General features: G+C 42.4%; 3 protein-coding genes, 1 non-coding gene and 1 pseudogene across 5 annotated transcripts; 2 read left to right on the forward strand and 3 right to left on the reverse strand.

Annotated features, from left to right (window-relative positions):
• The first annotated feature begins 1,326 nt into the window (after window positions 1–1,326).
• Window positions 1,327–1,441, forward strand: LOC138724426 (U5 spliceosomal RNA). Its single transcript, XR_011338053.1, has one exon. It is a non-coding gene; the product is annotated as a U5 spliceosomal RNA (small nuclear RNA).
• Window positions 1,442–6,668: 5,227 nt separating this feature from the next.
• Window positions 6,669–17,548, forward strand: ANKRD22 (ankyrin repeat domain 22). The gene is made up of 6 exons (XM_069864016.1): window positions 6,669–7,199; window positions 13,543–13,734; window positions 14,255–14,362; window positions 14,640–14,717; window positions 15,573–15,671; window positions 16,449–17,548. Exons 1-6 carry the CDS (start codon window positions 7,179–7,181, stop codon window positions 16,524–16,526), a joined length of 576 nt encoding a protein of 191 aa, XP_069720117.1. The 5' UTR covers window positions 6,669–7,178; the 3' UTR covers window positions 16,527–17,548.
• An 884-nt stretch (window positions 17,549–18,432) lies between these two features.
• Window positions 18,433–44,683, reverse strand: LOC138724119 (lysosomal acid lipase/cholesteryl ester hydrolase-like). 2 transcript variants are annotated; one of them, XM_069863899.1, is made up of 11 exons: window positions 32,756–32,774; window positions 32,504–32,585; window positions 28,815–28,953; window positions 27,379–27,493; window positions 26,283–26,481; window positions 25,554–25,663; window positions 24,106–24,242; window positions 23,395–23,535; window positions 21,871–21,942; window positions 19,975–20,043; window positions 18,433–19,118 (listed from the first exon to the last, which is right to left on the reverse strand). In XM_069863899.1, the coding sequence occupies exons 3-11, from the start codon at window positions 28,944–28,946 to the stop codon at window positions 18,885–18,887; spliced, it is 1,209 nt and encodes a 402-aa protein (XP_069720000.1). In that variant the 5' UTR covers window positions 28,947–28,953; window positions 32,504–32,585; window positions 32,756–32,774; the 3' UTR covers window positions 18,433–18,884. The 2 variants fall into 2 exon arrangements, with proteins under 2 accessions (XP_069720000.1, XP_069720001.1); XM_069863900.1 differs by lacking the exons at window positions 32,504–32,585; window positions 32,756–32,774 and adding an exon at window positions 44,680–44,683 and having other exon boundaries at window positions 28,815–28,839.
• LOC138723992 (lipase member M-like) lies at window positions 35,571–44,865 on the reverse strand (annotated as a pseudogene).
• Window positions 44,866–60,056: 15,191 nt separating this feature from the next.
• On the reverse strand, window positions 60,057–66,494 carry TMEM72 (transmembrane protein 72). Its single transcript, XM_069863229.1, has 5 exons — window positions 66,073–66,494; window positions 62,077–62,143; window positions 61,579–61,650; window positions 60,727–60,866; window positions 60,057–60,536 (listed from the first exon to the last, which is right to left on the reverse strand). Exons 1-5 carry the CDS (start codon window positions 66,140–66,142, stop codon window positions 60,076–60,078), a joined length of 810 nt encoding a protein of 269 aa, XP_069719330.1. The 5' UTR covers window positions 66,143–66,494; the 3' UTR covers window positions 60,057–60,075.
• Window positions 66,495–70,419: the final 3,925 nt, after the last annotated feature.

Raw genomic sequence — 70,419 nt, forward strand, 5'->3', positions numbered from 1 at the left:
GAAACATTACCCAAGACTACTCTCAAAATAATGAGGTTTTCAGCTTGCAGACTCTATGTTTATGTTATGGTAATACAATAATTATCTGAAGATTCAGAGCAGAATTTTTACTTGCAGGTAGGCAGGCAGGCAGGTAGGAAGGAGGGAGGGAGGGAGGAAAAGAAGGAAGGAAGGAGAGAAGGAAGGAAGGAGAGAAGGAAGGAAGGAAGGAGAGAAAGAAGGAAGGAAGGAAGGAGAGAAGGAAGGAAGGAAGGAGAGAAGGAAGGAAGGAGAGAAGGAAGGAAGGAAGGAGAGAAGGAAGGAAGGAAGGAGAGAAGGAAGGAGAGAAGGAAGGAAGGAAGGAGAGAAGGAAGGAAGGAGGGAAGGAAGGAAGGAAGGAGAGAAGGAAGGAAGGAGAGAAGGAAGGAAGGAGAGAAGGAAGGAAGGAGAGAAGGAAGGAAGGAGAGAAGGAAGGAAGGAGAGAAGGAGAGAAGGAGAGAAGGAAGGAAGGAGAGAAGGAGAGAAGGAGAGAAGGAAGGAAGGAGAGAAGGAGAGAAGGAGAGAAGGAGAGAAGGAAGGAAGGAAGAAGAGAAGGAAGGACAATAAAGGGTGTATCCCATCCTGTTTTCTGAATGTGCCTGAATGGATTTGGTGAGAACTTTAACTGGTTGCCTAAACCATAGGTATCTAAAGACAAAGTTAGGTCTTGGTGTGAGTTATTTGTTCTGTGAAAAGATGCTGAAAATATGGGAAGAAAGGAAAACATTTGCCTAAGAATGTGGCCACATGCCATTTTCCCCCTTTCCTCTATTGTTTTCCAATTTATTTTTGTAAAATGGCAGTGGCACTGCATGGCATAACCCCAGCATCTCCCCGCCGACCTCATCTATAAATCATCAACAGCCAGTGTTCTACGCCCAGGCTGGACCTGCTGCCGGGCCTTCAGAGCGCCCCACGCAGCACGAACCCTCCCGTTCGCTTTTATTCATGACGAACTGCACCTCTGCCGCGGTACCGTATTCTCCCATCTCATCGAAGCTAGAGGGGAGCCACCCGCTAACCGAACTCGGATCCGCGCCGCCCAGGACCCGCTTCCACCGGGCCGAGCCCCCGCCCCGTCCCCGCCCCCGCTGCTCTGCATACCCAGGGTGCACCGCGCGCGCTTCCCCTGTATCCCGTGTCCAGCCGTCGTCCTGGCTCGGTGCCGCTCGGCTCCCGCGGGCTCGGGACACAGCGGTTCGGGGCTTCGGATAGGGCTGCAGGGGCAGGAGCGGGCGGGTGCGGGGGTCGCTGTGACCTGTGGGGCGAGGGGCCGTCGGCGGGCTCTGCCGGGGAGGAGCGTTACATAAGCTCTGGTTTCTCTTCAAACCGTATAAATCTTTCGCCTTTTACTAAAGATTTCCGTGGAGAGGAATTGGTATGAGTTGTAACTAATTTTTTTAGGCTCCGTTTCCGTGGAGCTGCTTTGTGGTTGGTTAAAAATAGATTAGTACCTTTCTGCTTTCCTTGAAAAGATCTGGTACCTGCTGAGGTACCCTGGGTTGCAACGTGACCGGGAGGTTATTCTCCCTCTCTACTCGGCGTTGGTGAGACTATACCTCGAATGCTGTGTTCAGTTCTGGGCCCCTCACCACAAGAAGGCTCTGGAGTGAGTCCAGAGAAGAGCAGTGAAGATGGTGAAGGGGCTAGAGGACAAGCCTCAAACCTTACGAGGGGCGGCTGAGAGAGCTGGGGTTGTTTAGCCTTGAGAAGAGGAGGCTGAGGGCAGACCTCATTGCTCTCTACAACTACCTGAAAGGAGGTTGTGGAGAGGAGGGTGCTGGCCTCTTCTCCCAAGTAACAAGGGACAGGACAAGAGGGAATGGCCTCAAGCTCTGCCAGGGGAGGTTCAGGCTTGACATCAGGAGAAAATTTTTCACAGAAAGGGTCATTGGGCACTGGCAGAGGCTGCCCTGGGAGGTGGTTGAGTCGCCTTCCCTGGAGGTGTTTAAAAGACGGGTGAATGAGGTGCTCAGGGACATGGTTTAGCAATTGATGGGAATGGTTGGACTCAATGATCCAGTGGGTCCTTTCCAACCTAGTGATTTTATGATTCTCTGAGGAGGGAATTAAATATTGCTTTCTGCAGCCTTGTGAAACTCCTATGTCAGTTAACATCATTTGTCACAGGTCAGATTTCCATGCCGAGCTGAGCAATCTCCCCTCCTGTCTTTCTCAGGGATGTGGTGTCTAGTGAGTGCCTTTAAGGTTATAGATACCGCCTAGTTTCAGAAGGGTTTTTCCCAAAGAAATGAGCACTGCGTATGGGCAAAACTGACCTGTGTACGTCCACTTTTGTTTCTGTATGTGCTGATTCTAGAAGGGCCTGTCAGGTTCATGTAACCAAGCCCTTGGTGAGACCCCCTCAGAAGTGCATCTGGAGAAAAGAGTTAGTCTAGTCTCTGTAGATATTGCATATCCCACTTGTAGTCAGATTACATGAAAACATCATTCAGAAGGGGATTTTATCATATCAAATCTAGAAGGAGAAGGTTCTGCATCCCAATATTAACTGCCCAATCTTGCTAGTCCCCTTAAAAGTTGCTTTCTTCAGTAATTGTGGAGTTTCTAAACTGCCAGTACACTTTCTGTCTGGTATGAATGGTCATCTGTTTCATCTGTTTTAAACACCACGTGTCTCCGCAGCTGTTTCCCATCCAGGTGTCATAGCTGGCATCTGTGAATCTGAAGCCTAGGCTGTTCTTGGGTTAGAAATCTAGTGAGTAGAATCTCCTGAAGTACCATGGTGTAGCAAGACTGCAGGCTTTTTCCCTGAAAAAAAAAGAAGAGGATTTTCATATGCTGTAGTAGCAAATAATGCGTGGTTAAAACTGGTATGCGGAGTCTGCTTTTACAGGAGTTTTTTAACCTATATACAGAAGTCAGGCCATGTTCCTGACTCGATGGTCTTGCTGAGGTGCAAAGTTGTGAAGTGTGCCATTGCATGTTCAAAGGGGAAAGACGGGAAACTCATGTAAGAGTTGGCTCTCGGACTTTCTTTATGTCCTGTAACTCTGTCACACCTGTATTTCGACTGTTCCTTCTGGTGGGAATTCTGAAAATGCCCAGAATGTATCCATCATTTGTCATAACTTGATATTCTTCACTGGTGTATCCATGATATCACGATGATTTCACCCTGTGGGAAGTGCAAGGAGAGCTTATTAACGTGCATTTACAGTTTAAGGATGAGTGATGAAGGTGTCTAGAGGCTGCTTCTCTCCAGGAATGTGAAGCTAGCAAAGAATATGAGAGGAAGATGAATGTGATAACACATCACTGGCTTTTTCTCTAGTGGTCTGTGTTAACGTAACCCATACTTCTGTCTTTTGAAGATGATCAGATATATGCTATAATATAGTCATAGTGGCTGGAGGATGCAAATGGCAGTGAGAATAGTTGAGCTGTGTTTGTGTGATGTAGTTTGTGTATGCTATTTAATGCTGTATCTCTGAAATTGAAATACCAAGACAGACTGGTGCAGCAAACTCTCTGACATGTAGTTGCTAATCATCTGCTCTCTTGTGTAGGCAAAGGTAGTGAATGAAGTAAGTCTATGGTAGTAAACAGAATTTGAGAGTCACCACAGAAATAATTCTGTTTTATGAAGTAGAGTGCAGTCTGTGGAAAAGCCAAGATAGTGATTTCATTACAGCTTGGCAAGTCTGATATCCCTGTTTTATGAGAGATACAGAAGACTCTTCTCTGCTTCTCTGCTGTATACCCAGCTAATGCCTGACTACATTCTTTGTTTTATAGAATTGTCAGCCATGAATAATATGCAGAATTTTACTTAGTTTCATCTCGTGCTGGCATGTGGGGTATATGATACAGTTTCTCATAATGTTGGTAGGAATCAAGTGAAGAGCAAAAGATTGGTAAACCCACCTAAGTAGTGAAAAGAGATAGTAATGCATATATAAAGAGCATAGGAAACACAAAACCTTGAGGGTTCCCAGGACGTGCTGTCTGTACTTAGAGACCCATGCCAGCTGAGACAGGAAGCATTCTGTTTTGAAAATACTGAAGCAAAACTTTGATGCCCAGGTAGTCTGGCATGCAGCTGGACATAGCATGAGGTGTCCAGATGTGTTTTAACACCCAGTGCCTGCTGACCCTCTGTTAGGTATTGCTGAGGTGTATCCTTTGCCTCTAAACACATCAGGGATGCTTGAAGGAGGAGGAATAGAGGGGAATGTGTGTGTTCCTTTCTTGTTTGCAAACTCTGTAAAGTATGGAAGTAGTGTTCATTCAAGGAAATAGTCTCTGTATGCTCCTACTTTTGGTATGGAATCTTATTTATCTTCCTAAGCACTTCTGTGATTCTCTTCAGTTTTCTCCCTGAATTTGCCAAATATTTACATGTTGTTTGACTAGGCACGTATGGGAAAGAAGCTAGCCATTTATCAAATGCTTCAGTCTGCTGAAGCATCACCTAGTCACTGTGCTACTTGGCCAATTTTAAATTAAGAATTACTATTTATGATAACACTTATTGTGAAAATGCATACACGTCGGCAGATTTGTGCAGATGTACAGCCCCACTGACTTTCATAGGACTGTTGTGTTCCACATCCTGCAGTACTGCCTGTGAATTCATTACAGGGAGCAGGATCTTATGCTGCTGGAGCTTAGCCACAGGGTGGGCTGTAACAGAAGTAATACAGTAATGAACATATGAGTGTCAAGGGGCAAAGGGTAGGGCAGGTAAGTCCCACATCTTTCATGTGACGTTAGTGGTTCACTGAGTGTGGCTTGAATTGTCATAAAATACAGGCTCCAGTCTGTGCCATGGAAGGGCTCCTTTGTGTTCAGTGGGGCTGTTGAGTTAATCCTGTCTGAAGCAGAGATGCAAGGGACCCTTGCAATGCAACAAGGACATTGTCCAGATAGCTAACAGTCTTCCAAGAGGAAATGTAAGGGGTGAGGGTTCCTCTTGCCCAGACACTGGCCATTCCAGGACTTCATTTCTTGGGAATACATGTTTCTAGGGACTGTTCTGTACAAACAATTCCAGTAGGCCACAGATTTCTTTCCTGAAAGTAGTGTAACTTGTGCCATTTGCAGCGATATAATCTACAGTGTTTGGAAATTAAAGACACAAATTATCTTCCATGTCTTTTAGTGAATGTTCTGTTCTGAAGTTTTACTGTTATTTAATTTAAAATATGAGTTGCCTTACTCTTTCTCTGGTCAAGGCCCTTCTGACAAACTCCTAGTTCACTTCTGGCTCACAGAAAACTTTTGTAGTGCTGTTAAATTTTTTCAAGAAGTAAGAATCACATTTCCTACACAGACTGAGTAGGTGGCAGTTTGCCTGGGCATTGAATCTCAGCACCTTTTGGAAAAAGAAAGACTTACTCAACAAAAAAAATTAATATTTTCAGGATTTAGATCCTCGTTTATAAGCATGGTAAAAAAACACTACAGCAATATATGGAGCAAAAGTGAGCCGGTTAACTACATAAATTTGCTTGAGTCTCGGACATTATAGTAGTTGGGCCGCTTCTCTGTTCTCCAGCCGAAGGTCTGAATAAAGTAGTCACTTAAGTGATTTTCAGGAGGGCCCGAGACGCTGAGATGTGATCTCTGTTTAAATGGTAATTTACACTGTCTCGGGAGAGGTGTTGCCTGAAGCTGTTGTTGGGCTTTGTGGAGGGGGGGGTTTGGTTGGTATTTTTTTACAGTATTTTCCACGTTACTAAACATTTATGTATTTGTGTTAGGAGGAGATTAAGTAAGCTGTAATATGTAACAACTGAGCAATTTGAGGTTTCTTTCAACAAGTTTTGGTTTATAAATTCCAACAACCTGGCCAGTTGATGTAGGAGGATGTCCATTCCGTAGGATCTGAGGATGAAGAAATACTGGCAAGGAAAACCTTTTTACTGTTGAGGTGTTACTCACTCCTCCGTGTCTTTAGGCCAGCAGAACATTCACCACATGCTGAAATCTGTTGGGAAGATCCTAGTGAGGTTAGTCACAGGCAGGTGTAGTATGTGTTTCTGTTACAAGCCAACTTAGTTTTTTCAGGTAAACAGCCATTGAAGGGTTAGAACTAGTAACAGCAAACTAACACAACAGTCAGTGGTGCTATACTATAACCAGATGAGGATGGGGACAATATAAGTGATTTTGTATGGTACTCCAGCTCATTGGAGAGTAAATATGGAAACTACATGGAAACAAATGTTCTCAAGCCCTCCAGAGGGCTTGGACTTAAGACAGGCAGTTGCATGCGTATGTTTTAAAACTTGTTTAAAAATATGGTTGAAATATTGGAAACATGGATCTAAACTCTAAAGGCAAAAGAGATTTTGGGGTGTCTATAGACAATTGAAATATTCATGTCTTGCTCGGAAAGACTGAGTGCAGTACAGAAATACTATCAACATCTTGTCTTCAGAGCTATGAACGCTCAAAGGGGGTGGTGACATAAACGATAATTCTCTTTTCAAGGAAGCTCTACTGCAATTAATGTATCAAATTAGCAAGTTAAACATGAACCATATTTGTTGTTTATGCTGCACCAAGAAGAGATGACTGAGCAAGAGGTGATGAAAGTGGCTAGCCTATTTAATGTGACTGAAGCTAATTATACTGGGAACTCTCATTGAAAGCGTGGGATCTAGTTGCTTCCCTTTTCCCAGGAGGCATCTGGGGTGTTCTTGCAGAGGGCTTGGGATATGTTTTAGTCAGAAGTAGCTTGAGTGGCAGACTAGCTACCATTCATAGTTACTAGTTTTAAGTTTTAGGTTTCATGCTTCCCTGCCACTCCCCTCGCCTCCCCGCTTCTTTGCTTGTGAAATTTTCTTCTTCTCTCTCTCTCCACCCCTCTTCAACCTGTTTTACTACTTTCCTTTTTAGGCAACTGGAGACTTTCATTGCAAAAATTACAAAAGAAAATGTTTCTCTGTTGTAACTTGTTCTGTCAGTCTCCTGTGAGCTCATGTCCTTACTTTCACCTCCCTGGGTTGGGTTTCTGAAGACAATAGTTTCCTGCTACTGAGTAGAAATGGCTTAAAGGAAATGTAGCTTAGGAAAGAGTGGTACTTTTAAGATAAATATTAACCAGATTCAAACAAGTTCAAGAGCATTTCAAGTGCAGTTAAGTTGATCGACTGGTGAACAACAACAAACTCAAACAGTGAAGAACAGGCATGGGGATACTCTATTCAGAGGTATGTAACCATTTTCTGCACAGTAACCAAAGCTGTTGAAGATATAGATGTTCACTGGGTTTGGTTCGTTTCCTTTGCAGCTTCCCACAAGCAGGCTTATACAGATCTAGAAGTCCTTTTCCTTTGGGATTGCTTTACTTTGGTTATAATGAATTGACAAATGTACTGTTTCTAGTAATAAAGAAAATGCAGTAACCACTGTAATTATTGTGACTTCACAGAGAAAGTAGTTTGTGCAACATTTTTCTTGCTCTATGTTGAAATCAGAATGATTCTGGGTATGGTGCATGGATAATTAAGAATTGCAAACTCTTAGGCTTAAGTTGAATGTAGATAATAAAGCTAATGCCTAAGGAAACCCACCCCTGGTTGTTTTAGGAATGTGATTTTTTTAAAAATTTTTTGGTTTTTAGCTCTTATCTCTATGGGTTTGTTCCTAGACCACGGTCCATTTAGCATACCATGGGATTTTAACATAAATGCTACCTAAACTTATTAATTATTTTATAAACTTTCCACTTGTACACTTGAGAACAAATGAGGATTTCAGTCCTTTTTTGACTATGAATGCAATGGATTTCACTACTCTTTCTGCAGGTAGCATTACATAGCTGCTTCTGTAAAAGGTTATGTTTCTATGCTGAAAGCTACCCTTTCATTTTCTAAAGGTTGTTCAATGAAATCAAATAACTACAGGGAGCTTGAATTGGTGCATTCGTACAGTGATGGGCTGAATAAATCTCACCTTATTCTGAAAGGATTTGTTGCCTTGCTCCGATCTACTACTCTGAGATAGTATTATACAAGAAACCAATGTGATTTAGTTGTCCATATCTTCCATCCTTATTACTTAATATTTTCATATTCATTAGTTTTCTTCCTTTAAAAATTTTGCGATATAGCTTTCTGGTTAAAGTGTGCTTCATTTATACAGGATAGAAACCTACAGAAGTGCAAATGAGAAAGCACAAGGTTTGTTTTCTGAGGAGTCTGAATTGAGCACTAGTGCATTCCTCAGCATCGGAAACATGATGTAGGCTCTTATTTAGTTTGTATCGTGATTTTGGATGAATTTTAGTGCACAGGAAGATACTGTGGAATGGTTCAGAATATCTAGATGTTCTAAAGTGACTCCTTTTTGTCTAAACAACTGCAAAGCATTGATGTGACTTAGGCAATCCCTTGCAATTGTCAAAGGAGGAAGCAATTATAGTCTGAAATTGCTCTCACAGTTGCAAGACCGGCTTTACATTAGCCTCCTCTCTATTAGCTCAATGCTTTGTTCTTAGTGCCATGCCTTTAACCTTAATTTCATGTGCCGTTTATCACTACCTCAGCAAAGCTAAGCAGAGGGAGACACAAGAAGCTCTGAAAACAGACGAATTCAGATTTGTCAATTCATCTGTATCTGAGTAAACTTCCAGATCATTAATCACATGGCCCACAATTGATTAAAAAAAAAAGAAACAATAAAGAAACCCCCACTGGTTTTGTAGGGATATTGCCTTTCTTCCTGACGGCAAAAGGTTTTCTTACTTTTTTTGCACCCCTTATCTGATAATCTGTACTGAGTAATCTCAGCCATGAAAACCATTGCCTGTTCTATGACTACTTCTCACCTTTCCTGAAGCCTCAGATACTAAATAATGAAATCTTCTTCTGAATGGCTCTAGAAGAATTGTTGTAGAAAGACAGAGTCTAATTTAACTATAGAGGTTTTGACTTAAAACTGCATATTTGGCTTTCCTTTGAACAGCTGACTTGGATGAATGCCACCCCATCATTGGCATAGCTAATCCTCCAGTTCCCATTATCTGCCTTTGCTTTCTTCAGTTGGGCAGAGCCATGCACAGTAGTTCCCGTGATTCTGCAGTGGGAAAAAGGCATCACTGAGTCAGGGTAGAAAGAGTTTGGTGTTGCAGTTCTCTGTTTTTCCTCCCTTTCATTGTATGTTTTGTGTGGCATAATGCTGTCAGGTTCTTTGTGTGCATCTTGTCTGAATGCTGGGTACTGCTGCAGAAGTGTGAGAGTAGAGGTGAAGAGCTTCGCTGCCAGACAGTTCAATGAACCTATTGCTTCCTTTTTATTTGAGCTGGAATTCTTAGTCCTACTTTCTCCCTTCAGACTTAAAGCTTGTGATTTTATTGGGTGTAATGTAGATGTGCCTGTGCCAGGTCTGCTCTGCCACATTGCAGAAGTGGGCTGGGGCTGAGTTCTCTGTGAGGGTCAAGTCACTGGGGTTTATAAATAATGTGGTCTAGACTAGAGTAGCCACTCTGTGTCTTGGACTGCCAACACTTCCCTAGGTTGCGAGCTCAGCTCCCACTGATACTTTCTTTGTTTTTTTTTGTTGTGGGAGTGCTGCCCTTTGTTTCTCACACATGCTTAAAAGAGATGCTATAGACACTATGCTCCAGATGCCAGTGTATCTCTAATGAGGGAAGCTGCAGGGTTTTGCTTGACCATCCTGCACTTTTGTGAGACTTATGCACTCACAGTCCTGCTCCTTTCCACAGCTGAGCATGAGTCTGAGAGGTAAACTTTGGATTCTTCTGATACTGCTTCCATTTTGCATGAGAAGCCCAGTTATGCTGAGTGTATATCTTGTAGGTTTATGTATGATGGCTGGATAACAATAATGTAATAACCATAGCATGAATTGGAAGCTGGTTTTTAAGCTACAACATTACTGAGGTGTTCTTCTGTAGAAAATGCTTTACAGACTTTTAGCCTTCGTGCTTTTCTGTAGACGTAAAGGAATTGTGTTTTCTTGGCTTTGAGGTGGAATCTACAGCTTGTACACAACATTATCCTAATTGTATATCACTCACTGCTGCTATTCCAGACAGGTGCTGACTAGCTATGTGTATGTAAGAAACTCTACTAATTTTCTTCTGAGCAAAGTTTAGAGAATTGTATAAAACAGTCTTAAGCACAGTTAGTCCTAATTTAGGTAGAGCTGCCAGAGTGTTAACCCAAAAAAGTGAAAGGTGGAAGAGTGTTTTGTGGCAGAGGCTTTGCAACCACAGAAATCTTGTGCACTTCTCAAGCTCCAGCCTGGAGCCAGTCAGGCTTTGTGTTCATTCTGCTGCTACTGGAAGCCCGTGTCGGAGCTTTACTCTGCAAGTTGCTAGAAACCTCTTTCTAATTTTCATGCTAAGCTTCTTGGCCAGATATATCACTTTTTTACCTTGTTCCTTGAAATTAACTGGCTCTTCTTCTTACCCTTTAATTGTTTTGGAGCATTTACAGCTTTGTCTCTTTTCTTCCTGGCTAAGCTAAGCAAATCCTTCAGGCTCTTCATGTTCTTCAGCTGTGTAGAGGTTTTATGTTCCTGCCATAATCTGATCTCATTTTTGGACCCAGATGACAAGAATTGTATCCACTACCCCTCTTAAGTGCCTTCTGTAATGGCTCTTTTCTCTTTCTGTCAGAAAGGCTGCCTAATAAATCATTTGCCATTGTCTGCTGTTTCTGATGCCTGTCTTACACAGGTGACTGATTGCCACCTAGTAGAAATTTTTCTGTTCTTTATTGTTTCCTAACACATTTTTTTTCTGAAGTACTATTCTTATTTATAAAATAACAATAAGCTTAAATAAAATAGAATAGGTAAAATAATGAACTTACTTTTTTTTTTTGATTACGTTGTTCCCTTACTTAAATATTCTGAGGTCCTGGAGTACATCCAGAGAAGAGCGATGAAGCTGGTGAAGGGGCTGGAGAACAAGTCTTACAATGAGTGGCTGAGGAAACCAGGATTGTTTAGCGTGGAGAAGAGGAGGCTGAGGGGAGACTTGTTGCTCTCTACATCTACCTAAAAGGAGGTTGCAGAGAGGTGGATGTTGGTCTCTTCTCCCAAGTGACAGGGCAATAGGGAATGGCCTCAAGCTGCATCAGGGAGGTTTATATTGGGCATTAAGAAAAATTTCTTCACTGGAACAGGCTGCCCAGGGAAGTGGTTGAGTCACCATCCCCAGAGGTGTTTAAAAGGTGGGTAGATGAAGTGCTTGGGGATGTGATTTAGTAATAGACAGGTATGGTTGGAGTTGATGATCTTAAAGGTCCTTTCCAACCTAGCGATTCTATAATTCTATGTTACTATATTTGCTCCTCTAGTCACAAACTCATTTTTGTCAATTTGAGAGGCATATTACAATTCCGATCTATGGGACTTTTAACTTTTCTTTGACAGAAGGAGGCATTTTCTAGAATGCAAACCAACAGAGCGGGCCTCAAGAAAAACCCATAAAACCAAGAAAAAAATTGTTTTGTGTTTTTGGGTATTTTTTAATATGAATGGAACTTAGTGTGTGAAAGAATAAATTCTACAAAGAACACCTACTGCAGTGTAACAATAAAAATATAGAAAATACTCTAAGTACATCAATTATCCATGTGTAAGCTGTTGAAATGGATTCTCTGTGCCTTGGATGTTTTCTGAGAACAGCTGTTTCTTGGTAAGTAAAACAGCACATGTGACTCTTGTGTGCCAGTCTCTGTGCATGACTTCAATCCCAATTGATGTAGTCTTTTAGGGAGTGGTAAATGCTCAATCGTTATTCATGCATCTAGGACTGGGTTCAACAGTAGTGTAAGGTTTAGAAAAAGATCCCATTGGTCAATGAGAGTATCAGTCAGAAATGCTTTGCCTTAATGGCTTGGCAAGTAAACTTCTTTGAGGCAGTACAGAAAGAAAAGCACCGCAGCATATTATTTGCAAGATGTCATTTCATGAAGTGAACTGCAGACTAGAAAAGAATAAATGTCGGGTAAATGGCTGGGATTTGAGCAGTTGTTCAACCAGACAGCAAGTCTGCATCTTTAAATAAGCAAAGCACTGCTTACAGGTAAGGATAGGAGGGAAATCGGAGGTATAGACAGAATCCACTTGATCTTCCCTTTCCTGACATAAAGATACAGTACGAGACACTGACAGGGCAAGCGTGAGGTTCTAGAGCAAACTGATCAATTACATGGCAACAGTCTGCAGGTCACTTACACCAAGAGAGATTTAAAAGAGGGACTTCTCCTCAAAAACATTTAAAAAGGCCTGGAGGAGTGTAAATAGCAAATGGTGCATGTAGCCTTTTTAGAAGAATGTACAGGGATGATGCAAATTTTCAATGTTGCATGTATTCTTTATAGATTTTTGTCTGATATAATAAAAACAAAGCAAGAAGTGGTGCAAGGTCTGGTAAGTATGTATATACTTTCTTTAGAAAGGAAAATAATTTCTCCTGCAGTTCAGACTAAATGGCAATGGTGCTTGAGGTAAACTGGTATTGTAGATCAGTTTGTCTGAAGTAAAAATGTAAATAAGATTAATCTTGTTAATGTGAGAAAAAATAAAAGAGAAAAGCTAACTGCAGAGTTCAGAGCCAAATCTTATTCATGTAGTGTATATAGGGTGCGATAAAAGGATAAAAGGAAGGGAAAATTGCAGATAATATTTAAATAAAATGCCTATCTTTGAAAATGGCGAATAAAACTTCAGTATTTAACACAGAAGAAACTTATTCTGTTTTCCCCTGGAGAACTTCAAATGCTACCCACCTGCCAGACTTCTCACTCTTCTTTTCTGCCTGTATTAGGCCTTTAGAAACTCATAGTGCATTCTTAGCCTCTCCTTAGTCTGAGTTCTCGCTGCTGGACAGGGGAGGAATTGTAGGTTGGGTCAAGGATGCATAGAAATACTGAGCAAAAACTTTTAAAAAAAACCTGTTCTCAAAAGCCAAACAGGATCTGAGCTGCAGGCATACATGTTTTAGGTTAGAAGTTTAACTTGAAGTCCTAGAAAAGAGACATTGTGAAAGTTTTAGGTTTTAGTGGAGTCTGGTGTGGGGTTTTTTTTTTGTGTTTTGTTTTGTTCAGGGTTTTTTGGGTTGTTGTGGTTTTTTTTTTCCCCAGCTCAGCTTTCACACGTAAAGTGAGTCAGAAGTGGTACCTCTTGTTCAGCAGTGCTCATACAAATGGAAAGCCTGCTGTAAACCTAGAGAGGTGTGGGCTTGCTGCTCAGTACAGGGACCAATTCCTGTGAGATCAGATGCTGTTTCTTTAATGGATGTGAATGGATGGGATTTATTTCTTGGATTAGAAACATATCGTCCAAATGAAACAGAGTTCATTCTACTGTGCAAGGGCTGTGACTTCTCGGGCTCAGAGATGCTGTGTGGCAGCTGCAGGAGTATTTCTTACCACCATCTTCTGCAAGCCACCTAGAACTACAACCTCTGTTACAAGTGCTTGGCTGTGTCTTAGATTGCACAAATATTAAGTCAGAATAGGAAGAATGGATGTCTTAGTGAAACACGTGCTGATGAATTTTATCTTCTTTCTTCAGCCCATTTGTCAGGCAGCTTATAACAACGATTTCAATCAAGTTCAGCGTCTTTTAGAACGCAACAGTAACTACCTGAACGTCCAGGACTGCATTGGTGGAAACACCCCCTTAATTTGTGCATGTAAACAGGGAAACAACAGGATAGTTAGCTATCTTCTAAAAAGAAATGCTGATGTCAACCTCAGGAATAAGGTAAGTGGACACCAAATCCTCCTTTGCCGTGTCTGTTCTTTCAGATTCTTGGAGAGTGTATGTATGTGTGTGTGTGGACACCGGTTGTACTACCAAACCCAAGGTTTGTTCCCAACCGAGGCATAAGTATAACCCTCAAATTATAATTTCATAAACCTTCATGTTTCTATTTGTCTCCTCATTTATCTTCCTAACTTGCCATTGCACACAAGGTAGTATCACCAACCTGAGTTTCTCTCTGTTCTCATGTTCCTAGTTTATGTTATTACTGCATGCTACCTCCAGTTCCTAGTGAGTTTTGCCCTCTTTCCCTCTACAGCCATGTCCATTGCAGACATCCATATGGATGTGGATCCAAAGGATTCCATATGTCTGTTTCTGCTTGAAGATCAGAGAAGTATTTCTAATTGATAAGCTGAAAGGAAGTTTGTGAATTATAAAATGTTCTACTATTTTCAATATTAAACAAATACTATCAGATCACTGAATCTAGTACTAATCAGAGTTATTTTGTGTTTAGAAAGACCGCACGTGTCTGCATTATGCTGTGAGAAAACGGTTTACCTTCCTTGACTATGTGCTCATCATAATCCTCATGCCAGTTATGCTCATTGGATACCTTCTCATGGTGAGTCTGGATGAAAGTAAGAAAACCCCTGTACCTGTCTCTTTCCTCTTATCATCCTTCTCATGGCAGATTTTCAGGCCAGGAACCTGTATTGGATATGGACTGCTGTGAATATAACTAGTAAAGGAACAGAATGGTGTCACTGTATTAGTCTAGTACCTGCTGAAGCCAGGCACTTGTTATTTTTTAAAAAATACCCCAAGTATTTAGACAAAATCTACTTAGTACTAAGATGTGAACTGTCTTACTGTGTTACTCTTTCCCTTGCACCAAACAGGTCTCAAAGACTAAACAGAATGAAAACCTGATCAAGATGTTGCTTAGGGCTGGAGTGGATGTGAATGCCACAGACTTTGTAAGTGGGTTTATATAAATGCAAATTTGGTTTGTATGCATGGGGTATTACTAAAAACAGACTTCTGAATTGTCTAGCAGTATAGTCCTGCTTTCGGAGCAGGATCAGGGTCTGAACTGACTGTGACATAGCAGGAGTATTCAGTGTTTCCCCTTGACACTTAGGCAGTAGTTTTGTAACGTACAGAGAAATAGTTTTCTGCTGATCAACTAATTCTGCCTTTCTGACCAACACCCTTTTAATACAACATAGGCAAGCTGGGTTGAGATACATATTAAATACCTGCTCCTATAAGGGTTCTGATGATATAAGGGTCTGAGCTTACCACTGATTTATGAATTCTTGGACTGGAACAGATTTTTTGGCAAATGTCATGCCACAGTGATAGACCCTGTGTCTTCTCTTGATCTTCAGAGTGGGCTCATCTGCCATTTGTAGAGTTCTGTATCCACTGTCCTCCTTGGGTGTGGTAAAGAGCTCCTCTCCTCTAAGGCAGAAAAGGACAATCCTCACTTTTAGCAGCAGCAAACTGAAAAACACTGAAGTGTGAGCAAAGAGTATTGCTTAAGACATAGTTATTGAGATCAAGATCACAGCATCTTCTGAAAATGCTAAAGGATTACTGGCTTCCTGATAAAGGCAACAGACCTTTCTGAAGCACCTGCATCCTGGGAAAGGAATGACTTTTTTGTTCCTATTACTTTTACAAGAATGTGTTTGTTTTACTGTGTAGTGTATAGTGACAGGAAATGATATGTCTTTTGCATCCATCTGTTAGGGGAAACTGATAAGGCTACAGGTAGTCTGCTGAAGAGGTCATAGAACTAAAATTCATCCACTTCTTTTTCCCTTCAGTCTGGTAGCACAGCACTTCACTATGCTTGTGAAATGAGAAACCAGGCAGTCATTCCTCTACTGCTTGAAGCTCATGCAGATGCTTCTGTAAAGAATCAGGTAAGAAAGTGGAGCGGATGACTGTATTTCTTTATCACGATGGCAAAGTGGTATTTTGTAGGCCTTAGCTAGTGTACAGCAGTTTAAGAAAATGAGTGTACAGCTTCCTGGCAGCAGGCTTGATTGCTGAGTAGTACAAAGCAACGTTGGCTCTGTTGCCTTTGCTGACAAGAGCAACTTTAAAATCCAAATCACCGCTAGATTTCTACTAGTAAACACTGCCTGCGTGCATGTCCAAATGATTGGCACATGTCTTAGCTATTTTTATGGTACCTTTTTCCTAACTCAGAGCTGCTCTACAGTTTTTTCTAAGATACAGGCTGCAGGGGAGTGGTAAGAGACTTCCTGGTTGATTTTTGTGCCGCTGGACTCCAGTCTTCTGAGAGGGGTTAAGTCAGGCTGCTTCTGCCATCAGAAAAGCTCAAAAGTTGTCCAAATATATATTGACCTGTGAGTATCTGCATTGCTGAGTTGAGGTGAGCAATGGATTGCGCATGTTACTCTTGAAATCAGCTCTTAGCATAGCGCTGCACTGACTTTGGACATAAGATCCAGGAAACAGTGGAATGGTTGTCACTACTGGAAGGGAGGACTCTGCCCCAGCTTCAGTGAAAGTAGTAGTATACCCAGCGCATTTTGAAAACCTTGCTTTAGAGCAAGGATATGACAGTGACACTTATGCTGGAAAGCACTGCATCTGGGTGGCAAATTCAGGAAAGCTCTTTGTACCTGACTCAGATCTACTATATTGCAATATATTTCATCTGTTTCTTTCAGGCTGGGGAGACTCCCCTAGATATAGCAAGAAGATTGCAGTTCCACAACATTGAAAACATGTTGATGAAAAATTCCTAGTTGTGGAGGACTCTTGAGCATGCAGAAAATGACCTCATCTGGCAATCCATCTTGCACAGCAGCAGGAATCCTACAGAGTAGAGGGCTATTACTTGATAGAGACTTGGTCCAAATCCACCCGTTCCCTGCTGCAGACATCAACTATTTTGTAAGATATAAAAAGCCTCCAAAGCCACTTGGGCTGAAAGGGATTGATTTTATTTTACAAAGCCATGAATGATTACAATAGTGTTCAAAATATTGCCCTTTCCACCTCTCCAATTTTATTACTTGAATTGTGCAGACTGTGGATTTTGAAAGCTAGCTATAATATTTCTGCATGCCTAAACATTGCACGTGGTAGTTGGCAGCCAATACAAAAATAAAATATCCTTTAGAGTGTGTGTTACTTGTTCTGTAGGGGATACACTTGACAGCTAAACAATATGCCTTAGCAACTAATACAAAGCCTGCACCTTCCTCTTTGAATTTCTCTTCCTACGATGCAAGTGACAGGGAAAATAGGAAGTGCTAAGCCAAGAGATCTCCTTCCATCCCTGCCACAAGTTCCACACACATTTATTCTCCCTATAGGGCCACAAGGGAAGGATTTTTTTTTTTCTTTTCTTCTTTTCTCAATATCAGAAACAGCAAAAAGAGATTGAATGAGTTGTGGAGACCATGAAAAAAGCCAATTCCTAGGTCACTTCAATGCACTAAGACATAATAATGAAAATATGTTTGCAGAAGAGAAAAAAGTCTTTTGACTGCCTTTCCAATATTAACAGTATGGTAAAGAAAAATAATAATCAATAAAGGAAGTGTTGTTGATGGAAAAAAGATGTATCATTCCAAGGGAACTGGACAGGGTAGCACACTTTGCAGAGTGGTGCATGCAGTCCAGAATGTAGATACCATCATCATCATAAATAATAATTTATGAACTTTCTTTTGCATAGATAAAGGCAGAAGAAAACCTACAGTGGTAACCAATGTATTAATGTGGCCTGGTGCTTTGTGATTTAATAACGCAGCAGTAACAGGGGATCTCCTTTCAAACACTGCTTTATCTTGCTTTCTTGGTCTAATGGATTTTTTTTTTGTTAATTTTTGCCATTTCCTCTAAGCTGTCATAAGTTCAGAAGATAGATGCCATGATCAGCACTGCAATTGGCTGCTAGAATGGTTGCATGAACGAGTTAGTGTATTTTTCCTGTGTTGCAAAACACAGATGTATTTTTCAGTGTAATTATTCTATTAGATGCTGACCACAGCTGCAAAGGGTCTTGGTTGGGCAATAAAAGCTTGAGGCCCCACCCAGAAACACCCAGGGAAGCAAAGATAACCTGTCTGATCTTGTGATAATAAACACTTTGGGTGTAACCTGGGGACAGATGCTCTTACCTATCAGATCATCTTACAAGTGAGTAGACCTGAGTCTTTTGCATGGATAATGAAGATCCTATCTCTTTGGGCTAATGGCTGGAAAGGGAAAACAGCTGACGGCTTCCTCATGCTGCAGAAACTGCTTGAACAAAGAATAGCCAAGGTACAGAGTTACAGGAGAGTCAAAGTTGGTAGCTCAGAGTGCTTGCAACAACTTCATTGCCAGTGTCAAGAGTAATTCATGGGGAAAAAGCTGTATTACTTGGTGTGCAGCTTGCCTGACTGTTCTACATCTCCTCATTCCTCAGCTACTAGGCATGATCTTTGAAATTGGAGAGGGTTAGAGTGTGTGAACAAAGCTTTGAGTGATGTGTAGCCATGGAGGGAAGGAAATACTTCTGTGAGTTTTTCTGAGGTTGGATTCCTTGCTGTTTGGGAGTCATCTACTGCCTGCTTTGTTTATTGTCTCTGTAGGTCTTTCGCACTGTAGGTAAATATGAAGGGGGAAAAGAAAAAAAATTAAAAGCCAAGTTCTCTGTTAAGTGGATAAATGATTTAATTTAAACAAAAGTCAGTTGTACTTCAGTAGAGAAATGAGCAAATCCCACTTTTGTGTCTTCCTCAGAAGACATTGGGCCTGGGAATGCATCTGTGGGGTACATAAGATGTGTATGAGAACAGCAGAGTTGAGGCTTAGGAAAATCAGTCTTGTAGAAATGAAAGCTGTCCAAATTAAGTGATCCCTGCAGTGTGTGCTCAAATATATGAATGTTTTCAGCTTTCATTTCTATAAACCTCAAACTTGTCAGTCACAGTAACACCATGGAAAACCTCATGCTATGAGGAAAGCAAGAAACAAACAAGTGCAGATAAATACCCATACTGGTCCTTTATGTGTGTCTGTGCGTTTACCTCTTCGCTAGGTATTACCCCTATTGCCAACTAGAAATTTCAGAGGCTTTTACTGCATGAACCAACACTCTACATCTGGTTTTAAAGGTATTTTGTTATTAGTTCAATGATTTTCAGATACATTTTCTCAGTTGCATCAAGGCCCCAGATGAAATCAAGATGTCCCCATGAAGGAAAATGTTCATGGTAAATGAGATTAGTAATCCGAGGAAGTAGCTTTGCCATGTCTTTTGGATCTGCAAATTTGTCCTCCCCACCACTCCAAACAGCAGTCGGTATGCTTATCTTCTCTATCTTGTACGCAGGAGGTGTAGTCTGTAGGAAAGGGACAGAGTAAACTTACCTGAGTGAATGCTCTTGTATCAGCAAGCACCTCTCTTTCCCTTCTGTGTTGACTATAGTAAAGCAGTAAGAACGAAGGCCACCCATCCTTTTACTACGTGTGAGGTAGAAAAAGCAGTGTCCGTTTATCAGGCAAGGACTGTGGGGTTTACTCACGTGTATATTAAGAGTGGGAAGATCTTTAAGTTTTGTTGGGGTATGGAGTGGAACTTTTGGTCTTAGTTGTTATGCTTGGGACTTGTGGCAAGAAATACTTTGGCCATTTATAATTTCATCCTAGAAAATTTTTGAGACAGCATATATGTGTCTAAGTGAGTGATTATGTCTCCGGAGCCTTTTCTGTCTGTGAAAAACATCCTGGCCTTGTACAGCACAGGACGCTGCAAGTAAAATGTGCTCGTTAAAAGTGAAATGATTGTCAGTGAATTGGAGAAGTCATCGTAGCTGTGAGATCCATTTCCTCTCCTTACTGAAAGGCAGACCTTGAATATTTTTGGGGAAGTGAAGAGCTCTCTACTCATCCAGTCCTAGCACTTGGGTGTGGCTCTTAGCCTTTTGGGAATGGCAGGCAAATTAGCGTGTCATTGAACACAGCTCTGTGTCAGTAGGGGAGGCAAAAGGAGCTTCTTTTAGCTGTCTGCAAGGAACTGCCTATACCTTGTCTGTGAATAGGCTTCTACGCTTATGAGTATTAGATATAGGTGAAACATTAGGCAAGACCACTCCCCTCCTCTTTAGCACTCACAGGTGCCAATATCTGAATTTTTCTATTCTCAGTTTTGTAAGGACCCAAGATGAGTTCCCAATGCTGGGATGTGCGTTGCCTTACCTGGTTGTATTTCTTCATGTTTTCCTTAGAGCCGTAGTCATAAGCTTGAAATTGGTTTGCTTGTATTACCTGTTAAAAGAACAGATAAAATGTTAAGTGTTGTGAGATCAAGACATAGAGTGCAGGAAATGTTTTGTTGCCTGTGATTGAAGCTAAGGCTCAGGCTGTGGACTGTGAGTTACTCCCACCCTATCCTCTTGTTGTAGGCTTCCAGGAATACTGACTACAGATCACAAAGTGAATGGCTTCATCACCTTTTGTCTTGCTATCTTTTCCTCCTGATCTTCAGCTGCCAGTCTTGGCATGCTTTGTTATTAAAAATTTGCTTGACTACCTTAGTTAACTAAAGTTGGAGTCCTTGTTTGTGATGCAGAGTTGGGCTCAGAGCTGCCACATGGAAGGAGGATCTGAATGTCTAGAACATGTCAGGGCTTTAACAGTCTAGTGTAACATAAAGTCTCTCCTTGCATGTCTTGTTTTTGTGTGTCACACTTGTCTGGTCTGCTCACAATACTGGCAACATTACTAAAGGCTTTGTACCTCTCACAAGAGTATGGCTATACGTGAGCTGTGCTCTGGCAGAAGTTTTGAGCTGGAACATCAGGCACAAGACATTAGCTCTCTTGAGTCTGTATTGTCTAAGACACGATATATGCCCTGCAGGACTGATTAGTGAAGAGTTAAGTACGCCTTTGTTTGGGGTTTTGTTGGGTTGCTAGGTTTTTTTTGGTAATTTTATTTTTATTTTATTTTTTTTGCACAAACTTGACAAGCCATTTAGCTTATGAGTGGTTTTATGTAATAAAGGGTGAGAGAAAGTCAGTGTCTGTAAGTTTAGAAAAGCTTCAAGGCTATAAGTAGCTGAGAATGGGCTAGAAATCTGCTTCCTGTATTGCCTTTGCTATTTCCTTCTGTCCTGGTATATCTGTGTTTGCTTTGTAGCCACTCAGCTTTATTAGAGGCTGGCAAAATAGGCTGCATAGCCACTGCCAGTCAGTGGTTGGTCTGTATTTCCTGGCTTTGGGTAGGTGTATCCTGTGGGATTGTCCGCTGGGAATTTTTGTTAGGAGTGCTCTCAAGAGCACACCTATATTTTAGACCATATTAAGTGCCTGCAGAAATGGGGGGTGGGGGGTGTCTGCCTATAGGATGTATGCAGACGCATCCTGGCTCAGTAGGTGCACTTGGACAAATGCAGCGATGTTTCTTAGCTGGAGATATCTTGCCCTGTTCTGATTCAGACCGTGAGCAGACAAGCTCAGATCTGCCAGTACACGGGTCAAAACCAGCCTTTAGAGAACTGGAATCCATTATCTGGACAGCAGCAAGAGTGACTAAAAGGGTTTTGGATAAACCTGGCTGTTTGGAACATCCCCATAAAGCAGTGTTTCTTGCCATGTACTGTAGCAGTATAAGGCAGTTCACCACTTCGCTGTTGTGCCAGCAGAAGCCTTTGTATGGTTAACTGGCTTTGGGAAGTGATCCAGGTTGCAATTAACCCTTTAGGAGAAAGCTTTAACCTTCATTACTTCTTTGTCTGGCTCATCCCCCTGGCTGCTCAAGTTTCCACTATTCTCCTATAGACTACCCAATGCCTAAACTGTGCTCGCCTTCACTTCTGCAGGTCTCAAGGCAAATTCTTCATAAATAAAGATGAAGACTGGAAGTCATTAGAACCCAGTGTGCAGAGAGGCCTGATTCCAAAGGAGCAATTCAAGGGATGGTCTACTGAGCCATGGAAAACTGTGCTCCCTCTGTGACAGGTGCTCTCAGCAGCATGTGAGAAGATGTAGTGGGCTGTTTCCCAGATCCACCGGCTGTGGACTTCCCTGTATGTTGTCAGTTCCATAAAAGGCAGTAGTAAGATTTTGTTTATGCATCAGTGTGCATTTATACCTGGTGCCAATGAATAATGTTCTGTACTGATGTTCCAGCAGGGGAATGCGCTGCATATATATCTGTTCGACTCTGGAGAGAAAGCAAAAGTATTATAAAGACATATATATATAAAATATATAGATATTCTGCTGTGACAGAATAAAGCTGTGAAGGACCTGAGCAACACTACTGTTATGTTAAAATCCCATTTTAATAGGACATTCTTCAAATATCAAACAGAAAACTAAGAAGCAGGCTTAGGAGTAGCTGGCTAACACTATGCATCTGCATGCTTTCTCTATGAAAGTAAGTCTGTTCCATGAAGATAGTACTAGTGTGGGGTCCTGTGGTTCAACAACAGCAGAGAAAAACTTTCCAGTCCTTTCAAAGTATCTTCCTCACCTCACACCAAATCCCCATGCGTGTGTAAGTCTTTTGAAGATTTGTTTTTCTTTTTGCTTTACTCCTAGTGCTGAAGAAGCTGGCTTACTTAAAAGCTGGATTGCTTTTTCTTCTGTTTGCGTCTTTATAGTTCTGTTAAAGAGATGTTCCAATTCCATCACCCCAGATTACTCCTCAAACTTGTTATCTTGCCCCAAGAACCACGTTAGTGACTTAACCCAGGTCAGGACAGTTCCTTAATGGTTTAGCTCTGCAATTCAAAAGGACTGCCATGCCAATAATTGCTTTTTGAATTGAACCTTTGATTCTTACTATTTTCCTCTATGTGTTTTTACAAGTGGTTATAGATGGTGAGAAATGGCCCCCAGTCTTTACAGATATTGTGGTGATAAACATTATACAGGCCAGTTTCTGCAAACTTTGGTCACTGTAAGGGGGATTTAAAACAGTACAGTGTCCATAAATTAGCAGACATAGGGACATCTCTCCTGTCTCTGCTACTGCCTCTGACTGATGCACCAGTCTTTGTGGATCCCACTGTAGGTCTGTTGTGCTCCTCAAGCACAGTACAAGGACTTTCGGTAGATCTACATGTTGTGGATTGAGCTGTTGGGCCCAGTTCTAAGGACAAGAAAAATGGGAAAATGCCCTTTATAGTAGTGCTTTGGGGCTGAGTTCTAGGGCAAGTAGTCTGAAAAGTGGGAAGAGAAAAGGAGCTTTTTTCTGTCTTTTAATTATTCGAGTGTTTAGAGGACCCTGGTGTCTGCATGTTAAAGGAGGAAATGGGGAACTGTAGAAGTCATCTGACTCCATCATCCATTGGTTCTTTTTAAAAGGTATCTGTGTATGACCAAAATGTGGTCGGCTTAGCCCCAAAAGCACTATAGCTCCAGATTGAATTTGGTCCTTTCTTCCTGGGACTGGAATGTGCTTAGCTGTTGGTCCCATCCATCATTAGCCCTAGTCCTGTTTGGCACAGTTCACACCACACAATGTCTTGACATTCTTTCAGCCTGCTGAGAACTATGTTGTGGTTTACATACATTTACAGGTGTGACAGCTACTAGATAGGGATCAAGTGCACAAATATAACTTTCAACATAATCTTACTTTTGAGTAGATGTTCTTGCATATACTTACTGTGTTCAGATTATTTGTGCTGCCTCCAGCTATGTAACAGAGTACATGGCCACAAAACTTATCCAGGCTGGTACAGAATTCTGTCACAGGTCCTCTCAGAAGTGGGATTTGGTGCAGGGCTCCTTTGCAGCCAAATAGTAACTGAAGGAAGGCAAAACCACAATACTCTTTTTCTTGTTATGGGAGCATTTTATGTAGGAAACTGTTGCTAATAGCTTAGCCTCCTAACTCAGTATTCAAAGACTGCAGAAACAGCTTGCCCTCCCTTAAAATACCTTCCCCACAGTGCACTATATATCCTTCCTTCTTCATGTTACTGGCATCAATCCTAGAGGAAGCTATCCTCCCACTTTTAATGCAGTGATATCAGTGCTCACTCATTTCTGAAGTTTCAGAGATTGTTGTGGCTGTTATTGCAGCTCTGTCTGAGTTCCTTCTGCATGAGGATAATATTAGCAAAATATTATTTAACAGCAAGAGTCCTGTGATGAGACAGTTTCTCAAGTTTCCTACTTCACTGGGACCTGCTGCTACAGCTCTGTATCACCAGAATTTTTCCCACAGAGTCTGGGAACAGATTTTTCAAGATCTTTCAACTCAGCTGAATATCAGTATCAGAATGCCACCTGTTTAGGAACACTTCATCTCAGGCTGAGTGAGCCCTGTAAAGGTAAGTCAGGCATTGACCCTCTTAAAAAGAAAACGACATACCTTGAGCAGTGGTTCAGGAGCACGTGCTAAGGTAACCAGAGGGCTTGTAGCATATGAGCCTGTGGCTACAGGGCTCAGAGCAGAGAACATTTTTACCCGTTTAGCCAGCTCAGGGTAAGTAGAAAATGCTATGAAGCCTGCAAACACAGAAGAGCCAAACAGAGTTACTGAAGACATCTTCCACAGAAAAAGACAAATAAAGAAGCACTAGATAGCAAACAAGAGGTGAGACTAGATTTGCAGCTTATTATCTGCTGTTCATGTTTGTGCTACATGATTTACTTAAGGCAAACGTTAAAGCTAAGCCACGACATGAATTTCATTTGGGAAGCAAAGTTCATTCTGAGGTTTAGACCACATCTGGACATTGACTGTATCAGAATGGTTTCTGAAGGCAGCATGTCAGTGAGTTTTTTGTGATATAATCAATTCCCTGTAAAATTCAAAAACTCTCATAAAAATTAATTTTTAAGATTATAGTCTCTAAAGTTCTAGGTATGCTTATGCTTCCATGAAACTGTAGAATAATTAACCGAGTACTGTTAGTTTTGAGCGTTTTCAACAGATTATTTGCATCAAGAGTAGCTGAAGAAAGGCTACATGGTTAGTTGTTTCACCACGAGGGTCTTTAATTACTCATATGGGAAGAAAAGAAGGAAAACTTCTGGAACTGTGAAGATATATGATTTTCCCTCATTTCATTCTCTTTTTTTCTTCTGGATTGTTTACGTCAATGAACTGGCAGTTGCTTATTTCTAAAGAATGTGCATTCATGGATCTCACACATAAACCATAAACATCAGGAACCTTCAGGTTATGCTGAAAGAAAGGCCATGAAGTGAGTTCATGCTAAAGGCAGGCACTCAGAAAAAAGAAGTTATTAATGTTTTTCCTTCCTAATTTCCAGTCTCTGGGAATATATATTTAAACAGACAGGTGGCCAGTTGTAGCCACTCATGAACTATACTTTAAATTGTAAGATTGCCATTAAGTCACATGACTTGGTAGTTCTGAGTTTCTTTATTTTCTGAAATTGAAAATTGAAATTATATATTATATGTGCTGTTTAATCTTTTTAGTTTTTCCTTGCTGTTCACAAGGAAAATAATTGTATGTCTTAAAACAAAAGATGAACTTCATGAAAATTCCTGTTGCTGAAAATTTAAGAACCTAGCATATGAAGAACCCAGTAAATAACCACTTTTATATCTCTAATTATTTGAAAGTTCAACTGTGTTTGAATCTACCATCAGTTTTCTTTGGTTATAAGGGGTAATCAAAACTGGTTTTAGAAAAGTTTTGCATATTTTCCAAATCTCAGATCAGAAGGTGCCGCTAAGTTTGCTAGCTCTCCACAAAGAAGAAAAACAACTGAATTAGTGAGGAGACCTACCTACTGATCAGATAGGAACATGAACAGTTGTGAGCTGTGATTGTCCTGTCATTACCTGCTGTTGTGCCTTCAGAGTGACCAACATAGTATACATTGTCCTGTCCAGTTTTATTCATGATGAAGTACAGCTCTGCTGGAATATCGTATTTACCCATCTCATCGAAGCTAGAGGGGAGAAACACAAAAAACTAGCAGACAACTTGGATATCACAGTGGGGGTTTCTGAATCTCACTTTTGTTCATTGTACCAAGCATGTCCTCTTGAAAGCTGAGGCTGCGTGCTCTGTCTGCATTGTTTCTTGAGCTGGGGAAGGGGGTAGAGGGACACAGCTGCACCACCAACCTGCCTGGTGCCTTGGACTCTCTGCAAAGATGATGTCAGTTTTTTCTGTCAGCTGCAGCCCTTGGTGAACTGAATTTAATCAGTGCTTTCACTAACATGAGTTACAAAATACATTTTGCTCTTGGCTGAATTCAGCTGTGAGAAATCAGAGCTTTTTAGATAAAGCTGCTCAGCCTGTTTCAGCTGAGGTTCTTGTTCTCCCACTCACAGTTCTGTCTCCCTTTTTCTCAGCACCCCATTTCATTTCCTAGTCTCTGAAATCTCTTCCCCAACCAATGCTCCCAACTATGAGTAGCAGTAAGCACCCTTTTTCATATCGTTCTTTACTCTTCTAGGTTGGTGTAGACCATGTTCTGATGCTGGTTTAGGTAAAAACCAGCAGGCTGAACATATCTAGTTCCCTTGGAGTTTCTGTCTTGAGTAATTCTCCCTCTACAATACCTGAACTGCCAGAATGCTTTCTGGCTGGGGTTAAGGGTCTTGTGTTTTAAAGACCAAGTGTTCCCTCGGCTGTTTCCCATCCAGACATCATATCCAGCATCTGCGAGGAGGAAGCCCAGGCTGTTGTTGGGCAGGTTAGAAATCCAGTGGGTAGCATCTCCTAGAAAAGCATGCTGTAGGAAGACTGCAGGCTTTTTCCCTGGAAAAGATGAAAGTATTCTAATATTGGAGTAGTTCATGTTTATTTAAGATAGGGGTGTAGATTTTAGTTTGTGAGAGGTTTTAAGTCTTTCCTTCTTCAAGAAGTTCCCAGGAGAGCTATGCATAGTGATTAGTCTGAGGAACCTGAAGGATTTGTTCCATGCAAGCAGGAACCTACAAACAAAGAATTTAATGAGGAAGCCTGTCCCCACCTTCTCTCACACTGGAAAGCCAACTTATGGATCCCTACATTGCACCCATGTACCCACAGCTGAAAACTGCTGAAGGCATAACAGTGTATGGAAGACAAAGAATAATGTATCCAAAGAAGCGCATCTACCTTTAGTCTACCCTTAGGCTAAGAGGCCACTGATCTAACTTTGATTAACCTTACTTTGAGAATGAGGCTGGTCCAGATGATCTCTAAAGGAGAAGATCCAAATAGGAGGAGACATCCAAAATAAATTATTTTATAGTTCTAAAAAGGAGTAATAACAAAAATAGTGGTATCTAGGGATCCTCAAATTCGAGGTAGACATTATTGTTCATTTCAGAAAATGCAAAGAAAAAGATGAAATGCATTTGCTTTTCATTGATGACCTGATTTCTTGTCAGCTTCCTTAAGAGTATCTCAATCCTTCAGAAGTCTGGGGATTAATGTTCAGATATCTAACATGGCAGACTGTTGGCAGGCTTCGATTTTAAATGTATTTTACTTAAAGTGTTAATGCAAGACCTCCCCCAGCTCACATTAGGGAAAACAACCTAGGATATGACAAAATTGCTGAGGTGGAAAGTTGAGGAAAACGCCATTGTACGTGCAAAAGGGAAAGATGGGGGATTTATGTAAGAGTTGGCTCTCAGATCTTCCTTATGTCCCATAACTCTGTCACACCTGTATTTTGATTGTTCCTCCCCGCAGGAATTCTGAAAACACCAAGAATGTATCCATCCTCTGTGGTAACTTGATATTCTTCACTGGGGTATCCATGATATCTGATAATTTCACTCTGTGGGAAGCCAAAAGAGAGTTTGCTACTACGTATGTCCTGTTTCAGAGGGTAACCACACTGAGCGGAGTGGATGCAGGCTGTTCTGTGATGGTAGCTCAAGGCCTCTGGCCACAGGGACCATGGTTCAGAATAAGTATTACAAGTCTGGTAAAAAGATGCATCAAGGTCTTCTTCAGACCTGCTTAGGTGGTAGTTATCAGGTATTTGACCCCATATTAAGGGACAAAGCAGAACTGTACTAAGTGACTCACCTCTTGGGAGATAGTTTGTCACATTTTGTAAGGCTGATACAGATCACACCTTTCTGAAGTGTAATGCACAGCAGTATCTGTATAAGACAGTGCCAGAAGGTGTGGGTTTTGGTCCATAATTAATCCTTTCTTGCCAAAGTGTGGTTACACAAGCCATGCTCCGGAGGCAAACAAGGGTGGAGCTTACCAAAAGGGAACTCCTGAGACAATCAACTCTTAATTTTGCAGGTACTGTGAAGAAATCTTCACTCATTCAGAGTAAGGGGTCTTGGATTACTTTGTGTTGTGAGAATCTGCTCTTTGAAGAATGAGTAACCCCTTGCCACTACATTGAGCGCACAGGCTGGTACAGAAGGGGAGGTCTTTGCTTCTCTTGGCATTATAATGGAAACCAGACTGCCTCCACTGCCTCTCTGGCAGCTTGGACTGTTTGTATAGGAGCATCAAGATTTCTTCTAGGCTGTTGCTCCGTATCATAGTGCTAGCAGGATTTTTGCCCTCTTGGCAGGATTACACTCTCCCTTCTTTGTGTGGTAGCCCAAAATACTAGGTTGTGTTGAGAAAAGTGACTGCAAACAAGTGTCATGAGGCATGGCCCAGCCTCATGCTCATCATATATCTGTAGGGATTCATCCTATATGCAGGCAAGAGAAGTCTATTGATCAGTTTTGTATGACATATAGTCTGTGTTCTGGCCACAGTCCAGGTTTGAGTCCTGTTTCTGGGGTCAAAATTCAGTAGCCTGGATCTCCTGTGCCCCTCAGGAAGCTCAGAGAGGTTGCCTGACCTTTCAGACAAAAGTAGCAGCCAGCACTCTCTGTTTCAGTGTTATGCATCTGTCCTCGTGCAAGGTGCAAGAGTCACATCTTCCGCTGGCACGTTTGGAGCCAATCCTCATTACAGCAGTGACACTAATACAGTGCATTTGGAACAGGCAGTTTGGGAAAATGGAAAATATAGAAAGGGCCCTTCTTTTAGCGTCCTGACAGGGACTGTTAATGATGAAGCAGTGATGGTGCTGGTAGAGATAATTTAGAAAGAAAGGGAGAGAAAATGACCTAACTTACAACGTTCATAAAACATTCGGGGTTGCGAGTCTTCTTGTTCTGGCCTTTGTCTGAATTCAGAGTGGAAGGTGTTGTGAATCCTGCTGAAAAGGCAATTCCTTGGGAGCAGAGCAGCATGAAGAGGCACCACATCTTGGGACTGTGGGAAAGAGCACATGCAGGGTGTTCATGTTAGGAAGAGAGCGGTGTAGAAATCTACAGGAACACCCAACTGGACAGGGTACTGAAGGTTGGCCAAGGGCTGCCAGAATAAGTACCTGCATGAGGAGAGTCTGTTTACAGCTCATGCTGTGTAACACAGGGGGTTGTGGAACAGGAGAGGAACAAATTTGGGTATACCATGCGAGAACATGCCTGAGCACTCTGCATTTGACAAACTGTGGTTGGTAGACAGGGCCATCTCTTGGCACGGGTCTAGCAAAAGCTTGACAAAGAAGAACTACCTGAAATGACCATCACCCAGCTTGTCTGCCTTTATTTGCTTCCATTTCTCTGCCAGCAGGAGAGGTGAAAGGATAAGAAAACACTGTTTCCTGCCTCCTCAGAAATGAGGTGAGAGAGGCTTGAGGTGGGCTCTCTTTCCACTTGCCCCCTCCTCCTTTATGATTAAACACCATTCTTAGTGTTGGTCAGTGGTGTGCTGGGTTGAGAGATCTGCAATGAGGCTGGTGAAAGGTTGGACAGGGGCCAGGAGTGATTCAGAGACTCTGTAAGGAGATATAACGGGCTTAATGTTGCTTGCACCAGAACTGTGCCAGCTTGTCCTTTCACCATGGGGCGATGTTTCCCAGACCAGGTTCAAGTTCTGTTTGAAATTAGTTCCTCTGAGAATGTGAAGGGAACAAGGTGACCATATGTGGCTCTCCAGAAGCTCTGTGAGTCAGTTCCCAGTCAATCTTGACTTTCAGGCTGAAACTGAGTCATCTAGTCTATTTACCATCCAATCAAGCTTTTTCACCATCCTCCTTGCTTCCCACTTCTTCCAAAACTTGCTCTATTATCACCTGGTAATTGCATATTTCTTACTACTACTTCTGAGCCCAAAGTTTCTGTCTCTCAAAATTGAGAAACCATGGAATTATTTGGTTTTAAAGCAGTGAAGAATGGATCCTGATACTGCTTTCACGTTGTCAAGGGCCTGCCTCCTTTATCTCTTAGAAATGGCTGTCCATATTGCAAATCTTGTCAAGATTAGTTTTCCTGAATAGAAATTGCAGAGCGCAATCTATCTAGCACCGGTTTACGCTGATTCAGCCTATAGCAGATATGCTTCCATGTTTTACTCTCTATTTTACAGAACCCGTTCAACAAGTGCAGGAATACTATTCTCTCTTCCTAGACTTCTTTTTTTCAACATGCAAATTTTGACTCAAAGGCTTCCTATGAAAGAGAAGAGCAGGTTCTGTGTCCCAGAAAGTTACTGAGTGTGAGACGATGAGTTAAAACTGTTCAGAGGGCAAGAGAAGTGTTGACGTGTTCGATACTCCTTGCCTACAAGAGAGCTGCAAGTAGGTAGGATAGGATTTTTCTTTCCAGTATGAAGCACTATGTGAAAAGGATTCATCCATGAAGCTCAGGACTGTGCTTGCACATCCTGGAAAAGCCCTTGTACTTGTACAAACTGCCCTTGCACAAATTGTTGTCATATGCTGTGCCTGCATGTGTGAGGAGAGAACAAGAGTTGTAAAGAGAAAAGTCGCAGTGATTCTGCATTGGATAAAGACCACAAAGACCTGGCAGGCTACTTAAATGTTCAACAATAGAATCAGTGGGACAAAAGGGTACACATGAGACTTCAGCCCATCAAGGCATCTTGTAAGAGTGCCTCACCAATAATGATTGGGGACATTACTGGTCACATAGGATTGGTTTCCTCAGAAGAAGAGGGCATGCTTCTATAACTGCAGTGTGTTTATGTTAGTTCACCTTTCTGTCCATCCTGTAATTAAGTTTTGATGTCATTGGTAAATACCTGCCAAGTTTAGCACCAACATACAAGCCTATAAGGTAATGGATCTCCTGAGGGCTGTTTGCTGGGGGTGGACTACTCAGCAAGGTTAGTGCCTTGCTGGGGAGAAGGCAGGCTGAAGGCAACTGTTTTATGTTCTGCAACTGGCTGAGCAGTCAGCAAGACTGACCTAGCCAACTAGTTAGTGTCTGTGTAGCTTCACAGCAGCAACAGCATGCATAACTGAAACCAGGCATTGCTAGTCCACTAGACATGGAGAATCCATCTTTTAATGAAGAGCAGCAGTTCTCATGCAGCCGCATGCTTCTCAAGTCTACTTCTAGCATGAGACATCTGTTATGACAAGACATGCTGCTCTGTGAAGTTTATTTGGACTTGGAAATGGAGCTACAAAGCTACATATCAAGAAAAAATAAACATATTCCCTGGCAAGTAATGGGGAAGATGAGCAGGATTTGTGGGAGTGAGGGAGGTGTAACCAAGAGAATGTTGTACTCTCTAAATCTCCTTGCAGGAGAAGGAGTTTCAACTTTTTCTGACCTTCAATTTAATCTTTAAATTTGACTGAACAAATAAAGAAGTCAAACTTCCGGAGTCATTAAATGGTTGGAATGAAGTAGGGTTTGAAGAAACCTGAAACTTCGTACTTGGCATCAAGGCACACTCTGTTCAATTTCCTTTGTATATCAAATACTTCTTAATTTTAGTTGTCAAAACAGGAAGCCTCACAACTGGATATTCAGTCAGCACAACACTGTTTTTACTTTCTGATGTTTCACTCTGTTCCAATCTGAGCACAGTATGCCTCCGTCTCCTTGCCCAGGGAGTCTCATTTGGAAAGAAAAGTTCTGCTAATATCTCGGCTTGTTTTCACATCACTACTAAGACTAGTTGAGACAATGCAGAGGTTAAATTATTCCTCTCGTTAAGGCAAACTTTTCTCAATGCACTCTGATCACCTGGCTTAGATGGCATGGCTCATAGACTTCCAGGTATTCACCTTTTAAATCAGATACAGTGGGCTAAGTAATATCAATCTTAGCAGACCACTGCTCCCTTAAGCTTCATGAATAAACATTTCACAGTTAGGAGCCATTTTTATCTAGTGAGATAAAGTCAAAAGGAAATACTTGGCATGACAAACTGCCATTAAAGAGTATACTTAGAAGGAAAAAAATACAGAGAGAGGAATGCCCTTGAAAGTTTTTTAGGCATTTTTAAGATATGGTGAGACTAAGATACAAGCCCTTCAGAAGCTCATCCATCTATCCTTATGCTTTAAGTAGTCTAAAATATATTTCATATAAGCTGTAAGGCATATACACACTAACCAGAGAAGCAACTGTGACTCACTGTGTGCAGGAATCTATTGCCCCACTCATTAACAAAATATACACATGTATGAAATTGCATGAGCAGGTGGCCCAATTTAGTCACACTTTTGCAATACAGGGACTTTCATTCCCTTATTCTAAGACTGAAGAAAACAAGTAAAGGAAAATCAAAGAGCTGCTCTTTTTCTTCATTTTGTGCAGATCAGGCTCCTGTGTCTTCTAACTTGAGCAAACATGCACTTTTGTGCATAACAGTAGGCTTACAGATCCGAGTAGCATAAAGCTTTCTGTTCTTACAAGCAACTGCACAAACCTAAGACTGAGCATCTTTATGGAGACAGGCAACAAAGAAAAAGACCATAAACACATACGTACAAACAACTTACCTCTGCTTTGACTGCCTTGCCTGTGTCTTCTGCTACTGCTCCCAGTCTGTCTTCACTGGCGAACTGATTCACTGGGAGAAACCTGTGTCGATAAAAGGAAGTTGAAACACAACAAACGCTTCAGGGCAGCAGCCGTGAGTGTCATGAGTTGGCAGCATGTATTGTAGAGCGTGTTTAAGTGCTGATTTGGCAGTGTTTCAGAAGTGGGGAAATCTTTGTGGTGAAAAAGATCTTCTCGTTAAATTCACAAACCTCAAATGCACCATGGAGCAGGAGAGTTTAAGAAGTACCTTCAAATCAGTGGTTAGCATGTTCAGCTGTGATCTGGGTGTTCCAGTTCCCTGAAGCTTTGGCAGACCTTAACCTATACTGTTGCCCAGCTGAGGGGCTGCTCTTATTGTCATGTTTTAGGATGAAGAGGAGGAAGTGTCCAGCTTCTCTCAGCATATTCTCTCAAGAACACTGCCTCTGCTATTGTTTTTCATTTGGTTTATGCTATGTTTAAGATTACACACAGACTCCTAAGTCTGTTTTTCAGTGAGCAGCACAACTCATCAAACCCATCTTACTCTATAATACATTAATCTCTCATGGCTCCTGTATGAGCCCTCTGGTGCAAAGAAGGTTTGAACACATTATATAACCTTTCTCCCCATGAGGGAACAGGCAAGGATTCTTGTTTCTCCCAAACCATTTTCATCAACTTTAAAAATATAGTATCTTTGGAGATCTTTGCTTAACTACTGAATTAATTGTAATCAGCCTTGGGGCTCAGTCCTCACTGAAATTGGCTCAATGACTATGGACAAGAGGATGTGTTCCGTGTCCGTAGGCAGCTGGGCTACAAACAATGTAGAATCCTCCTACATGAGTACCAGCTTTTCCACCCACTTAACTTGTAAGTGTCTTCAGGAGAACCTGTGTTTCATCAAGGATTGATGGACATTTAGAAGAACACCAGATGAAAGGTATGTGTTCTTGGGAATAGTTGCAAGTAATATTCTGCATTTGAATGGTCAGGGAAGGAAAGGAGTGAAATAAGAACAGGATGTCAGCAAAGCCACAGTAACCATTTTGCTTTACGTGCAACAGTAGAGAACATTGTTTGGGATTATGAAAAAGGTAATACAGTAATTTCTCAGTTAAAAGCATTATAACTCACCTGCTCTGTTGTTTCTAAGTGACAATAACTCATCAAATTGTAAATTAATCACTCAGCAGGGCTTCTTCAACATGACATCTAGTACCTCTTCATGTGCCAAGTTGGAATCGATAGTCCCCATAATGTTTCCAGTGCTGCTTGCCCAGCCCTTTTGTACTGATTTTCCAGAAAATTCAACACCCTGCCTTCTCTATGGTCTCCCAGGTTGCGAGATAGCTGCACAACTGCAGCCTCTTTCCTAGGTGAATTTAGGGGGTATTCTTTCAGATATACTGCTATTGCATTTCCCATCACAAGTATTGAAAACTCATAAGTAGGTCTCAAGTCCTCATGTGTTTCCCTTACAAGTAGTGAGATAGTTGAAAGGTTGACTGTCTGGAAGGTGTATGTCCCCAGGAATTTGTATTTGGTGTAAGGAATGTCCTTGTCTGGAGGGCAAGATTTATTTACATTTGTGAAGAATAAGGGAACAGGATAGACATGGCACCAGCCATGGTTAATTTGTTCGACTAGTGAACCTTTTCGCAGAGTGAGATCCTTTGGTCATGTAGTGTAACCAGTGGACTGTCTTGGTCTGAGAGCTGTACCTGTCCTGCTTAGCATCCCAGACTTGGCTTATGTTAACATTTGTTTCAAATGGAGAATGGGGGTGTCACACTGAAAGGAATCCCCTAAATGCACTGTGGTCTTTCTGCAAGGAAGCTAATGACATATCATTGTGAAGTTACATAATGTTCTAACTTAATGACCATGGAGGCTACTCTTCAAGTGAATGTCTTTGTGCAATAACTACCTATTTGAGACAAGATTGATAGAGCCAGAATTCCCCCCCTAAATTAAATAGGATGACAGTTTCTTCAGCATTGTTTTCAAAGCAGTCCTTCCCACTAATGTGCAAAGTGCTTTAAATATGCATGGAATGGAGATAATGGATTCTTTCTAGATGTGTTTGGGTACTTTTCATTTTAGCGTTTAAACCTCAAAGAGGTTTAAACCTTGAGCCATGATAAATTTAGAACCACTCAGCTCTGTGGTAGCCTGTAGCTTCCTTGTGAATTAGCAGGAGATGTGAGGTTCCTGCTGGATTCAGACTGTAACTTTGAACCCAGGTGTTCCACTGAACTACTGTCATTGCCAAGATTAAATCAGCTCCTTTGTCTCACCCTGGGAAGTTCACATACACAGATCCTTGTCAGCAGAGACTGAGTCTGCTAAGATTTCTGTGTCTCACAGAGAGGGCCTTGAACCCAAGTTTCCAATCTTCCATGTACATGCTTGAACACAAGACTGGCTACTGTTTTCTGCTGGGTCTACCCTCTCTTCGTTCCCTTGTTCTTCCTCATGAAAAAAGGTGAGCATCTCTGTTTCAAATGAAGACAAATCATCTTTTTTTTCTGGAGTGAGTTTTTTTGTGTGAACTCAGTTTTTACTTTCTGATCATTGTCTCATCTAATAATAAAAATAATCAATACCATAATTTTTAGCATTAGTCTTAGCTTACACTATGCCTTTCAAGAAATGCCAGCTCAGCAAACTGAGAAATAATATGAAGAATGGAAAACTTATTGAGATCACTGACCATATCCAGAGAAAGTTAGTGCTTTCATTACTGCTAGGGTCTAAAACAGAGAGCAGGTTACAAGAAACTCCAGTCTTTTGTTAGCAAAGTACAGTTATTGCAGAATCTAGGCTGTATCAATTGAAAAGTAATTACTGACCCACAAGTTTGCAGAAAATTGAAGTGTATCAAGACACAAAATGCATTGCAGTGACACATGGTGTAAAAATAGGGTCAGGAGGAACCCTTTTTCTGACTCCAGCAGAAACCAGCTGATGCAAAAGAAGGTTTTGTTTTTACCCAGAGAGTGTGTTTATGAATAAGTCAGTATGGTGACTGATTGTGAATTAAGGATACTTCTGCATCAGATCAATAATTTCATTGTATATGTGCAAAGATGCATCCGATCCCTAGATGAAATCCGGGTGTGCCCATTCAGGAGTCCTCTTGTGACAGATGAGTCTTGTTGTTTCAGACAGTAACATTGCTACATCCTTGGGATCTGCAAGCAAGTCTTGTCCCCCAGTTCATACTGCACTTGGTACAGTCATGCCTTCTACAATGTAGAGAGGAGGAGTAGCCTGGAAAACATGATGCAGTGTAAGAATAAATGACTAGGAAAGCACAGCAAACTTTATATATGCATTTGGAACTTTCTTTTGTCACTGTTCAAAGCAGAGGTACCTAAACCAAACAGGAAGGAAGTGCACTTGCTTGCATTTTTTGTGCTGTCAAGGGATGACCCAGCTGATCGTACAGCCAAAGTAAAAATGCCTCCTGAATTGACAAAAGAGTTACTGTTGGGTCTTTGCCCTCTCAGCTAGGAATTCATATGACAGAAGCCTGGAACAAGACAGAAGATGTCAGAAAGCCTCTGGATGCACCCACCCACCATCTTAGTCCTTTTGGAGTACTGGTCAGGCCCAGAGGACATAAATGATCTACTTAGAAAACACAGTATGTGACAAGGGTGAATAGGAGCATGAAGTGATTTCTGTAGGAGGAAAGAGGAATTAGCTTAAGACTCCTGAATTTGGGAAAAAAATAGGTCAGAGCATGTACAGGAGACAGGCTTATACAGTCTTGAATAGTATGAAGAAAGAGCACAGGAAGTAGTTATTCAATTACTCTCATAACACAAAACCTAGAAGGCATGAAATGACTTTCCAAGGGCAAGCGAATTCAAAGCAAACTGAAGGAAGTTGCGCCTCATACAACCCATCCTTAAAACATGTAAGACTTAATTATAGGTTGTTGTAGAGACCTAAAGGATAGGAGGATCAAGGATGGGATTGGAGTCTTGGATGGTAGAGAGGTTCCTCGGGAACTGCTTAAGGACAAAGTCCTTTTGTCTCTACTTGCCAGAATCTCGGAGTAGCTATTACTGGTCTCCAGTTGCCCTCTTCCTAATATTGTTCCCCTGATCTCCCATGCACTGGCAACTATGTCAGTCATATTAGGAGCCAAGATTCCTCTTTGGTCTGATTCACTACATATACTCTTCTTTTTCAAAATTAATTTTGTATCCTTCCTGCCCTTTCCTTTGTTCCTCTTATTCCTATTGATCACTTAATTGAAAAGGTTTGTGCGTGTTCTCTCTCTCTCTCCCCCTCTCTTCCATTATTGCCATTAGTGCTTGCATGTTTTCACTGCTGACTTCCAAACTGGAAAGTAGTAATAAAGAGGGTGGTGGCTAAATCGATCTTCTTGTATTCTGAAACTCTGCCTCTCACTATAGACTTGTCTCTTCCCCCGTGTGTCTCTCTTGTCCGTGGGTGGTAATACTGTTTCATCAAAATATACCTGTTCATATTTTTCCATATTCTTTTTTGAAGTGACCCAGTCATAAGCTTGGAACTTCCCTGAATGAGCCTCCTAAGAGGATGAACAAGAGAATGGTAGTTACATAGGCATTATTAAGGAAGTTTATGCATTCTTTCCCTGCTGAGCCTCTGACTCCAGTGTAGAGACTCTGACTCCAGTCTAAAACCTCAACCAAAGTTCTTCTAAGAACTATGAAAGAGCCAGGAGAGTCTCAATTAAGATTCTCAATCAATGAAAAGGAGTCAAATGTTTTTGTCAGAACCAATAAATTCACTGCTCCTGCAGAAAGACTCAGGGATGCTTTCTCAGGCAGTTTGTTCTAGTTTGTAAAATTGCTACTAACTGCATCCAGCAAGTTGCCCTCACTGTTGTTGCTGTGTCCTCTTCTGACAGTCATGTTGCAATCCCTTAGCTCTGTGACTGGCTCTTTTGTATGTTTTCTATTCCCTCTCTGCTTTGAATACAGAAGTCAACATTTCTAGTTCTTGCTTTGTGTTCCTTGGCTTTACCTGCAGCATGTGTTGTTATTGTTGGGAGAGACACCATCAATATTGAAAGTATGGTGTCTGTTAACTTCTTTAATAGCAGTAACAGCAATGACAATGAAGGCTTAAGAGTGTTAATCTTGCATGTTTGTACTTGCCAGTCCGTGGCTAGATGCTGAATTGAACCTGAGTCAATTTGCAGAGCTCCCCTCCAAACTGTGCTTTTGTAACCCTTTCTCTTTACAAGACTAGGCCATGGTTACAGAAGCTACTAAATCTGATTGAATATTTTATGTAAATTCACAGCCAAAACATTGTTTGATTTTTAGTAAATGTCTGTGCAGATGTCACTCAAATATATCCACGTTTGCTGTGTTGAAATGTACATTAATGATCTTACAACCTCACTGGGCTCACAACTGCTTCTGGCTTTGCTCCAGTCTGTAGTGCTGCCAGAAAACCTGTTGTGCATGCAGCAGCTTCTGTGACTGAGACCAGGCTACAGATCCTGAAACTCTGAGCCCCAAAATAGAAACACAGTTTTTATCAGCCCTACGGCTGAGGAGGTATTGTAAGTAGTGAGTCTACTAGGTGAAGGGGGTTTGTACTTATAGTTGTATTGCTATCCAAACAAGGAGAGCTTTGAAAGCAAGGGCTTTTACTACTAAAATTTGATATTTTACAGAGCAGCCTGTGTCTTGCTCATTTCTTGACTCCATATTGGAAACAACCAGTTTCTTAAAGCAAGGTCTGTAGAGAATTGTAGGCATCATTTATAAAGGGCACTAGATACAATAAAAATAGTGAGATATATATACAGCACGTGTTTTTACATGAGTACAGCACCTCGTTGTTGGCTTCAGATGTACCAGTATCACACAGGGCAAAAGAAGGGTCAATGAAAAATAATGTTTTGAATTGAGATTTCAATTGTAAACCACAAGTTACATGTGTTTCCAATAAGTTAACAATGACTTCACAGCAGGATATCAGCTATACAAGCTCTATATCATTCAGTCAGAGGGATGTACCTATTTGGTCTTCCAGGAGTTTCCTAATACCCAACTCCAGCGAACTATGTTCTGCACAGAAGTGCCAGCGGGAGTTTGTGTGTGATATACACATCAATTCAATTCTGAAAGGAAATATTCAGTAAGTATACTCTTCCTCCCTTCTATTCAGATTTACATCAAAAACATCTGCTACAACAGTGTCAGGTATCAATAAACCAAATAGAAATTAGAGTGGCATGATCGGAGACTCCCTGAGAATTATTCAAAATGTGGTGATATGTCAGGTTAGCAGCAGCATTGAAAGAACAACTCTCAACCAGAATATTTTCCAGGATGGTTGAAAATCTAAAAGAATTTAACAGGTTGAAAGAATATAATAGAAAGTCAGCAGTTTAGACCCCCCAAACTAGGTGTTTGTTTCAGGAGTCAGTAACAGATGTTATGTGAGAGAGGATTGCTGTTAGACAGAACAGCAAAAGGAACAGCAACTGCCTGAGGAGCGCGTAAGTATTTGAAATAAAACCACACCCTAGTCCTGCAGGGGTTTCTTAACTGTGTTGCTGAGTGATCCTTTCTCAGAGAATAAGCTCTGAGGTGAAAATGCTGGAGTAGAACTTTGGTGCCCAGGTGGTTTGGCCTGCAGCTGGACATGGTGGTTGATAGGAATGGTTGGACTCGATAATCCTGTAGGTCTTTTCCAACCTGTTGATTCTGTGATTCTGTGATAGCATGAGTTGCCCAAGTATTTTTTGACTCCCAGTGCCTGCCAACTCTCTCTTAGGTCCCTCCTAGGTATCCTGTGCCTCTGATCACAACCCTGATGGACCAAATCTTGGAGGAGGAGGACAAGGTGGAATAGGTGTGTTCCTTTCTCTGTTGCGAAGAGCTCCTGAAAACATGAAGGAAGCAGGTTTATTTCCTCTTCCATGGTGTGCCAGCATACTGATGATCTCCAGTGAAACCAACAGTCGTTGTATGAACGAGGAAATGGTGCCTAGGTGAGGGCTTCTAGCATACTTAATAGTAGTGACAGGGGCCAATGAAGAAAATAGTTTGATTTTTTGAGCCAGCTCTGGCTTTGTTGAAAATGCAATGAAAGCTGAATAAAAAAAACCCAAAAGAGGAGACAAGAAAGTCATTATTTGTACATTAGAGTGTTTTCAGTATTTATAAATGCTGTTCTGCGATTTCAAACCTACAAGCAAGCAACCTTGTTAGTTGTTCAGAGGGTACAGTTCAGTCTACATTTCTGTGAAATCCCTCTCCTCCAGGTGTTACCAGCTTTTAGTTTTAGTTGTCTCTTCAGAGAGAAATTTCTTTCTATATTTTGCCTTTGCAGGTTTCTTTCAAACTCATTTAAACATAAATGCATGCTTCTGATGTACATTCATGCATTTCATACATTGTTGAGAGGAGCTGTTGTTTTTCTTTCAGTCAATCCAGTTTTATATTTTCCTTCTTTATGTGTCTGTGCTGTCCAAACTGGCCAGCTCCTCTTTCTGTACTGTCATCTTCCTATTTTGTTTATTTTGCTCAACTGACCAGCTGCTATTGGGCATGCCCTTGAATCTTGGAAAGAAATTATTTGCATAGACCACAAGAATTTCCAGTATTATTCTAAGTGGTGAGACAGTAGCAATTTGGCTCATTATGAATTATTTTCTGTATTATAAATTAAAAATACCTACTTGCTGAAAACAGCTTATCCTGTGTTTTTCACACCTGCAAAGAGTTAATTAAAACCCCAGGTACAGTCATTATCTCAGCATCTCAAATCACAGCTCACTCTTGTTTTTGTGAAACACTGGTCTTCTGTGTGTAACTTACCAGTGGTAGTACTTTTTGAATAGCCAGTATGCTACAACTTTTCATCTCCTGTTTTCTCCACAACGAAATTAATTGCTGCTGGAAGACTGAATTTTGCTGTCTCATCAAAACTTCAGGCAGGAGATTGAAAGAGAGGCACACATAAATTAAAAATCAGACTTTGAATTAAATTCACATTATTATTATAGATTTGTCAGCAAAGAAACAGCATGAACCATTTAGTGAATCATTCAGATACTTTACATTCTGAAATTTTCTGGCACTGAATATGCAAGATGTTACTTGAGATTTTCTGGGGTATTTTCTCCCTTGACATCAACAGATGGACTATAACTTCAGGAAGTCCCAGGTAGAATTCTAACTGCCTACACAGAAGGAATAGGTGATACAGTAACAGACTTCCTTCCATGGAATCATTTTATATGAATTTGCACTAAAGAAAGGGTCCGTTTTTAAAAGTTCATTAAAATAAGTGCAAAAATTATTTTAATTTTCTCCTTCTGTGATTTTTGTGTTACTTCATTACACAGACTCATGTAGACTGCCTCCAGAAATGAAGAATGGCTTGGAGATAATCTGTGCAGGTTCCTCTGAGTTGCTCTGCTATTATACCACTAATCTGAAGAATCTTTTCTGGCAGTAATTAAAATAGTGTCCATCAATATAAAAGCTCACATGTGTATATAGGAGCACCTCAGCAAAAGTTAATGTAAAGAATGCTTTTTAATAGGTAGCATATGTAAATCCCTGATTTAGCCAGGTTAGATAAATATGTAAGGATATGCAATGGAGATTATGCAATGGAGATGCCCTTCAATGGCTTCATCCACCTGAAAACTCAGAATTCATCTTGATTGATGGAATAATTTTGATGTTTTCTGGACCAGCAATTCTTTCTGTTATTTCCCATCCAAACATCAAAGCCAGCATCAGCTAGCATGAAGCCCAACCTGTTGTCAAGCAGGTTTGTGTTCCAGTTACTAGCATCTCGCAATAATCCCTGTTAGAGAAACACATCAGGTCTCAAAGCTGCAAAGCAAGTCAGAAGCAAAGCCACAATTTATAAAATGTCTTCATTTTCTGGTAGTTAATGGACAGTACTGTCCTGTATTCAACACTGAGATTTGTTCCAGCACCAACTTAAAGGGAAACAACTAATCATAAGAACAAAACATCCCTTTCTGTAAAGAGAGAACTTCTAAGCTCCAGTAAAAATTTATGGAAAGATCTGCCCAACAACAGCAAAAACTAGCTTGGCACCCTCTGGTCATTGTTTGTATAGCTCAACTACATTATCTTGAGATTCTCAACATCGATACAAAGAATGAAAGTGTGGGATTGTTTGCAGAGGTTTCCTTTACCCAAAATACGAATCAGTCACTGATATTAACCAGATGTAAGCAAAACCAAGCCAAATTAGAAGCTGGAATAGCTTTCTCAAAACAGGCTGATTGGGCAGATTATAGCCTTTATCCTATTTTTATTTTTTTTTTTACTTTTACTCATCAACTCTTGCTATGAATGTATATGTTTCATATTATATAGTTTTTTACTATAAATAGGTGTGCTCAACATAAATTCCAGGCTATTTAGGGCAGCCAGAATGCTCAGCTAAAATTTCACTCAATTCTGCAAGCTTTGGTGGTTGTTTTCCAAATAGGGGGTATCTCTTTCCAGAATGTGCCCTATCTAGGCTAATTTTGTCTCATATGGAAGAGCTGTACCTGGGTTTCTCTCATTCTATATACTGTAAGGGATTCAATTAACAGTAATGATATAACCATCATCTGTCGTCAGTTCATACTCTTTGCTGGGGTACCCTTTGTTAGTAATCACCTCATTATAGAAGAGAAGGTACAAATGCATTTGCTTGCAGAAGTCCATTTCATATTTTATGTGCGTAAGATATTTGCAATGAAGAAATATTAGAGTAGGTACAACTGGGGATTTAGTCCACATATGTTAAGCATCTGAATAAAGTAGTATCAGATTGGATATGGTAACTCTAAAACTAGAACAGATTTCCTTCATTCTTTGTGTGATAGCCAGGATTTGACTATTCAGTTCAAATCGATTATAAAAAATCTGCATTATACTACTGACATGCAATCACAAGACCTTGCATTCTACTGTATTTAAGAATCACTGTAAGCTCATAGCAGAATCTTAGGATTCCTAAAGCTGAGATGAAGAGCTGACTGGGTATATGCTCCTGATCTACTGCAATGCAAAGTGGAACCAGTATGTTCAGACCACCTTCAGAGAAATCCAGAGAGCTTCACAACTTCCCTTTTGTGAATGTCATATATGCAATGAGTACTACTGAAAGCTTGACTATATTATAGAAAAAACATGATCAGCCACTTGCATAGTCACAAGGAAAATCACTAGCTTGGCCAGTCTTAAGCTCGGAAATAAATATTATTTTGACCTTTAACAGTCAATTTCTTTTGTTACAAAAGAAGATTGTTTTTTATAATTTGTACTCAGAGATTTACTCAATGTAATTTGTCACAGAAAACACAAGATTTTAACAAGTGTCTAAAGATCTAAACAAGCTTACTGCCTTCTGAAAAAGCTGGTCATTTCTGACCTATGCCATTGAAAAAAAAGGAGAGAACATAAGCCACTAGTTAGTCTTCTTTGCTGACACAATGCTGTTGTTCCAGATGGCCATTATGTCTGATAGCAATCTGGTAACTAGTATTTAAAAGAAAATTAAATCTGGAGATTTGCTAAGGAAAGGTGTTTGCCTTGATTTCTATCAAACATAAGATATGCTGTTACAGATGTAGACAGAAGAGAAGATAAGAGAACGCAGTAGAATATTGAATGATTAGAGAGGATGGGTAAAATCAAGATAGCTTATCTAACTTGTTATTTGTAACACCTAGAAACCCCTCTGCTGTGAGAAATCTATCCCTTCCAACCCCAGATCACTCTACCAAGCAACTTACAAAATTCACAAGTGCTTCAAGATCCACAGCTCTCTTCATTCTTCTGAGTTCTTTTGAGTAAGTAATTCCCTGAAACAAATAGGTCACAGCTACAAACTGCAGTATCTTCTCTCTAGATAAAACAATATATTCATCTGCTCTGCGCTTATAATTCAGACGTGTTCTATACTTTTCTGATGAGGAAAGTGCTGCCCAGTACTGAATGGAGCTAGTTTCATACTCCCTTCTTGTTAATTAAAAGGAACAAAGCTGACTTTAAACACCTACCTCGGGGTGTTTGGCAGCAGTCGGGATTCTCTGCGGAGGTTTGGGTGAGAATGTTGCCCTTAATCAGAGCAAAAGTATCAGTGAACCCAAGGAAAGCAGCAAAGCTTTGGGAGAAATGGATTTCACTTGTTCTTCTGAGAAGCAAGTCACTTTCATTACCATGTCATGCATGTGTTCTGTAGTTTAATTAGGAAACATTTTTGGCAAACTCTGTCAAGCACTAGAGTTACTGGGAACTCCTAACTAAATCAGTCATTGTCACAGTGAAGTTTTCAAAGCGCGGATGACTAAGGTGTTGGATAGTTAACTGAAAAAACAAAGATAACTGAAAATAAACAAAATATTTATCATTTAATTAAGAACTCAGGAGCCTAAATAAAGTACTTATTTATAGTTGCCTAGCGTAACTTATACAAGCTGCTTAATGGCAAAATTTATCCACTCTGTAGGATGAGAGTGGAGAAATGAAAACTTTGTTAAATATAATGCTAGGTAGAGACAGAGTGCAGGCATGTTCAGTTTTGTTCAGGAAATGAGGAACAAAAAAAAACAAAGAGAAAACCAGACTGATTAGCTACACACTTAGCAATTCCACAGTCTGTGAAGATCTGCATATTCCTAGCTCAAAGAAAATGCAGAATGCTTGAATTAGCAGTCTCTCTACGTCATACAAACTCCTGAAGACCATGTCTAAACTTGTTGTCCAGTGACAGAGTTCCAAACTGGATTGAACTAGCCAACAAATTTACTGCATTTATGGTTTTCCCAGTCGACAAGACCTTGTAACTTTCCCCTCATATAATATGAACAGCTTATTTTTTCTTATCACAGAACAATTTAAATTCTAACTTTCTTACGCTACCTTCTGATATAATGTGTATCTTGAAAATACTTGGCTCCTTTTATAGTTAGAGGAATGGACATTTTAAAAACTTCATTTTACTTAGTTTTGACCTCCTTTCTTTTGGTTTAAAGCCACTGCTATCTTATACCCAAACTTAGCTTTTTTTTATGACTCTCCAGTTATTCCAGAGTTATGTAAATTCAGGCTAGGTGAGTCATGCTACTCCTCTTCAGCCAAAAGGAGTCTTTCAAGTAGGAGCCATCCTTCTACCTATTTGAGATACAAACAAAACAATACGACAAGAGATATACACAGTAACTGCTCAAGCTGAGGTTTGATACCATGTTTTGTAGCTCCCAGAAAGCCCTCACAAGTCTTTGGTTGGAGACAGGTTAAAGCATTACCAACTGTGTGCCAGAAATCATACGTTTGGCTGAGTGACTAAGGCGGCAGAAGAAGAGAAACTCAGTTCCTGGCTATTTGGAAGCAGTGCTGGGTCAGTGAAATAATCGTCATGCATCGTTTTTTTCCCCAATTATGCAGCACATTGACAGTAAGGACCTGTTTCTTTCCCACTCCTCATTCCTTCTGCTATCACTTCAGCCTTTCCCTAGTGTAGTACCAGGGAGAATTGACTCCTTTTATTCTCAGACCTTGTGCTTTTAATCTCCTTCACCACCAGAGCCATAATAAGGGTCTTTTTACTATAACAGCTTGCTGGATTTTTAAAGAGAATACTAGTCTCTGTAGAGTAGCTAAGCAGGATCAGAAATTTCAAAAACAAATATTTGTACATAGACCTTATCATACCTAGTGAAATTGTCAATAAATCTGCTTCAATTTTCTGTTTCAGAAGCAACCTGCCAATTCCAGCATCTTATACTACATGGAAGGAACTCTGACTCTCTGCTGCTTCTATAGATGATATTGCACATATTTTTATTTTATCCTTTTAATGCTCAGGTTGCCATTCCATAATTGTACATTGCTGCTGGAATGGTTTCAGGAGAAACCTTTCCTTTATTCATATTTCACCTCTAAAATGGGCATAGAATAAAATGAATATTCCCTAAATATAAAGTTATGAAGCTAGTTTGCTTTTCCACTATCTCTATGGATTTAGGAAATATTACCATAACAGCCACTTGTCTTAGTGGTCTCAGGCACACTGGGAGTGGGCCAGTATGGACCAGCAGCAAAAATCAGGTAGATTTGAATAGACTATTAAGTTTTCAGGATAGAAACAAATATGTTCTTTCTGCAAACTCTTTGCTCTCCCCATCCTTTCTTGCTTCAGAAATTATGCCTGGCTCTGGAAGTGACTTAAGAATGGAAGGTATTTGCCAGCAGCTGAATATAGCAGTTCTGCATGGATCAAATATGTCCTTTTGGCTTCTTCATCCAGCTAGCGTATGTAGTTATCAGGAACATTTGGCTATTTTGAGTATGCTAAGGAGGACCTTTACAGGAAGGCTTTACTGAGAGACAGACTTGGTTTTGTGCACATTGCCAGCCAGAAGTCTCCAAGGGAACACAAAGCAGCAAAAACAGAAGGAAGCCCTCCATGCACTAAAATGGCTTTAAAAGCATTTTGTGCTATAGTAGTGTAAGCAGTTTTTTCCTTTATAGTGAGCAGAACACCGAGAACTAGGAACAGGATATATAAGTGTGTTCTCCATGACATCCCTGGGACAATACCTGGTTTCTGGCAGTGTGGGTGCAACACCTGCCCTCTACCACCCCACCCCATGCTATTGCCCTGGCTGGAGCACTGTTGGCTCCCAGCACAGGCATGTCTGGAAGGTGAAGGCAGAATCCCAGTGTCCAGCAATGATGCCTACAACTCCAAACAGTGAAAGCAGTCCTTCCACTGGAGCCCACACGGAAAGAGACGTGTGCAAAAGCACAAAGCATTGGTGAGAACAGGTACTGCTTGGGTAAGAGATTCTCCTCATCTGTCAGGCCTGCAAAAATATTCCTGGCACTCATTATTAAGGTAAGTGACACGGGATTTCCTGGAGGATTTCCAGGAAGTAGGCTGAGTGGCACAGTATTGTTAAGCAATGAATGAGTTAGCTCTGAGTTGGCACTTAAGTAATTATGAATCTTTCGCATGACAAAGCTAAAGTAAGAAGTGTCAAAGGAAGGGTTCGGGAGGTACAGAGAAGGCTTGCATGCCTGTCTCTCTTGTTCACATTCCTGACACCTTGTCTTTGAATGTGCCAGGAACTGCTGCCCTCCTGCCCAACCCTCAGTCACCCGTAGAAGGGGCAGCTTGCAAACAAAAAGCTCAGCACCAGCCCTTCTGTTGAGTTATCTAAAAGAAACACAACTTCTGAAAACAGTAATAATTTCCACATTTGTTCTTGTTTGATACCGAAGTTTGTGAAATGTATGCAAGCCAGGATTTCTTCACCTCTGAGGGTGGATGAAGATGAAATCTCTGTTGCAATTCATGAGCTTTGCATAATGGTTCAAATTGTTTTGTCCCATAAGACACAGGTAATTCTTTTTATCCTACTGCTATTTTTGTAGTGATGTATACAGCAATACTGCCTCACCCCCATATGAATCAATATTAATTAGAAAAAAAAGGAATACACATATCTGCATACAAATGTGGAAAGCTGAATTAAGTACAGTTTATTTATCTTGCACTTGCTGCTAAATGAAAATCTTGGGAAATCAAGTCTTCTGGCAGAGGAACTGGAACCAAGATGAGCACTGAGCAGGAGTTACAGTCAGTGGGCACCAATCTGTCCTGGAGAGAGTGTGCCACTAAGCACTATTAATCATGGAACGAGGCTGGGGTTGTGTCAGATGATTTGCTGAGGTCAGTTTTGTGTTAGCATCAGCAGGAGCTACTCAGCTGGTTTTAAAAATGGGTCAGAGGGTCTGTGGGCAGAGTGGCTTGTGCTTTTCCTACAGTGAAGAAAGAAGTAATGGATTTGCTCTGAGACAGACGGAGGCTTTTGGGGGGTTAGAGGTGGCATCATGAAACCTCTGTCAAACTGGGATTTTTGCATCCCATAACTGGGTTGGGGCTAAGTTGGCTGCAGCCTGGTATGAGCAGCGAGCTGAGGTCATGGCTGGGCCCCAAGGTGGCTGGTAGCTGAGAATGCCAGCTCTCCCTGTGGACACCTTTCTCCTTGCCTGCTTTCTACTGAAAAATTAATTAGTAATTCCATTACTAATTATCTCAGTGCTGGCTTGTTGATATATCCTTTTCGTGCATAAAAACCAACTTCCCATGAGCTTTTGTTAGATCAAGAGCTTGGATAATTGTAGCTCCATTTTTCCAATTTTAAAGCACTTTTTTTCTCCTTTTACCTCTTTACAACTAGGAATATGTTTTGAAACAGTGAAGGTAGAGCTAACTCATAGATCCCGCCCTTTTGCTTTAAAAAGCAAAGATACGGTTACAAATACAAATTACTGGTCTGCTCTAGGCTTCAAAATTAATTTTCCTGCATTAAATACCCCACCATCAAATAACAAAAACTTAAATAAAAGTAATTAAAAAACTATTGAATTGCATTTAGGGCTTAGATTACTGTTTCACCTTTTGCAAGGAAAATGGAACACAATAAAAGTGTTTTAACCTTAGCTATAGAATGCAATTTTAATTGCAAGGCCGCATATCAAATATAGTCTGTGTTTTTAATAAAAGCTTTCCCTTATAAAGACAAAATTTGTCTGCTGACTGCAAAGCTATATTTTTCAAAACCAAATGAAGAGCCTACACATTCTATTTTACTTAGGTCAACAGTATTTCCTTCTCTTGCTATGTGAAGGACATTTACTTCTGAAATGTTAATGCCAACACATAGTTTCACAGCACTGCACCAAAATAGGACAGATTAAACCTTTCAAGATCTGATCCACTTGATGGTTGCACTGAACATTTAAATTTTCTCTGAAACAAGGGAATATTCTTTCTCTAAGCCAAGTAATGTCAGACAAGGGCATAATTCTTACCATCACAAAGGAAATCCATGTCTTTTTATGGTCCGGACGTTCTCTTTGCTTTGGAAGTACTTTATGAAGTGCCTTGAGGCAGAAATATCCCTTTGCAGAGTGGTCTCCTGGCAGTTTCATTCCTCTGGAGCAGGTAGCAATGAACTTCTGAAAGGTGGTGAATTCCCAAGGTCTTTGTGGGAGCACAACATGTCTCTCAGCAGGACTGCCTTATGGCACCATGCACTTTTCTAGCAGGACTGTCAATCTGCAGCAGAGAGCTCCACTGAAAGAGCAGAAACAGATCTGAAAAGACAGTAATTTGCATTTTCCTTTGAAAGCTGACAGGAAAACTGGTCACGTCTTCAACTGCTCAACAAGTTCTGTACAGTTATCCTCAGGCAGATTCTGCCCTGAGCCAGCAGCATCCCTACAGAGCAGCATACAGACATACCAGCTCGACCTGGCTCTGGGAGCACCCCTTCTGGAGTCCATAACCTCTTGCAACATGGCCTGATCCCCAGCTGGCAAAGCCAGGTTAGCATCTCTCTGCTGCATTCCCCAGCAGCAATGCAGCACTGCTCAGTCAAATCACTCTGCACTTGTTGTATCCACAGTCTTGCTCAGGTCATCCTGGCATCTTGGAATAACTGGTGTCTGGGTCTAGTGCATAGAACAGTGAACCATTCATCAGTGTGGTGTAATTCTCCTCAAGTTATTTTGACCTCTAGAGTTTTTGTTTCTTTCCCATTGTCGAGTTGGCACATCCAGATATGGTCATTTTGTGCGTGGACTATTTTGTTTGAACAGTATCTAAGGAATATTTCAGTTCAGGCTGCATTCCTGTTAATCTCAGTGAATATTCAGATAGGTGAATGTAAATCATAGGTGATTCCTGATCCCTAGATGTAGCAATACTGTGTTCCTATCAGTTTGTACCTTATAGCTGATTTCAAGCTCCTGTTCAATATTTCCAATGACTGGGGTAGCGATCTTCCTCTTCTAATCTCCTAATCATGCTGCAATCTTTACTTATCAGGACACATCTAGTCTTTCTCTTCTGTTTGGTCATGTTTTGTTTTTTGTTTTGTTTTTTTTCCTGAAACACACGAAGCTTTAATTATTTTGCAGAGAACTATGCTCTTGTCAGTGAAAACTGTCCACAGGGCTCAAAATTTACTGGGGAAAACGTACACAGGCACACAGACAGAATAATCTCCTGAGCATTGTTCCCTTAGAAAGGCAGATAAACCACCCTCCTTTAGCCATTTGAATAAAACCACAGTATGGCTCTATACTGTTACTGGATTGCTCTTGTCTTCATGTCTTGAAAGCGATTGTTCCACCGTAAAATTAATTTATTTTTTAGACTATAGTGAATTTCAAATTATAAAGACAAGTACAAATACTTTGCATAAATGAGTTATTCTGATATTATAGACCCTCTGATGTTACAGACTCACTCTGGGCAATATGCACTGTAAAACCTTTATGTGGTACAGATACTGGATACCTGCCTTTTTAATTTCATAAGAAAACATTTGTTTTCCAGAGAAGGCACCAGCTTAGGAAGCACTCTGAAGTTATTGCGGTTGCTTTCTGCACAGCTGCGCGTGGCTCAATTTCAATAAGCAAGGAACTGAAATTAGACGTGTTCAGAGAAAACCTCATAAGACTCACCTAAAAATGGATGGGAGGTCCCTGTCTCCAGGGGGCCAAGTATACCAAAGATGCATTACCATTTTGCATAGTGTGAATTCTCACCTGGCATGTTTAGCACCCTGGAGGTTTTCCATATTGTACAAAAGTATAATATGTCCTTGTCATATCTTATGAACTAGCACAGAACATTGAGGAGGGCTGTTGGGATGATCTGTGGAACCAGGTTCCCTTCTCCACCACTGCTCAGCAGATCCCTCATATGATGCCTTCTCCATACACAATGACTTACGATGCCTTCCCCACACTGTTTGCTGCCACTGGCGCCAGGGATGGGAAGCAGCATCAGCATCAGGTCAGTTCTGAGTGACCAGTAGCCTGTAATTTTCATTTGGCACTGCAGAGAATTACAGCCTTGGAGTTTATTTATTAGAAATTAAAATCAAGGCCAGAGCTACATAATTGCTTATGGCAAACTAGCTTCTTTATGTGGTACGTTAGCTGTCAACTGCTAGTAGGTGAAATCATAAGTACAGGGTGTATATGCCTGCAGGTTGTGCACGCGCAACCCTCTACTCACAATGGCTATTTTTTTCCCCTAGATGACAACTCAGCTCAGAGTGAAATGCAAACCAACTTTTCAATAAAATCTCAGTAAATTTATGATTTTTTTACACCATTATAATTTAAATGATGGCTTTTCAGAGTTACTTCAAGCATGGTAATTATTACTGTGAGCATATAGGTTTTGATATTATCCTTGGGCTTCAGAATACTTGATAGGTAATTTCATAGTTTTTTATCCAGTTCTTTTATGTTGTGAAGGTTAGAGAGGATTTTGTGTTTTGGTTTTGGGTTTGTTTTTTTTTTTCCCCATTACTGATATATTTGATTTTGGTATTAGCTCTGGTGGTGAGACTGCTTTATGCTCAGACTTTTCTACTTATGGTGTATTTCCTTACGAGCAACAGGCCATTGTGCTTGCACAGATCTGTACAACACATACTGAATGAGTGTATGTAACCATGTAAGCATGTACTGCAGAGGTTTGCTTTGTTAGCATGGTAATCCCAGAGAGTTTGCTGCCTTTGAAACATCAAATGCATTATGAACCCACTCCCCAGCATGCACTCATGCATTTCTGTCTGGGAAAGTGCAGTCAGAAATAGTATAACTGTGCCTAATTAGAGACAATCATCCTGATATTTCCCAGCAAAGTCATGTGGATTTACCAGAGTAATGCAGAATGAAGTAACAGCCTGTTACTATGCAATGCACGTTTGTCTTGTTTATTAGTAATAGATAGGGGAGGTCATTTAGGATAAACTTGGTTTGCTAAACACAATTGTAGGATGTAGAGGTGCGGTATCTCCTTTATGAGCTGAAGAAAAGCTGGTTAGCTGCAATTGTGGTGCTATAAGAACGTACCATTCCCATACACACCCTGGTGCTCCGTGTCTCCAAGTCCTGTCTTCTCTATCTGTTCTGTGAGGTGGTACACATCGTCCCATTATTCCTCCCATGAAACCACACAGCTATACTGCATGAAGCATTGTATTGCACAATGTTTTCAAATAATCCCTGAATTAAAAAGCTGAAGGAAAATGTATTCAGGGTAATTAATTATCAAGTATCCACATATTTGCTTATGTTTGCTATATGTTTACTTCTTTTCAGTCTGCCTTCTGTTTTTTTTTAAGAGGAAGGAACCACTCCTAATATATGTGAAAAGTCTAGTTCCAAAATCAGCCATATTTTGCCATACTTCTCCTCAGGATGCAAGAAAGAAATCTTCATTTGCTCTCTTTTGTTCATGAGGTAGGGCCAACTCCTAACTTAGCCAGCCTCCTGTCCCTTGTCTACTTTTCTGTACTTCAGCCCTCTTCAAAGTCCTGTCAATGTGTTCTACTCACACTGTTTTCTTGCATGATCTCCTGCCCCATGTGCTTGCTTTTCATTTCAGTATCTTGTCATGCTTTCTTTCTTAGATGCCCTTTTGCAACTTTTCAGCCTTTCATAAATTCCTCCCACTTCTCAGCTTTCCCACACATCTTTTTCTATTCTGCCTTCATAATCATCATATGTATTTTCTTGCCTCATCATTTCTCTTATGTCCACCATGCACATTTACACCCCAAGTGCTCAGGCATACCAAGACCCTAGGTGAAGTCCCAGGGGTTCTTGTCATGGAATTTCTTTTAGTAAATCAGATTTCTGATCTGAAGAAGTAACATTTCAGTGTCATACCATTGGTCTCTTTCTCCAGAATGTACAGCAGTTGGTATGACCTTTTAATTTTACAAATGGAACAAATAGATTCGAGGAAAATGTACATAAGAAATTATCATAATTTTGAAATAGAATGACTGCCTTCCTTTGGACTTCAGCCTAGGTCTATCAATGAATAGCCTTCAGAAATTCCTCTTTTCTAGTAGTGGCAACTTGAAGTTATACCTACATTGGAATGACATTTGTATTATCTGTAGCTATTCCATTTCTTTCCATTTCAGTCTAGTCTAGTCCATTCCATCTACTCTATTCCTCTTCTGAAACTCAGTATATTCATTCTTATAGAATAGACTATAATACAACTTTTTGTGTCAGGTCTTCTTCTGAATATCAGCCAGGTATGGAAGATATGATTTCTGAGATGTTTGCTATGAGACAATTTCTTTCCTGCTTTTCATACATATCCATTTGTGAGTGATTCATCTGAGGCAGAGTAAATTTATAGGCACGTGAACTTGGAGGTCTGTTAAAGTTTCTCATGACTATTTTGAATAAATCAGATTTTAAACTTGATTAACTAGATCAAATGAAATATAAACCACAGTGTAGTAAAACAAATTTTACTTGGCTTCAGTGCAACGATTTCTAAGCAGGTATCCTCTGCAGATATTTAGCCATACACACACCTACTCAGCTTCATTAGAAAACTATTCAAAGATGTCAGATATTTTCCTAAAAGGATAGAACAGGGGCAAAATCCTAATAATAAAAATATCTTTCATCTTAGAAACTACAGCATCAAATACATTGAGACTGCCAAAACAATTGACAGTTTTCAGAAATATGAGTTATCTTATAATTTCTCATTAGTTACATGAAAGCTCTAGTGGATATCACAGAAAATTCTAGGGTGAGTGGGCATCTGGAGTTGAACTCTGGGTATTTCTCTGTTGTCATCTACAGCTCTAAGGAAATAACAAGGAAGGAGGCAGTCTTTCCAGAGTGGCATGCAGGATGCTGTTTCAGGGCAAAACCAGAACGGTAGCTGCAATAACATTTCCATGGCAATATTTATCTTGTCTGGCAGTTTGTATCACGTGATCTGTCACAACACCTTTTCTGAAAACACAGTGTTCACTATTGATGGAGAAACTCATACATATGGTGCTACTTCAGGAAAGAGCAGTGCTGTAATTAATGGGTTCGGTGCATTCTTAATTGCAGCTGCAGGACATAAAACAAAAAAATAATCTGCCATTTTATGCCAGCTTTTCCATGGTTGAAAGTGCTATGTAAGTGGAAAATAATGATATACAGTAACAGAAATCTTATGAATAATATCAGGTTTTGAAAAGTAAAGGTTATTTGTATTTATAGCTATCTGTATAGCTATATATCTGTATAGCTATATATCTGTATAGGGACTGTTCTGTGCTTTCATTTGAGGTTTTGACTTAGAAGGAATCAGCTTGAAGGACGGAATGTTTGTGGCTATGACTAACAGTTGGAAGTGAAGAAATCATAAAGCAGGTTAGCATGGGGTTGATAAAATAATTATAAAATAAATGCAATAGTTTACAGCTGGGTAAGATCCAGAAGAAGAATGGCAACAGCAGAGCCTTCTCCATTTCCAAACCAGTTAGCAGGAATTTGTTTACCATTTCCTTCTTAATCCTTCTCATGGTACTTCCACATGAGAGATGTTGACAGTAAGATTGTCATATTTTTACACTATGACCACATGCAGTCCCAATGTGAAGCACAAAACATGTCTATTGCTGGAGAAGATGCTTTGACTTCCATTTATACAAATAACGATTTCTTCTGAGCCTGCAGATGCTTACATGAGAAGCAGATGCTGGGAGGGAATAATAATAATAAGTACTTGGAGAGGAATTCACTTTCATGCCTGGAACTGAGTTTCTGATGGGAAGGTAGCTCCCTTCCCGAACCCTTCCCCTCAAGGACCTCCCAGATCAAGCTTCCCTGCCATGCTCTTACAAATGTATATGCCCAAGGAAGAGCTTCAGGTTTCCTGGCCCATCTGACTTTGCTCACCAGATCTTGGACTATGCACAAGGTCTGAGTGTTGTAATACACCTGCACCTTCATTGGCTGCATCAGTTTTCCCGAGCTTATGAAATGGGGACACAAAATGGGATGTAGCCCCTTCATCTGATTTGGCTTGGTCCAATGCTGGGGACTGTCTCTTCAATAGCCACAAAAGTGAAAGAGATAACTGGACAAAGATTTCTGACCTTAAGATGGAGAAATGTGGTGCTGCTATATCAAATTCAGAAGTAATGTCACGATACCAAATTCCTGCAGAAAATTTTCCTTGAGCGTGGCTGAGAGAGTAGCCCCACTCAAGAAAAGTAGTAGTAGGCATCAAGAGTTGGAAGGTGAGGTTTGCTCCAAAACAACAGAAAAATTTAACAAGTTAATTAGGGCTTCTGTATAAATTCCTTTTGCTGGGCTCGTCTCGTGTGGCTGCTGACTTCTTTCCTTCTAGGCACAATTTTGTAGGTGTTACCTCCCTCTGCAGTGTTGAAAGCCACACCCAAAATAGCAGCTGCAAGTGTGGCATGCCAGGGAGAGCAAGCACAGGCACAGTGACCTGCACCAGCCAGGGAGCCGGGGGTGATAAACAAGGTTGGGCACCTGGATGAGTAGCAAACCCAGCCCCTTTTATGGGAGAGGTTTACAGAGGGAAGCAGCAGGAGATTTAGGGCAAAGAAGAACTGTGCAATCACATCACAGTATGTGTGTAATTTTTTTTTAGTATGGATTGATATGATATTTCTTTTTAAATATCTTTTCTGGATGAAGCCAGCTATGGGGTGGAAAAGGTTGGAGAGGCTGGGCAGAAGGAAGAGAATGGGGTGGGGTCTAGTGTTAAGATGCTGTTCACAAGTCCCTCCTGTGATGTATGAAGTTCCCTTTAGGGACAGGCTGGGGTGAGGTGGAGCTACCGGGAAGCATTACTCTCATTCTTTTTTAATTTTTTTTTCCTGTCTGAGGTATGGATTTCCTATTCGGTGTGTGATTCAAAGACTTGGTATTTTGCATAGAGTCTCAAAACAAGGTTCAATAAAGTCACATGCTGAGTAAAACAGCTGCCTAGAATTAGTTTCCTAAAGGTACCTTAATCATTCACTAGAATGTAACCTAAGTGCAGTCATTTCACCAGTGGTATGCAAGATAATATGTAGAGGCTGGAAGACAGATTGCTGCTTTTGCCTGCACCACGCCATTCACAGAAGGGAGCTGACAGCTCTGAGGAATCCCAGACAGGTTTGGGACTGGTTTCTAGTTCCTGTAACTTCCTGCACAATACAAAATGCAGGAGTCCAGCCAAAACAGAACCAGCATTTCTGGCCCAGAGCATGAGAGAATCTCTGGAATGGGACAGGAGAAGGTGACAGGGCTGAGGAGTGGTAGAGTCGCTCATGTGTAAGCATGCAGCATTTGTAACTGAGTGGAGACAGGTCCTCGCCTGCATGTGGATATGATTCAAAATTGAATTTGGAGCCGCCCATGTCACTGATGTCAATATTGGTATTTGCTGCTGCAAGGGTTGCACACGCATGTACAAGCTGGGCTGTACATTTCTGACACTGCAGAAATGGAATACTTTTCTCTCCAAATACACCTTATTTTCCAAATGCTGCTGTTGAATGGCTAAAACATTCATATCCATTTCTCAAATAAGTAGCAGCACTCAAAGAAACTGAGGCCCAGAGTCCTTAGGGAGAGCTGAAGAGTTTAGAGGGTGACTGTCATCTACGTGCCTGGTGTGAGGCAGGAGCCCTGTGGTGGGGCAGGTAGCCTACTTGCCTTCGGGGCTGTACAACAGCTACGTGTGCTAGTGTGCACTGGAGTCAGAGAGGAATTGTAACTAAAGCTAAATCTAATTTTGCCTTTATGTAGAAGTTAAAGCTAGAGTAATTGTTTGCAGCATACTAGTTCACTGAGTTGTGATGGTGGTTGTCAAGTGATGTTGTAGAGCATTTCCAACACACGTACATGCAAAACATGCAAATTTTTCCTTGTGTACCTTTGGAGGAAACTTTGAAGGAAACAATTTCTGCCACGATTAGCACACAGAATTTTACCTTACACATGATTTCTTTAGGATAATTCATCTCACTTCTTTTCTGCATGTGAATCCATAGTAGTTTATAGCTTTATGCATTCAGCTTTAGCTCAGCTGATTAGCTGTATGATGAATTAACTGTAACGCAGGCAAAAAATATATAACAGTGTTCATGCAGTGCGGTGTGGACTTCCCAAAGTTCAGACAGCTCAAATTCAGATATCACTGTACTACGCAGTTAATAGTGTCAAGTTCTTGAACTTTTTTTTTTTCCCTGTGATTACTCTGCATGTATGAGCAGTTTTCAGATACAGTTCCCCCCCACCAGCTCTGTACAGTATCTGGTGCTTTCAATGGCCCCTAGAATGCCCCTCACAGCTAGATGTAGGGAGAGGGGCCAACAAAGAAGTGCACACTTGAGTGAGTAAACTCTGAGCCCTCTGCAGTCATCTGACACCCCCCAAATCTGAACATTTCCTCTGTTTTCCAGTTTCCTCTGTTTAAAGTCCCCCCCTGGGATTCTAAAGAAAGCCTGAGCCTGCATTTCTTTAAATAGTTGAGCTGTTCTGACATCCTGCTGATTGTGAAAGGGATGCTTTTATCCCCTGTCCTCCTCATTTTGTGCCTAGCCCTTACTCCATGAATTTATTTGGCTCATTAACCCAGAAGATAGTCACCTGCTTTCTTTTTCCCAATTATTTTTCTTCTGGGCTAATGAACTCTGTCAGCTCATAGAGCTGGCAGATAGCACCAGGGTTAGGTGTGTGAGGAGCAGACTGAGGGATATACAGGCACCTTAGCAAGGGCATGCTGAGCAGATCAACCTCAGTGGTGGAAGTGCACCCGTCTTGTGCTGTCTGGGGCATAGCTGGACTGCCACTGAAGGAATGTCCTGTCCTCTTCTCTGTGGACTCAGCACACCCCTAGCACTGGTGCAGGCTCTTGGTAGATTCCAAGGTGAGCCAGCCATGGACCTTGACTGAATAGGTACTTTAATTCCACAGGAAAGATGAGCAGCATTTTTTTTCAGTCCTGAGCCAGGCCAACACAAAGGAGCAGGCAAGAAAAGCAGCCAGTGTTGTGGGTTGGGGAAATAAGATCCTGAACCATCTCACCTGCAGCTTCCACAGTCTTGCTTCCTAAGGGAAATGTAAAATAGACTTTCAAAAGATGAACCTAAACCCTGAAATATCTAATTCTGCAGACTCTAATGATTATAAACTCATTTTATGCATTTAACAGAACAATGGAATTTGCCCCCTCCCCCCCTGCAGAGTGCCACAGATGCTCTCACTGTATTGATTCTCCCCTTGACAGCTGGGCTTGCTGCCCCACTGGTATGAACTATGGGGCTGAAGGAATAAATTTGTTGTAGAGCAGCTATTCCCCCCACAGGCTGCCCAAACTTTGTTCAGTGCTACATAGGAAGCTACTGAAATTTGGTCTTTCTCTCATCAGCAGATCACTTGATCTATTGGGAGCAGTACATTTTCTACAAACCTTATCTCTGTTTGTATAATTAGTTATGCAATGCTCAAAGAAGAGCCTTGGATTATGCTAAATGCTGAGCTTGCTAATGAGAGCAGGTCTAATTGCAAAGCAGATGTGTGATTGAGTCAGGGAGCCAGCTTCAAGCACAGCATTTTGGGCTAGAGTTGCCACGGCTGGGTACCCTATTGGCATAGCTGGGTTGGGAACTTTGTTGATGCAGATATACTGTTTGGCTACTAACTTTAGAGGAAAATAATTTTGTTTTTATTTCTGAATATGATGAGTATATGAGCTTGAGGGTAAAGCTGTGGCTGGATCCTGGGCTTCCTACTGTCAGTCATGCAGCATTAGGCTATTAATGGGCACAATTTTCTGAAGATATTTTTGCAGGCACAAGACCTCCCTACAGGCAGATGTGTACGTGACTCTTTCCCAGCATGCATTTATGGGGAGTATGGTTAATTTGTGCAGCCAGAGGAGGAGGTCTCTAATCCATGTATTGTGTTTAAAGCAGACCAATACCAGATATCTTTTTAAATGTTGGTGATGCAACAAAGCTTTTTGTTCGTGTCTGGTTGTAGGAATAATAAGCATGGGCAACCATTCATAAGCTGCTCTGGTGGACAGTTTTGTTATCAAGCACAGGCAGCCAAATATTGTGAGTTAATATCTTCCACCTTCTTCCTCATCCATCTCCCAAATCTGGAGTCACTTAAAAAGAGTTTATTAAAAAGTGGGACTGGGTTCTTATCTCAGTTGCACTCTGGTTTTTGAACTCTTACACTTCACATTTTCACACTCACTATGAACTACACTGTTTTCCTAAATGAAAATGGTGATTGTGACTCAAAGAGACAAGATTTTAAAAACAAAGAAATAAAGTATTTCTAAGAAAAACAGCCAGCCCCACTGGCTTCTGCCTTATAAATAGTCTTAGCTGGTCCTTGGTATCTTCTCTCCTTACTGCCACCACGCCCCAGTGTTGCATGTTTGGGCTTAAAGCAGTTACAGCTTTTCATCTCAGCAGCAGTAAGTGTGGCCTCATGTTATGCATCTGAGAAAACCCAGCTACCTGAGTTCTTCCCTATGTGCAGCCAGAAGAGTTGCCTGATGCTGATAAGAGGGTCTTGGTGGTATCTGTAGGTGCAGGTGGCATTTGCCATCTGGAACATAAAGTCATAGTCCTCAGGTAGCAGAGAGACAAGGGGATGAGACAAATGGAGACAAATGCCTGATTTTAGGTGAATGGTCCTCAAAGGGCAGAAAATATGGTTGGATCAAGCCAGAGGTGAAGGGCTTGGGGAAAAGCTGGCATGGAGGGGACTAGTGGGATAGCGTCATTACTTTATTATTGCCTTTGCCCTCTGGGGCCCATGATTAACATACTTTGGGAGTTACACAGAGTCTGCTGTGCAAACACAGTGCTGAACCTCATGACCTGAGATGCTACATCATCCCAAAGCTCTTCTAATTCAAGAGGTCTGTCCAGGCAGGGGACACCAGGAAGCCCCAGGGTCCTCCCTGCTCATGTGTGGGTGTCCCCAACTGAGAGGTGATGACTCTTCTGGGCTGAGTGTGTCACAGGGGAGGGGACTCAGCAGGTGCTAGCCCCAGAGGTGTGCTTGATCTCAGCCTACCTCTGGAATGATGTTTTGGATGCCCTGAGCCTGCTGCAGCTTGTGCAGGTGCTATGAGGGAACCTTCAGGCTGCTGTGCCCTGTGCTGGATATGTCCCAAGCCCTGAGTGCTTCCATGTGCAGCAAGGGCAGGGGGGAAGAAACTGCCTGCAGCTGGGGCTGCTCTGGGCTCATGGTGGTCTTCCCTCCTCCTGCCTGCTGCTGCCCCACGGGATGCACACACCATGGCTGTGATGTTAGGCAGGGGCAGCCGCTGTGATGTACAGTGCCATAACAGTGCCATGAAGCCATGGGAGTGGAAACTTTACTGTCCTGGCACTACCCTGGCTGAACCACCACCTGTCCCCTGGGCACGGCACTGCAGGGGCTAGGGACCACCACTGTCACAAGGAGTGGGACGTGTAGTGCAGACAGACCCTTGAAAAGTGAGTGACACAGTTGTCACCCTGGAGGCAGGAAGGGCAAGTAGGGTCATCCCTCAGGGCTCCTTGTCTGCTGGAGCAGCAGGGAGGGACACTAGTGGCAGCGATAGTGCATCTGCCCTGTCATCGTTCCTGCTGAGAGGCTCAAAAGAGGCCTGTGGTGCTGAGGGGAGCAAGGATAACAGGGGCATCAGGTGGGGTGAGGATGGGTGTTGTGTCTGACATGGTCTCTTCAGCCTCACTTTCCATATCTTCCAAGCTCTCACTGACAGAAGGGATGATCTGCACGACCTTCTCCTGGAAGTGCACTTGCTTGCGTGGGGATGGCAAGGCTGCTGGTTGGGCAGGAGCTGCCAGGTTCAGGCTCCTGTCCTTGCCACCCTTCAGAATGCTCTTCATGTGGCCCAGTAGCGAGTGGTGTTGATCCCTCTGGGCCCCATGGAATGTGTAGGTCTGCTCAGTGTCACCAGCGACAGTTGGGGCTGCCACGGTGGCTGAAGGGTCCACATACTGGCCTGCCTGGGGATGCGTCTCTTTATGTCCTGGGCTCTTCCTTCTCTTGCTCAGCAGGAAGTAAGCCAGGGCGGTGAGCACCAGCATGGACCCTGGGGAGAAGGTTATCTTGGCTGAGAACTGGGTTAAGGTGAAGAGCTCACCAAGCAGCACTTGGTCTAGCTAGCTCAGCACCACCTGCAGCCAGGCCAGCACCTCACACACACCCATCCTTTCTGGCCCCCAATAGACCATGCTTCTCTTCCATCTGCACTACTACCCATCCCAGCTTGCAGTTCTTACCAGGGATGGTGACATGCCAGACTAGGACTGGATGAAGGAAGCAGGCCACTGAGAGCAGCGTGTACCCCAGGAATTTCTGGAAGCTCCCTGGGCGCCTAGCTCGCTTCCAGCAGGCCTGTGTCAGGGAGTCAGGGTTGTATCTGGGAAGAGAAACAGAGGTCTGTGTTGGATGGGGTACCAAGCACATGGCAAGAAGATTCTGACCTGTCACCCATCTAGATGTGCGTATCCTCACTCTGGTTCTCCAGGAAACAGGTGTGTTGGTCAGGGAAAGTAAACAAAGCCTGAGCCTCTCCAACAGGTTAAAGAAGCCAGGGGCTACATCTGCCAGAGGTCAGCATCTCAGGCCATCTCTCCTTGATGTGTTTGCCCACTTGGACACCCGCTGAGTGCCTATTAGCAGGATTAAGGTGTTACCTCTAAGTTATCAGGACTTTTGAGTTTATATGAAAAGGTAGCAGAAGTGCTGAGAAGTACATGAGGATGGTCCACATTTTAACTTAAACTTCAGCGCTGTTTCTGGGAGGGGGCTGCAGCTCACTCTGGGAATCTGGCTCTTCCCTCAACCCTGGTCCCTTGTAGGTCTTCATACTGTGTGTTAAGCAGATGTTGCGGACCATGGTCTTTCATGCAGATGCTCATCAAATTATGGCACAAACTTGTGTTAAAACAAAACATGTGGACATGGCCACATTTATCTCCCCCCTGCCTGAGTGCACTTGCCATGACATTAGGGGTGGGACCTTTGGTTTGGTGTTTGCAGCTCTGTCAGGTCTGATGTTGCCTGTAAGGGGCAAGTTGTCTTAGGGAGGTCCCACCAAGGCTGGAAAAGACTGGACAGGGTCTACTCACGTGAAGCACATCTCCAGGAACAAACTGATAAAGAAGAAGCCTTCACAGACAGTAACTGCAACCCCTGAAAAACTGAAAAGTGGAGCTGTCAGGGGGGCAAGTCCAGGCTTGCATATGTTCTCAAGGTGGCATAAGGGGAATAGAGGGCCAGGTTTTATGATTAAGTTCACAGCAGAATCTGTGTGCTGGGGTCTTCTCACCCTTTACCTGACTGGTCTGTGGAGGAGAGCTTAAAGCCCTTCTGCCGCCAGGGAGTCAGCTTGCAGCCAGTGTCACCTCTGGCCTGCATGAGTCTGCAGTAGCAGGGGTGATGCAGTAACACCATCTTCTCCAACAAAACAGCTTATTCTTTTGAAACCTAGATGTGGAGATTTAAATTCCCCAAAGCTTCCGAAACTGCTCTCTGCTACTGTTGCAGTCTAGTCTGGTGCAATGTATGGTGGAAGGGTCAAATATGTCACCTCCACTAGCTTCAACTCCAAGGGCAAAAATACTCACAGCAGATAGAATGCCAGGCTTTTGAATTGTCCTTGCTGCAGAGTTTCTACTCCCACACCGATCAGCACTAGAAAGAGAAGGCAGGAAAGATGCTGACTGCAGGGTTGGTTCCCAACTTTTTGGTGCCCCACCAGCTCCCAACATCGATGCCCTGGTTTCCCCAGGGGTTGATGAGGCTGCTCCTCCCATGCTGTACAGCACATCAGGACTGCCAGCACCAGTGATTCATGCTGACATACCAGCCCAGGGGGATCAGAGCTGAACGTTGGCCTTGCCATACAGCCCAGAAACCCTGTCCAGCTGCATCCCTGTCATGGCAGCCTTGCCACTGCATGGGCTGGGGAGAGGTGCTCTGGGGATACCATCTGGCCTTGGAAAGCTGAAGAAGGTGAGCAGCCATGTCCTGTGTCCCTTCCACACCCTGCCACACCGCTTCATCGTTGCTGCCACAGGAACTTCCATCCCACTTTTCCATCCAACTCTGCCCCTCCTGGTCTGGGGACCTCTCTGCCCAGGACACCCCAGTGCCTGCCATCCTCACTTCCCTGTTGTCCCTGCTTGCCCAGGCCTGCTGCACCCAACATGCAGCTGCAGGGCAGCAGCAGGGCAGGGGAGCCATGCCAGCTGCCTTCACAAACTGTTGTAGCCATGGCATCAAGATCCTTTGCTATCCAAACAGAAAAACATATAATGGGAGCAAGGAGATTAAAAACAGGGAATGAACGTCCCCTCAGTTCACCAGCCAGCACAGCACACTGGGGAGTCAGTTTAAGGGGGATTAAGAGTATTAGCAAAGCTAAAATCTTCCTTCAATTGGCTGTTGGGGGCCAATAGCTTCAGTGAATGGAAAATTTCCTTCAGCATCCTGTAATTCTCCTCAGGACTATTTCCAAAATACTGCAAAACCGAAGTGCCTCACTTCAGCTGCAGCAACTTGGTTCATCTGCAACCAGCTGGTCACCATGCACAAGTGTCAGTGGGATGAGACTGAGCAAAGCCCACGTCTCATGGCCAGGGCATCGCTCTAGGTAGTCACTGCACTTCTGTCTGCGCTTGATGTCTCCACATCTCACTGAGCAGTCTATGCCCACTCACTGGTGCTTATGAAGTTTACAGCTGGTCCTCCTCAATGCACTTGAGGTGCTGATTTGCTTAATTTTTCTGAACTATGGTTTGCCCCAGCTGGAGAACAGTGCCAGGCACCCAAATGGGGATGTAGGCCACTGTCCACCGAGACCATGGGTCAATGCTGAAGGTCATGCCTGAGCACACAGCTCTCCTGTCTGGGTGGCACAAAGACCCTCTGTAGTCTCCCTGTGCCACCTGCAGCTGCTAGCTCCTGTCAGCCAGGGGAACACATGGGACCCATGTGCCATTATCCTCTGTGGAGGCTGTTTCTCCATCCCTGAGCAGAGGCACAGGGAAATTAGTCTCATCAGAGGGCTGTGAAGCTGTGTGAGCTGTGTAATCCCTACATGCAAAGTACCGTTCTTTGCTATCGCATGACTGAGAAGCCTTCTTAAAAATATTCCCTACAAATGTGGAATTCATTCATCCATTCATTCCCTGCAGTTGAATGCAGAATTCAACAGCTTGGCTGTTACGCTTGAGTTTCTGCTCTGGATGAGGATGTTTCCTGATGTTGCACAGCTTCTGCTTTATCTACAAAGCTGTTTAGATGAAGAATCTGCAAGAAGTGAAGGGCTCTTTCTGAGGTTTTTGTTTGTACTAGTTGCTTCCTTGATTTGGATCTTATCCAAACCATGTGGCTAAAGGCACATGATTAGGAATTAAACCATGAGAATTAAGAAATATGTAAGGACTCTCTCCCTAGATGCAGAAATCACAAGGCCTAAAATTTGTTAACTACAGACATGCACCAAACTGTGGCGAATTGTGGGGCTGTTTGATCACTCTTAAATTACTCGCCATGAGGTTCTGCCAACAGTAAGGCTGTCTGATTTCTCACACACAGAAACTCTGTAGCCCGACCATTGCACTCCAAGATCCTGGGGGAAGGGGTTTATATTACGTGGGTAACCTTCTGTGTTTGCCAGAAGCTTATGGAGCTGGCCAGGCCTTCTCAGAATCAATTAGTGAGGCTGATGCACTCTCCTCTCCCTTTCTTTCTTTTTCTTTTTTTTTTTTTTCCCCCAAACGAACCCCATGGGATTCTCTTCTGCATGGTTTCCATTTCGTGCAAAAACCTCATACACCTCATCAGACACCGAACACTGCATTGAGCTGTTTTCTTGCTCCATTGAGACACATAGAGGAATAAAACACAGGCACCTCCCATTCCTTCACTGGTCTTTTGGGAAAGTTAGATGATACTGGGAGTGCATCAGAGCTGTGGAAAAGCATAGAGTGCAGCTGTCTATGCTCTGCAATGCTCAGTAGAGAGATGACTACACTGCTCATTTCAAGAACTACAGGAAGAGGTACAGATGATGTAAAAGGATGAAAAAAAAAAACAAGCAGGAGGTAGAGATTATATTCCACTAAGACATTTATAAGCTACTTTCAATTTTGCTGTTCGAGCTTTAGTTTTCCCATGGTAACAAGCTGATGTTTTCTCCCAGGAAGGTGTCTGTGGATTTCCCTGTAGCTTTAAGAGATAATATGACCAGCATGGGACTCCCATGGGCTCCAGGGGGATAAGGAATGGAAAAAGGCAGAGATTTGCATTTGCTGGTTAAAGCCATGTCCCGGCTCCTATCTGTTGCAGTATCATCATGATGTGCGCTTATCTACTGGGAGTTTGTATAAACTCAGAGATTCAAATCTCTGCCTGTTATCAGTCCTTAAAAGCACATTCCAGAGCACAGTCTCCAGTGTCCCAGCTGGGCTTCAGGTGTCCTTGGGGACCTTTGCTCTCTTCAGCTGCCCTGTGTGCTTTCTACTTTGCCCCTGAATTGAGCAAAGTTTCTCTCAGGGCTGTCCGCAGTTGTAAATGTAGGAGAGCTTGCTGCAACCTACACTTCAATGTCTGAAATGTGAAATACCTTGGGGTCTCACACAGGAACGACAGGTACCACTTCAAGTCACCTTTCACCCAGAACCTCTGGTTCATACCTCCAGTCTTTAGCCAAATCAGGTACTTTAATCTCTGTTTCACTGATGGGGAAACAGAGGCAGAGAGTACTGCTTGTCCTGTCCTCTAAAAGTGAGTCAACGGCAGTACCAAAGTGAACCGCTCAGCCCCCTGTATTAGCTGTTTCCCCAAGTCCCATCTGGAGATGCCCTGTGTAAGAGGTTTATTCACCACAGATCAGTCCTTCTGGGTGAGATACTGTGCCCAAGACAGCTGGCTCGAAACGCCTACATTTCAGCAGAAACCAAGTGCTTGGGTGTGTCACCAAACCCAGAGGATGCTGGTCCCAAGCAGTCTTTGGCAGTGGGTGAGAAGATGCAGCTGACCTGTTAAGTGTATTTATGATGTTTGTTCTGCAGCTATAACGTGAACTGCTTCCTGAGCCTGCTCCCTGACAGGTTACTAGAGAGGCACTTTGGCAGTAACTGTGCAACCATGGCTGGGACCTCTCCATCCTATCTGGCACAGTACACCTCACTGTGCACAGCACAAGGAACTCTTCCTTCATTTTCACATTCCACAGAGCAGTCTGGCAGTTTTGCACAGCCATGAGTATTTTGCTTTTCCACCTCATTCACATCTTGCCTGTGCCCATGTCTGTTTTATAAGAATTTAATTTAGTTTTCTTTTCCATTTGTATTTTAGCTTGTCCTCTGCTGTACTGTGTGCTCGCTCTTCCTTTATAATGTCTCACTGTGCCTCCCACAGCATTTAGAAAGAGCCTGGCCAGGCATCCAGCAGTCTCCCTCCCTGGGTCCCAAAGCAAAAGTGAGCAAGTTTCCCTGTCCCTGTCATAGAATGGAGCAGTGGCTGCACCTGGCCAGAGGCAGGGAGACACCTCAGGGGCCCTGACACCCACTCAATGCCTTTTAGGGCCTAAGAAAAAGAGAGCTTGCTCTTACCTGCTGCGGTGGAGATGCCCAGCAATCGACAAGTGTACTCCAGGGCACTCCAAAGCGCCTTGTGCTGCATGGTGAAGAGATGAGTACTGCAGTGCTGGCCAGGCAGAAGCTCCTTTTCAGACCTGCTTCATGCGTAGTCCAGCAGCTCCCAGCCTCAGTCAGAGCCTTCCACGCCCAGGACCAAGTCACCTTCCTGAAGGAGAGGGCACTGCATTCAGGAGTCCCTGGAGAGGGTAGTCGGAGAGTGAGCTGCCACCACAGGGAACCAACCAGTCAGCACTACTTCCCGCTGCTCCGGTGGCAGCTCTGGAGACTTGGCCTTTTCCTACTTGCTTGCTGCTTGCTTGCGTTGCCGGCCCAGTGGTGATTAATGATTGGTAAAGGGGGTGTGCAGCTTTAGAAGCATTTGCACCCGGGGTGCACGGCCTGCTCCGGAGAAGGAGGCTCTGGAAACCCAAGCTGATTAAATGCATGTGAAGTCATTAGTGCTGTGCAGCTCCTGGTAGGTTAACCATTTGTGAGGACAGTGATGTTTGCTCTTGGTGAGAAGGTGGTATGATTTTGGCAAGCTGTGATGCTCTCAGGGCACCCCAGCCCTTTGCAGCTGAGCCCCCACCATGGCTGCTGCTCCCCATGGAGGTTTTGCCAGGCTATGACTAGTATGGCTTGGGCAGCGTCTAGGTGGATGAACAACCACAGGAACAAGGAGATCTATTCCCAAGGCTCCTATGGACCCAGGCGGGCCATATCAGCAGAGATGTGTATTTCTCTTTTGGTAACCTCAGTTAAACATGTATCTGTGTTGTAGTCACCAGCTGTTCAATGGCACCAGAGCTATTTGAGTGTCACCACTGTCACACAAGTGTCCTGACACAGGGACAGGGATGTGTACGTACTCTGACCTCTTTGGATTGGATTTGTTAGACATCTTAGGGATTCTTGGATAGTCTGTTCAGGACATAGCACCTCTGGAGGTGAGCAGACCTAGGCATGTCTGAAGGCCAATATGGGACAGCATTTGCTTGCTATGGACTCTGTTCCCACATGCCTCTGTGCATGAACATGGTGCATCTCACTGGGGGTCACCAATTCCATTCCCATGTGCTCCTGCCTGGGAAAGAGGCGGTGCTGGCAGCAGCACCTGGTCATTGCAATCCTGGCAGGAGTAGCGTGGGAGCAACAGCATAGTCCTGGCAGGCAATGCAGATGTCTGGTGCCTGCGGGACCACAGGTTCACAGGTCAGTGAGCTCACCTCGTGTTGTGGCCAGTGTCGGGTGAATCACTGCAGCCTCTGCCCCTTGCTGCACTTGTTGTGAAGCCAGCAGTGATGCGTGCAAGAGGCTGGGTGAATAACGCACAGCTCACACATAGGCAGCCCTGCAGGGAGGCAACAACTGAACAAGCCTGTCTCCTGTGATCCCTTCTCACGTGCCTGAATCCACAAAGCTGAACCTGGCTAGTATGTGTTGTAGAAGTATCCTGGGAGTAGAGACAGCTTGGTCCAAGGGCATAACAACAACTTTTCTTCCACAGTATCTTGGTCTATTTTTCAGGCTGGTATTATCACAGGTTAATCAAATGCCTGAGCTCATCTAAGTCCTTAATTCCTGTAAATAACGTCATATGGTGTTTTTTCTGAACACTCACAAGGTGATGGGTAGCAGGGATTTTATATCAGGCAATACTGAAAGGTTTCGGGGCAGAGCACATTTTCCATATGAGTACTTTCCACCTGAGTAGGGCTCCCAGAGCATCCCAAGGAGCAGCGCTGAATGTCGCCGACCCAAAATGTATCTTTGCCTTTCAGCACTAGCTCTGCGTTTGGGTGGTTTCCTCTTGTTCTCCCACGCCACCATGGGTGTTTGGAGGAGCTATGGGTTTTCCACCACAGATGACTCAGCGGTGTGTCAAAACTTCCTTTTTGAGAGAGTCAAAAATAGGGAAACAGAGGCACAGAGCAGTAAAGGTCACAGGAAGGACTGAGGAGAATCCAGCCAGACACCTTGCTGCCCTACCTGCTGCGGCAGGGCACCACTTGGGTGATCCCTGTGTCCTGTCACAGTGCATCAATTCAGGCTCCAGGGGAACCCTCCACTTCCAGAAATCTCTAAAATTCCTTAAGAGACCTGAGGTCATGCAGACTGTGGGCGTCTTTTTTCCTTACTGTCTTGGTTGTTTCTTTAACATTGATGTATTGAATTTCAGATGTTTCTTTACAAATGTGAAAGACAGAAAACTACTTAAAAAGCAAATAGATGAAAGGAAGATGTAAGAGTCTTTCAGAATCACTTACAGCCATGAGCTTAGGCTTCAAGAAATGCAGCAAACACCACAGTGCAATTCTGAGAACTGTTAGCACCCACACTTCAGCAGCGCTAGCACATCTCAGTGCAGCAAACTTTTACCTCCTCTCGTGACACGGATCCCCATTGCCAACATGGACAGTGCAGCGCACTGGGCTGTTGCTCCAGAGCTCTTATTAAAATGCACTGAGCTCTCACCCAGAAACTAAATGACTTTGTCTAAGTGCCCTTGACAGCAATGTTTCCTTTATAGAGAGCAACAAGCCCCAGGGTTTAAAATAAACTTAAGTTTATGGGTGTTGGTGGTCATGGAGGAAGAGAAGCCATTTGGGAAAGGCAGATTAATATGTTAACAGTTTAAACCTCCTCTATCCCTCCCATGTTCCCTTAGCTATTGCTTAGCCACTATTCTCTAAACGAACCTATACCAGGCTTCCTGAGGGTCCTTGTCCTCAGCCTGGGAAGATCCTTAGCCTAAGGTAACTTAAGGCCTTCTCCACTCCTATTCACTGGTGCACTAATGCTTCTCTCACCCCAGTGCCCAGAAGGAGAGCATGGAATAAGCAGGACAAGTATCCTCAGATTTGCTCTGTAGCAATGCTTCTTTAGCAGATCCCTCCTTCCATTAAGGAATTTTTTTGCTAGTGCTCCTGTAAAGCAGCCACACGTGAACCTGAGTTTTCCTGCCTACATTCAAGGGGAGGGTGATGATACCTTCAAGGAAACTGTGAGCCATTTGAGTGTGGATTGGTGAGGTTTTTAGGAATGAGTTCATGCATCTGGAAGAGGACTGAAAACTTATGACTTTAGAGGGGGTTTAATAGCCTGTAACCAACACTGCAAAACCTATGCATCAGCACAGCCTGTTCTTGGACACAACAGCAGCAGTCCCCACTGCACATTAAGCCACTTCCCTTGTACAGAGCCTTGCCATTGGCACTTCAGTCACCAGCCAGGATTCACATTTACAGGCTGCTTCTGGTGATACATGGTTTGATTTGAGAGGATGTTGTTTCAGTATTACCATTTCATAGTGATATTAGTCCTCATCTTCATTTCTCCCTCCTCACACTTTGCGCAAGTCATTTCGCTGTGGCATGGCCACTGTGGACATATTTCTGTGACCAAGGCCACAGTGCAGCATCTGTACTGAGTGGCTGCTCTTGGAAGGCTGCAGAGGAGCAGCATGTACCTTGTGTCTTGCCTCTGTGAAATGATGATGTTGCAAGAGGGCTGTGGTGAGTGGAGATTCCCGTCACTAGGCGTAGGGCACCACAAGCCATGCTTTGTCAGAAACCTATGGGAACATGCTTGACTTACTCAGCTATTCTTACTCCCTGATCATCATATAAAACCAGTTCCCAACTGCCATACACAATGCTTTAGAATTTATTTCTGCTATTTCCGCCTGTCCTTCCTCGAAGCCCTCACTTATAACCACCATGTCAAACAGCCTTGCTTGGCAGCCTTGGTCCCCTTGCTGAGTGTTAGCAGCAGAGTGGGATCTTTTTTCACCAACATGTCCATCTGAGACAGACTGACACCAGTGTTTTCCCGTGGCTGCCAAAGGACGAGCCAGCAGGCAGCTGCCCAGAGCCTTTGTGGTGGTGCCATTTGCTGCTCCCCTGTGCCATCCTTCCACTAGGTCACCTGTCATGGAGAGGAGCTGGATTTTCACGACAGGCAGCTGATGATAGATGGATCCAGATGACTGGAAGCACCAATGAACTACAGCTATTATTTCACTAGGTACAAACATAGCCTCATGGTCAGTGGGAGTTTTGCTCTGCCTTGAATCACCAGTGCTCCACAACTTTTCAAGCCAGTGTGAATGAACTGAGAGCATCTCAAAGTGAGCTTGGCAAACCTCCCTTCTGTCCCAGGGCAGGGAAAAAAACATGGCACTCGGGTGCCTGAAGCCACATAAACATTAGTGCTGGAGAGAAAACTTTATGTGTGTCCCCTCTTCCTTTGCCGCAACCACAAAACCGTGTCCTCTGGAGCCTTCAAACCTCGGGCAGCACTGCAAGTCATGCTGGGGAT

This window comes from Phaenicophaeus curvirostris, chromosome 9, assembly GCF_032191515.1.
Source record: "Phaenicophaeus curvirostris isolate KB17595 chromosome 9, BPBGC_Pcur_1.0, whole genome shotgun sequence".
NCBI lineage: Eukaryota > Metazoa > Chordata > Aves > Cuculiformes > Cuculidae > Phaenicophaeus > Phaenicophaeus curvirostris.

Coding starts and splice junctions, on each gene's coding strand:
- LOC138724119 (XM_069863899.1), bottom strand. CDS start 28,946: ATGTGGTGCCTCTTCATGCTGCTCTGCTCCCAAGGAATTGCCTTTTCA. Junction 27,494..28,814: donor CCGAATGTTTTATGAACGTT/GTAAGTTAGGTC, acceptor GGCTTCCCACAG/AGTGAAATTATCAGATATCA. Junction 23,536..24,105: donor CTCCTGAACCACTGCTCAAG/GTATGTCGTTTT, acceptor GCCTTCCTTCAG/TTACTATTTGGCTGCAAAGG.
- ANKRD22 (XM_069864016.1), top strand. CDS start 7,179: ATGGGGATACTCTATTCAGAG. Junction 7,200..13,542: donor TGGGGATACTCTATTCAGAG/GTATGTAACCAT, acceptor TTCTTTCTTCAG/CCCATTTGTCAGGCAGCTTA. Junction 14,363..14,639: donor TCATTGGATACCTTCTCATG/GTGAGTCTGGAT, acceptor TGCACCAAACAG/GTCTCAAAGACTAAACAGAA.
- TMEM72 (XM_069863229.1), bottom strand. CDS start 66,142: ATGCAGCACAAGGCGCTTTGGAGTGCCCTGGAGTACACTTGTCGATTG. Junction 60,867..61,578: donor TTCCTGGAGATGTGCTTCAC/GTGAGTAGACCC, acceptor TTCTCTTCCCAG/ATACAACCCTGACTCCCTGA. Junction 60,537..60,726: donor CTGGCATGTCACCATCCCTG/GTAAGAACTGCA, acceptor CCTTCTCCCCAG/GGTCCATGCTGGTGCTCACC.